This window comes from Cornus florida, unplaced genomic scaffold, assembly GCF_030987335.1.
Source record: "Cornus florida cultivar Cherokee Brave unplaced genomic scaffold, ASM3098733v1 CherokeeBrave_3.0.0_Hap2_Chr09, whole genome shotgun sequence".
Classification (NCBI taxonomy): domain Eukaryota; kingdom Viridiplantae; phylum Streptophyta; class Magnoliopsida; order Cornales; family Cornaceae; genus Cornus; species Cornus florida.
This window is the reverse complement of record NW_026775579.1, coordinates 77354127-77426215: the sequence shown is the minus strand read 5'-3', so window position 1 is coordinate 77426215 and position 72089 is coordinate 77354127. Positions and strand designations below refer to the sequence as shown.

General features: G+C 35.6%; 3 protein-coding genes and 1 long non-coding RNA gene across 6 annotated transcripts; 3 read left to right on the top strand and 1 right to left on the bottom strand.

The window, feature by feature from the left end:
- The first annotated feature begins 23551 nt into the window (after positions 1–23551).
- On the top strand, positions 23552–27647 carry LOC132274479 (putative wall-associated receptor kinase-like 16). Of its 3 annotated transcripts, XM_059775747.1 has the most exons (4): positions 23552–23695; positions 24092–24997; positions 25082–25246; positions 26314–27647. In XM_059775747.1, exons 2-4 carry the CDS (start codon positions 24112–24114, stop codon positions 27507–27509), a joined length of 2247 nt encoding a protein of 748 aa, XP_059631730.1. In that variant the 5' UTR covers positions 23552–23695; positions 24092–24111; the 3' UTR covers positions 27510–27647. The 3 variants fall into 3 exon arrangements, with proteins under 3 accessions (XP_059631730.1, XP_059631731.1, XP_059631728.1); XM_059775745.1 differs by lacking the exon at positions 23552–23695 and having other exon boundaries at positions 23813–24997; XM_059775748.1 differs by lacking the exons at positions 23552–23695; positions 25082–25246 and having other exon boundaries at positions 23811–24997.
- Positions 27648–45610: 17963 nt separating this feature from the next.
- Positions 45611–48765, top strand: LOC132272910 (uncharacterized mitochondrial protein AtMg00810-like). The gene is made up of 4 exons (XM_059773975.1): positions 45611–46007; positions 46167–46263; positions 46389–46478; positions 48642–48765. The coding sequence occupies exons 1-4, from the start codon at positions 45611–45613 to the stop codon at positions 48763–48765; spliced, it is 708 nt and encodes a 235-aa protein (XP_059629958.1).
- A 2187-nt stretch (positions 48766–50952) lies between these two features.
- LOC132272909 (wall-associated receptor kinase-like 1) lies at positions 50953–56904 on the top strand. Its single transcript, XM_059773974.1, has 2 exons — positions 50953–51572; positions 56751–56904. The coding sequence occupies exons 1-2, from the start codon at positions 50953–50955 to the stop codon at positions 56902–56904; spliced, it is 774 nt and encodes a 257-aa protein (XP_059629957.1).
- Positions 56905–64887: 7983 nt separating this feature from the next.
- LOC132274478 (uncharacterized) lies at positions 64888–67079 on the bottom strand. Its single transcript, XR_009470439.1, has 2 exons — positions 66665–67079; positions 64888–65086 (listed from the first exon to the last, which is right to left on the bottom strand). It is a non-coding gene; the product is annotated as an uncharacterized LOC132274478 (long non-coding RNA).
- Between the last annotated feature and the right edge of the window lie 5010 nt (positions 67080–72089).

The window sequence follows — 72089 nt, the reverse complement described above, 5'->3', positions numbered from 1 at the left end:
TAAACTGACATTGAGGGTTGTATAATATGACCTTGACTTCATTAAAGGATACATCGGAGAGAAATACTCTCCTTTGTAATGAGTTACGCGCGGTTTGGAGGCAGCAGTAAGAAGTTGTAGATAGTTGAACTCGCCCACTAGAGTTTTTTTATCAGGAAATGGTTGCTTGGGATGTATTCCATATGGGAATCAATGTGCTTTTTGGAGGAAGGTCAGTTTTTACGTATTCAATTGACTTTTCACGGATTGTGTTTTTTTAAATTGAGGCAGTAGCCTATCGATTAGCATTACCAACTTGTTTGCACTGGATGCATAGGAATTTTGTGCATATATCCTATAAAACTTGGAAGAATATGGATATACCTAATATGAAATTGGGTAAGGATGAGTAGTTGTTAAATACAATCTACGTGTAGTATATTTTTTTGTGTTTCTTCAATATAGGAACACCAAATTTTCTTTGAGGGTTTGGGAATTAGTGGAGCCCATGCATAGAGGCAGAATCCACAACGGAACGGAAATGAATTTTAACAAAAATAATTCAGAGTTTTGTGAATTCTGAGGACAGAATTCCTTTTGTTAGGGGGAAGAATGTAATATCCCTAATTTTTAAAAGGATATAATTGGAATTTAAATTTTTATTTCTTGTGCATTTTTAATTGTTTAAGTGGCTTCATGTTATATGTTTAAATGAATTAATTGATTAAATATAAGTGTGTGCTTAAGTGTTTTTTTAAAATTAATTGTTGTAGGAGATTATTTGTTAAAAGATGATGTGTTGATTTAAATGTAATTTTAGCTCCTTGTTTAGATATGTGTTTTATTTTAATTTTAATTTAAAAAAAGAGTTGGATTTGGATAGTAGTTATGGACCAAATAAATGGATCACATGGACTACTTGGATGGACCTACATGGGTAAGGGTTATGACCCAGGGGTAGTAGAGGTTATTATTATTATTATTATTATTCTAACTAATAATGATAAGGAGGATTCAGTTATATCTATATTTATATAAATATATATATAATTATATTGTATTTATATAAATGGTTACATATATATGTACATACGTAATATTACAGGGTAGTATTAATATTATTATATAGCTGTATTATTTATTTTTCTTTTTCTATTTTAGCCAACCTAGTATTTGGTCGGGATTAGGGTTTGAATAAGCCTATATATATTTATGTTTTGTCTGCCAAGGGTTTAGAACCTTAGTCACGTATCAGTGGAGGCAAGGGAAAATATAGAGAGGTTTAATAGAAACTGAGAGGAACAGTTGGGAGTTTTGGCCGTAGATTGTAGGTCGGACCAAGGAGGAAGGAAGAGTGTTGCTTGTGGGTTGAACCAGGAGCAGTAAATGGTAGTTAAGGAGTTGTCAAAAAAATTACGAAGACGATGTTAAGGTTTCAAAACTGAAATCGGAGGCAAATTCTATTTCTTGCTTTTTTCCTTTGACCTGTGCTGTGTGCATGCCTAGGTAGTCTCCAGGAAATAAATGGATATTAATATTGATTAATTATGCATGTTAATTCAGGTTTTAAACTGTAATATATGTGTTGAATGATTGAAATTGATTTACTGTATTACTTGTTTCAATTCTGTTTTAAATTTCTTGTAACGATGCATACTGGGTTTTATAATTTTCTAGATGAGTTGGGACATAGTTGGACCTGTAGGAACTTAAACTAAGACATTACAGAGGGTTTTTAACATCGTCGGAGATGAAGACGATAATAGGAAGCAGGGACAGAGCCGGCTCCCAAGGGAATGGAGTCGGCTCCCTAAGTTTTTTAGCCACGGCTCTCTGTGAGAGACAGAGCCGGCTCCACGGACTGAGGAAGCCGGCTTCCTAAGTCATAGAGCCAGCTTCCAAGGTAGGGGAGCAGGCTCCCTAAGTTTTTTGGCCAAGGCTCTCCGTGAGAGAGAGAGCCGGCTTCATTGATTGAGGAAGCTGGCTCCCTAAGTCACAGAGCCGGCTCCCAAGGTAGGGGAGCCGGCTCCCATTGGTTGAGAGCTAGTTCTCAACTTTTGAGAGCTTGCTCTTTTATTTTAATGTATTCTGGAGGTGGTTTTGGACACTGTTTTGTTGATTTAGGTTCCCGAACTGTTCTGGATTATTAATGAGGGCTCCAAATATTATTTTATGCTATATTAAAACCCTATAATGTAGGGTTTAATCTATATGCTAATGATTTGAACAGTATGGAAGTCTAAATAATGTTGCATACTGTTAACGGATAAAAAGGATTTAATTGCTTTATTTTATTTTAGCAATTTAATGGACTATGACATGATTTTTAAATCTTGTTTTGGATGTATAATAGAGTCATGTACTTAGCAGACTTTATTTATGCTTATGTTGGATTTTAATTGATGAACTATTAAATGTTATTCTGTCAATTACATGGATGTTATGGATTGTATGCACCGGTATGGGATGGTGGCATACTAGGGATGGATTAGTTCAAAATACTAAGTCTTACCTATTCTAGAATAAGGATTGGATTAACTGTAAAGGTTAAGTCCTACCTATATTCATATCAGGTCAACTAAAACAGTTGAATGACATATTTGATGTTTGTTTTATATTATGTAATAGGAAGGATATTATATATATATGATTATGGTACCGTGATATGAGCTTAAGTCTCAGGATCATAGTTAGGGTGCGTTATGCCTAGGATGGATAAATGGACATAGACACCTGGTCCCCTGGTAGGTCTAGGTATCATGCCCACTTTACGTGCAATTTGTATGTTACATTCTATTCAGGTTGAGACAGACTTATGGACTAGCGAGCATTCTATAGTTTGTATTTATACATATATGGACTATTTAGCTATTGTTGGGGTTGTCTAGGATGTATTTGCGTATCAGGTCTCTGCTTGGACTGTAGTAGAGTAGAACTTGTTTGTGGGCCTAGCCCACCATTATTTTTTAGGTATTCGTCTGGAGTAGGAATTGTTAGTGCTGAGTAGGTATCATCTACTTCACTCTTCCGGATTAATTAGATAGAAGTGTCTTCATGTTCCAGTGTTCTGATTTAAGTCACTTGTTCAGTTGAGATTTTTTAAGGGTCCACATAGTATGGATTCCCAAGTTATATCAGTATGGAAGGATTGGTTGTACCATAATATTTTCTTATTTATAAAAATTTATTCTGAGGATTTCATTAACGGATTATCGTTTTAGTTTTCTTTCAATAATTTTATTTATTTTTATTTATCATTGCTGGTGCTTCCGTCGCACTACACCACAAGCTTGAGAGAATGCATTAAGGCGAGGGCCAAGTTTTACATTTATAAAAGCCACTACTACCTTCACTAAAAATATAGTTAGGGTGATTAGGGAACGTCCCAAGGGATTGGAGTCGAATTTGGTTGTGAAATCACAATTAGGGTTAGTAGGTTGAGTGATCAAACAAATAGTTGGTTGGTTGATTAAACTAGAGAGCAAATTAAACTAAATAACTAAATGCAACAGAGAGTAAGTAAGAGAGAGAGAGATCTTGGGGTTTAGAGGTCACCACCAAACAATAATTTTCTACACCCTTAACAAGTGACTAATGAGGGAAATGTGTGTTGCAATATTGATGTGTGTGTGTGTTTGGTTGATGCAACTAGTAAGGGTGACGAATTAAGTATACATTGTCTAATCAACATGTGAAAAACACAATATATCTAACAATTAAGTATATATTGTCTAAATGGCATGTGAAAAGCACAATATAATCTAGCAAGTCATTAATCATTTTATTAAGCTCACAAGCCAAATACACCATAAGGTTAGAGACATATGATACTTGCATTCAAAAGTATGGAACATCAAACAACAAACATGTATTGTCCTCCCATCTAACAACTATGCTACCATTACATTACGATTAAGCTAATGACATGAAATTAAACTAATTAAGCTAAGGGGGAGGCACAATCCATCAAGAAATGAGCATGAACCATCAAGAAAATTACAAGAGCATTCCATTAAGCACTATGTTTTGACAATCTCTAGATCTATGGCATTAATACACATAGACATGCATCAATAACACAAGAAATAGAGACAAACACATGAACATCTATTCTAGTATACATAGACATATGGATAGAATGAAATGATCAATGGAAGCATTAAACCACATAAATTATTGAATAAACAAGATCTATATATATAAAAGTGCCAAAACATGCATTACAACACTAATCCCTCAATAATACACAAAATCAAGATGTAGAAAGCATGCTTGGGGCTATCTCTATGTGATGACCCTGGTTTTTAGGCCAGCTTGTCCTGTGATGAACCGTAAGGATGATCCGATAACGAATCCGAATGCGGAAGCGAAAACAGAAAACAAGACTCTAAGAAGTCAAAGTGACCTTCAATGAGGTCGTGGAACTCAACAAGAACTGATGCGGAAGCAAAAGATCAAAAATATGACAAATAAGCCCCCAGGGGCAAAATAGTCATTTCTAAAAAATTGTAGATTCGGGTGCCACCGAGCACACTACTGGAAAGACAACGAAAAACTAATCAAGATGGACTCAAGAATCACATGACTTGGAGTCCGGACGAAGGAGAAACGGCATGACGAAGAAAAACGAGCACTTAAGGCAAAAAGGATAAACTAGTAATTATCCAGGAAGAACTGGGTACAACTGAGCACACCGTTGGAAAGACAGCAAAAAATTAGTCAAGTTCAAAAAAAAAATTCACTTAAATCGGAGTCCGGACGAAGGAGAAAAGCCCAAAAGAAGAGTTGACGTCGCGGTGGCCCGACGAGGGGGCCATGACAGCCCCCCATGCGCGCCCATGCACGCCGCGCGCGCGCTGAGTGCGCCATGGCTGGCAGCAGCAGCCCAAAAGCTGCTATGTGTTTATTTTTCAGAAAAATCCAGAACAAAGGTTGAATTTGTAGGCCTAAATGAATTTTTTTGCAAAAACACAAAGAAGAAACCCCCCTCAAAATTTAGTTTTCTACATGACTTGCGAGAGAATTAAAAAAAACGCAATGTAGAATGCCCGAAATGCCCCTCCATGAAAACTGGTCATGGAGGTCCAAAAAGCTGCTATTTTGAAAAACTGAGAACTGAACTTCGTAAGTGATTTCCGATATCAAGATGACATTTTCTGAAAAAACACGGAAAAGAAACCCCCCCTAAAATCATGTTTTCTATTCAACAATGTTAAAAGAAGAAAATAAAACTACAATGAAAAGTTTATAATGCCCCTAGATCAGAATATGCAAAAAAAGTGCGAAATGAATTCACAAGAGGCTCAAAACACAAACGATGAGGTTTTGCCCGGAAACGACTATGCACACAAACGTAACTTACCTATTTAGATGCGCTACAATGGTCCATGGCTTAAAAATATAGCCGATGCAAAATCCGACCCCCCAACGGGCAAAAAGGAAAGAATGGAACTTGGAATGAAAACTTGAAATCCAAAAATACAAAACGGGATCAAATGACCGTTTGACCCTTGGCCACACTTCATACAAGATTAATAAGACCTTATGAAAGAATGAAAATGGAATTCCCACACCCGATGCAACCATGGTGAAGCAATGACTTGCGATTTTTCAAGGTTTTCATAACATTTCATGAAGTTAAAATGTTACATAGAATACAATATACATGTCATTGGCCTCCGGCCTCATCTTATACATATCAAATATATTGAAAGAAGTGTGCTTAAGTACACATTACATACATGGAATCAAATATACATATTTTGACATATAAGTCTACAAAATGACATTTCATGCTAACATTTGCATGAAATGGAAACTTGAAAGCTACATGACATCCAAGGAATGCTAGGCTTCACGAACCAAGTCTTCATACCTGAAATATGCCCCAGTATCATAGGGGTGAGTAACATAAAGCTACTCGTAGGAGATGAGCATGCATCGACCTAGCATTTTACAAATTTATCACCTTAAGGTGAAACATGTTAAAGGGGCTTATGCCACCTAACGTCTATGTCCAAATGAGACTCGGGGAGCATCCTAAGCTACCTTAGAGTATAAGCAACAAGAATCATGATATACATACGTGTATGAAACGAATCATAGTTGGGATAATCTAAAAACACGACAAGTTGAATGCTTGAGCATAGATTAACATGAATTGCATTTTCAATACCATTGAACTAGGTCTAGAGTAATCCATATAACATAACAAAAGCATATTTGAATACAAGTTAACAAGAATCACATTATCCATGAAATTCAACAGCAAAAGAGCATGTTATACAATGCAATAAGGTATAAGTTCTTAAAGCCATCAACTTAGAATCTAAAGCACAAAATAACAGTAGTGGTTCATGCCACCTAACGTCTATGTTATAAATGAATCAATAGGATCAATCCTAAGCTTTATTAAAACGTCAAAACACGATTTTCAATATCAATGCAATTTAACCAACATTGGAACTTCCAATACAACGCATAAAGCACAATTTCGCAAAGTTAACATCCTGTAACTTAAAATGAAACGACAAATAAGAAACAACAAGTTACAACATCATCTAGTTATCAACTTGAAAATAAAAAGCGAAATCAAACAAAGTGGATACTCGGACGTCACGCCGGATCAGACCGACAACATAGTTACTTTAGGGTTACTAGCCTATGGGTAACCTCCCTATGTGTGCACTAGACTATATATAGAGGGACTATCCCCCGTACTAGAACCACGTCCTAGCTATAGTCAAACAACGACATCCCCAAGTTTCCAAAATCAACAAGTTTGTGAACAAAAATTTGTGAACAAAAAATATTTAAAATAATAAAATATGAACAACGGAAGAAACAGCGTCAAAAACTGAGTCCTGAGCAGAAAGTTATGCCCAAAACAAGTTTGGCGAAAACCGGAGCCAGAAACCTTGAAACTGGAAAACATCGACCAAGAGGAAATTCCAAGAGTACACAACTCGATGAAATATGAAAATGAATCCCGTACGAGGATCCAGGCTCAAAACAAGACATTTTGCAATAACTTTCATTAATTGTACAATGGCCCCTCCAAAAAGTGAAAACTGCACTTATGGCCCAAAATGAAAATATCTTCCAAAAATATTTTCTTAAAACCCCTGAAATAAAATATCTTCAAAAGATATTTATGAAAAACACCCCAAAAAAAGAAAATAATTTCAAAGAACTCTGCATCCATGCCTCTATGGACACCGGGAGCAACTAGAGTACTTTCTTGCAAAAGTAACGGTACGTATTTCGTGGAAACCACTCAAGATGAAGGCACATGAAGTCAAAAACCAACTCTGAGCATGAGAAGTGAGGTTGTGCCAAAAACTGACAAACGGAGATAAGACAGAATAAAAGGACGAAATAGCGCATAGTGTCGAAAAAAGAAAAATATGAAAATGACTCAGTCCTTAAAGGAAGTTGTCAATCCACGGAAAAGAGTCTCAGGAACCAATTCTGAGCACTCGAGATGACACTAAGCGACACGAAACAGAGCTCAGAAAAGAAAATTAAACGAAAAAAATTCATTCGTAAAATTTCAGGAAAAAGGAAAGGAAGGCAAATGACCGGGTCATTACACTCTAGCCCCAAGGGGATGTCTAACCACTCATGGTAGTGCTTTACCGACCCTCAAGGGCTAACTCCATGGTAGAGATTTGCTCCTTGGTTGATGAAGAGTCTCCAATGATGTCTCTTTCCTCCTCCTCCTCTAGACTTGCTCTCCAAGAGTTCTTACAAGGTATGATATGATATGATGTGATATGACAAAAAAAGTAATCCTTATCCTTATATAGGTAGGTCAAATGACACCCAAAATGAGCTGGGGTCGTACAACAAATATTCCCCAACGATTGGATAAAGGACAACTTTTTCTTAGCTGGAAATTTAACTTTTTCACACTGGAGGAAGTTCGATCGATTAAACCTTAGACTTGGATCGATTAAACATGGCTAAGATTTATCGAACTGAAGTTGGATCGATCTTCAATGGCAGCGCTTTTTGGATAAAAACAAATCTGAGATATTTTGGAGATATTTTTGGAAAAAGACAAAAGTGGTTGGTAGGGTGGTACAACTAGATAAGATCAATCATTTGGATAGGGACAAGGTAGTTCGATCGATCGAAGAATGATGTTGGATCGATTAAACTTTTGAGATCTCTGAAAATGTCATCATGGCTCTGATCCATCTAGAAGTGCTGAGATCGATCATGTTGGATCGATCGAACTTTGATCTGAGATCGATCGAAGATGTTGATTTCCACCTTTTTTTTTTTTTTTTCCTTTTGCTTCCTTTTGACTCCTTTCTTTGATTCATCCTAGAATTGCTTCATTTCTGCTCTTATTTGGCTGAGTTAGTTTATTTTCAGGATAAGTGCCTGAAAATGGAAATAATACGAAATCAATCTAAAACGGTAAAGTAAGATAGATAAAGGTACTAGAATGCCTAAGCTTAAGGGGTTTAAATACACACTTTTCAGCGCTCATCACACCTCCAAACTTAAATATTGCTAGTCCCTAGCAATGAACTAGAAAGTAAAGGAACGAAATGAATAACTAAACAACTATGAACTAGAAAATAATAAATGGATAACGCCACTTTCGTAGGGAACACGATTGCACTTAACACATGCAACAAGCCTTTTAAACCCTTAGGTTACCCCTAATGGACGAGTGAAGTCTCGTGAAGGTTTCGAGAAATGATACCCACAAACATTAAGCTCATTCTTTTAAAAGAGGCACCAATATTGCAAACAAGCATTGGGAGAAAATTACCTCAAGTATGCAATTTTCAAAGATTTCTAAGCAATCTCCTAAAATTTCAACATCAAGCATGCAAGTATAGTCCTCCACACATCAAGAAAATGATCATTCAAATCAAAACAACTAATAGAATCCTTTTTGAGTGGACTGGCATCAAATATGTTGCTATCGTAGCCAACTAAAGAGTTAATCACATCTGTACCCTCAAACTAGCACACAAATTTAGTTCTATCTTTGATCCTTTTATTAAAACTTTATTCATCTAGGTGCGATTACTCTTTTCACTCGATTTTTTTTTTTAAAGGATCAAAGATGGAAGCATGGTGCAATGTGTTGATCTATTAAGCTTTCTAGCGATTCATAAGGTCGAGCATTAGGTTAATGACTCCCAATCCAGACGGCTTTAGGGCATTAGGCATTCAAACACCCCTACAGACTTACAAGCTTAAATCAACTAGGCTATAAATCAAGACAGCCTCCATCTAATCATTTCCCACTTCTCACCTTTTGGGAGAAGTCCTCACTTTTTATTGCTTTTGATTTTGCCTTTTTTTTTTTTTTTTTAAATTCAATTATTAACCTAAAGTTTGGGCCCTTCACCTTTCGGCGCGAGAAGTTCAATGCTTGATGAGGCTAGAATCCCGGCTACTTAGTGAAAAGGGGTTGTTATCCACCTTTATCAAGAATGAAAGCTTTCAATACACTACTAGCCTAATTGGGATATAACCAATTCAATAATCAACAAAGCATGTACCCCATAAATGAATGCTAATATGTGCCTGTGTTAGTGTAGAATCCTAGAGTGAATTTCAAAACAATCACAAAATCAAGATGTTGTGGACCATAAGTGCAAGCAAGATATCAATCTTTCAAAGAATTTACTCCTAAATGGCTTCCACAAGGCATACAAGGAGTATTGGACTCTCAAGTCAAGCAATTTTTAAATTTTAAGCAATATAGTCAAAAGATCAAAATCATCTCTAGATATGGACCAATCATAGAAAATTTCTCAAATACACAAGTCATGCTCAATTTTTGAATTTAAAAGTAAACACTGTAACATACACCATTACCCACAAACTTAAACGCTACAATGTCCTCAATGTGTAAAGAGAACAAAAGGAAAGAGTATACCGGTGTAATTAAGGCAAAGAATGGCTAGGACTGAAGTATCCAAAGTGGGTGGCATGGCCCCCCCAAACTTGGGATTAACTGTGGTCCTGAAATTTGGCACTCGGATAAATTCATCAGATAACAAAATTAGTGCATAGTGGACATGCAAGTGTAAATGAAATAAAACAGTGAGAGAGGTATAACGGTGGTCCTAAAAATCGGGTAGCACTCTCTCACTGTAGTCACTGTGATGTACCGGATGGAGTCAAACATACAGAGATAAGAATATAATAGATGACATCCATAGCAAAAACATATATAAAGAAAATAAAGTATAAAGTACATCAAAAGAGTAAAGCCGACATATCCGGTTGCAAATAATATACAGTGACAAAAATGAAGTATAGAAAAGATAGAAGAAACTGGGAATCTCAGGTGGACGAGGCAAGACGGGCAGGGCGAGCTCCGCGGATATCCCTAGATAAGTCTCGGAGTGTAGTAATGACATCCGTGCGGAATGTAGCAAAATCAACTCGGTGGGTTACAACATCGGCTCGAATGGCAGCAGTATCAGCTCTGATAGCAACCACTGCATCCTCAAGAGTTTGAAGACATTCTCCAAAGACGGGGGTCTGACTAGGAGCCTCAGGTACGAATGAATCAGAAGAAAGACCTGAGTTTACTCCTCCTCGTGTACTGGCGACCCAGCTAGAGAGTGGTGCTCCGCGTCATCTGCAGGTCGCTCTAAATCGATGTCTATGTGCTTGGCAGCTGGACCTACTGGTACATCATCCACTGCGGGGTCTGTTGCTGCTACCTCTGGCTCCTCAGCCTCTAGCTCTTCTGCAGCCACTACTGCGTGGTTCTACAGTCTGGTGATAATAGCATTGTAGCTCTTGTTCCAGTCCTTCTTCAAGAAGTGACAGGAACCTTTCTCAAGGTGCTCCCAAGGATGAAAAGGATAACGCTGATCAATCAATATCTGGGTGATGAGGTGGCCAAATGGGAGAGACTTAGCCCTTCCGGCCGTCTCCTTGCTGATATACTCATCGAAGAGCTTCCTCATCACACTCCAGATAAGCGCAGGGATAGATATCCAGTGGCCTGTATAAAATGCGTAGAGGGCTATCAGATAGTCTCTTTGCCGCTGAATCTTGTGCTCGGCCATATATATGTTCCGAAAGAGAATGGAATCAAAGAACCATAGGTCATATGGAAGAAAGGTACGGGTGGAGAAAGTCTCACCATTGGCAAGGTAACTTGTCAAGAAAACTGTTATGTCTGCATAAGATAGCCTATATAGCCTCGGATAACGCTCATGTAGCTTCGGAGAGCATCGGTGTAGACAATGGCATGATCGAGCTAGCATGTCCATAATAATAGTAATTTGATGGCCATCTATAGTAGTGACCAGCTCTGTCGTGGTACGCAGGGACGGTCGGAGGTTCTAGAAGAACATCCTACTAGCCGCGGGTAGACTGGCTCAGTAACTGGGGCAAAAATAGCTGCAAGGCCCCTCTGGATAATATCATGATAAGCTGATCGGGTCAATACCGATCTGGAGAAGAAATCTATGTCGAACACTGACTCATGGTCCACTTTCATATGTGCATATCTAGGAGCGGGCATGTCACGCTCTCGAGCTGGCTGAGGTGGCTGGTGTGTTGGAGGAGATGGAGATGGTGTAAACGTAGCCTGAGCCTGAGAAGGAGATGGAATATGATCAGCCTCAGCCTCATGAGAAGGTGACTAAGGTGGAGTAGGCTCTAATGGCTCCTCCTGTGCAGGGTCATGGTCATAAGAAGGACCGGCCTCTGAATCAAAAGTGTGCCTGCCCCGGCGGTGATAGTGACCGCGGGCTACAGTCTTGCTTTTAGTCATGGCCTAAATAATTTAAAACAAACTTGTAAGCGGAGTTAGTGCTAGAATAAAGAATTTAAAGCATAAAATAGAAACATGCATGTCAAATGAGATAAATAAAACAGATAGATGACATGAATCTATGCAAGTGACAGGATATGAAGCATGCTACATAATGTAAGTATGAAATGCATCCAACGTGGAATATCATAGGCATTGGGCATAGCATGAACATAATACATGATGAAGTGTGTGTATGAGATCTGTGAAGTTCGATTGATCACAAAAAATGTGAGATCGATCTCAAAACTTCGATTAATCTTAGAAATTGAAAAACTGAGTTCGATCGATCTCTCAAGATCGATCTGAGAAATAAGTTCGATTAATCGAACTATGCGATGTGAAAATCGAAAGGTCACAGATCTGTGATGTGGATGGCACGGGGCCTTCACGAACAGTGTCGTGGGCCCATCAACACAACATACAATCAATCCTACTCACTTTACAAAGCCCATACTCCCAAAATCAATTCAAAAATCAAAATATATACATATATATTCAAATCTATATACACACATATATATAACATGTTTTAAGCTTCATTAATGGTGGATTTCATCAGCAATATATCATGGATCTAGCATGTAAAGTACGAATACATAAAATAGAAGCTTAAATCACAAAGGGGATCTCGGATCTCACTTAAAATATGAGATAGGTGGAAATGAAATGCGAAGGGGTGAAATTTGAGAAGAGAGAGAGAGAGTAAAAGCTCATTGGATCTCGCCGGAGATGATGATGAAGATGGGTGCACAGTGGCAATGGGAATGAGGGACTGAGGGTTTAGAGGGTTGGATTGATCTAATGAATCGATCTTGAGACCCTCAGGTTCTATTTTTAAAACTTTTCCCGTCCAGTTCGATCGATCGAACTGAGATTTCAGATTGATCGAACTGTGATGATCTCTCTTCAAAGTATTTTTGAATTTTTGAAAAATTAAAAACTAAAATTAAAAATTAAAAATTAAAATTGAAAAATAGAAAATATTTTTCGATTTTTGAAAAATAAGAATAAAAATAAAATAAAATAAAATAAAATCTTTTTGGATTTTTGAAATAGAAATAAAAATATTTTTAGATTTTTAAAATTAAAAAGTCAAAGATGAATTTCCAGACTTGAGATCGATCTGAACAAGAGTTTGATCGATCAGACAGAGAGCAAAAATATGCAGGTTTTTGGTTCAAAAATTTGGTTAAGTGTTGGAACTTGCAGATCGATCCAATGATGAAGTTGGATCGATCGAAGACTTCAGATCGATCTTAAAATGTTTTCGATCAATGAGACAGAGAGCTGAAATATGCAGGTTGATGTAGGCTCAAAATTTTTCTAAGTGTTGGAACTCAAGATCGATCGAACTTTGAAGTTGGATCGATCTAAGGTCTTTTGATCGATCTGAGAATAAGTTCAAACGATGGGACAGAGAGGTGATTTGGATGCAGGTCAAAATTTTTTCTAAGTGTTGGATGTAGGTAGAAGTTTGATCGATCGAACTCTCATTTGAGATCGATCGAACTTATACAAAATGCTCAATCACAACATAGTCATGCAATCCTAACCACAGTTCCTAGCATTGCATATGAACCAAAAACAAGTATCTAGACTTCGCAAGAAATGAAATTTAAGATAGAAATGGGGGAGGAATAGGGTTTTGACACCCTACAAAATGTCGTGCTAGTCTTTAACATCTCTAGCAAGACGTCAGGCTCTTTTAACGCGGATAAAAGATCTTGTTATGCATCCCCTCCTTGTTGGGGTGATAGATGCTTTGATCTCCACCCAACAAATGGTTCTTTAAAGAACTTGTTGAATTTAGCTCAAAAGAAACTTTTGATCCCTTGTCAATGCAATCACAATATTTGGGCTTCCATGCCCTTTCAAAGTAAGAATTTGAAACAACACTTTGAGAATGTAAGGTTGAAGATGATCCCTTTGAAGTTTTGGTCTTACACAAAAGCTCACTTCCTTGACATTAAAGATCATAACATTTATCTACAACATTAACCTCTCCTTCATATTTGTCAAATGAATTGGGTGTGGGATTGAAGATATTCAACTTCACCTTCATGTGGCCAAATGAGATTTTTATTATCCCCATCCTACAATTGATGTTGGCATTAGCGGTTGCTAAGAAAGGACAAGGATAACGGGAATTTGGCTTTTAGGATTGGGGACCGGTTCCATGTCAATGACAACGAAATCAACTGGGAAGAAGAATTTGTCAATCTTTATCAATACATCCTTGATTATACCCCTAGGCTTCTTAATGGATCGGTCGGCAAGTTGTAAAACTACCGACGTCGGTTTCAATTCACCTAGGCCCAATTTGACATAAACCGAGTATGAAAGAAGGTTAACACTTGCTCCTAAGTCAAAAAGTGCCCGATTAATGATATGATCACCAATGATGCATGATGTAGTAGGTGAACTGGGGTCCTTAAACTTTGGTAGAGTGTTATGTTGCAAAATTGAGCTCACTTGCTCGATTAAAACCACTTTTCTTGGTGCTTGGCTCTTGTTTTTTTGTTTTTGGGTGCACAAGTCTTTCAAGAATTTGGCATAAGCTGGAATTTGCTTGATTGCATCCAAAAGTGGAAGGTTGACTTTCACTTGCCTAAACATTTCCATGATTTCATTGGTTTTTGCTTTTTGCTTGTCTTTTGAAATGGATCCTTTTAAGGCATCTGGAAAATAGGGCTTTTGGTTTAAAACTCTTTTCAAAATTTTTCTTTGAAGTCTCATCAACACAAGAAGTTTTTAAATCACTTTGTTTCAAATCATTTTTCAACAAAACCTTTTCAAATTCATTTTACAGCAAATCTTTCTTCAAATCATTTTCAAAATCATTGTTCAAATCACATTTTGAAGCTTTCTCATTCACAAGATCATGTATAAATGGGATGTGAAATTGGACGGGTGACAACTTGAGGTTGCATCGGTTCACTCTCTTCATTGAACTTTTCGACTTGATTGTCCATAATCCTACCACTCCGCAAGGTAGTCACCGCATTAACATGCTTAATGGTGTGGCCTTCCGATGAGGAATGGGTTTCCACAACACATTGTTGCTTAGGTGGGGCATTCATAGGCATCTTTTCCTTCTCTCTTGCATTAAGAGTGCTTACTATTTTCCCTACTTGGGTTTCTAGCTTCGCAATAGATTGAGAGTGGGAATGAAGCAATTGTGTGTTTGCCTCAAAAGTGCCAAAGCATTCAAAACTTTTTCTTCAAAGGCGGGACTTGTAGCATTTCCTTGGGAATAAGATTGGTTGGGAAAATGAGAGTTAGCAAATTGATTCCCTTGTATTGATAAGGTCTATAACCTTGGGATCCTTGGTTTTGAAGTGGAGGTGGAATGTACTTCCCTTGAAAACCGCCTTAGGAAGGGTTTGAGCCCTCTCCTTAGTTTTTCCAAGAGAAGTTCAGATGATTTCTCCAACTTGGATTATAATGAGTACCATAAGGATTGTTCCCTTGGTTCACAAAAGCTGCATTGACTTATTCATTAGGTTTATTTTGTACTTGTCTGTGAGGACAATGAGAAGTAGAATGAAGAATACTAGAACAAGTCATACATATTTCATTTGATGCACGATGAGAATGGTTAGGGAAGGAAGATACTTGGTTCATCGAGTTTTGGTTAATCAAAAATTGATCAAACATTTGAGATAAAAACTTCATTTCGGCGGCTATTTCATTTGAATGGTCAACTTGATGTAAGCCAACACTCTTCCTAGCTTGTGAATTTCTACTATTCTTGGATGATAATGTTCTATGCAAAGAATTTTCACTCATGCTCTCATAAAGACGCCACACGTCATCCTCATGCCTATTAATGTAAGAGCCACCCATGGAGGCATCAACCATGCCTTTGTAATTGTCTGATAAGCTCTTAAAGAAATATTGAACTAATTGCCATTTGGGCATGTTATGATGTGGACACTTCCTAAGAAATTCATTAAAGCGTTCCCATGCCTTATGAAACATTGCTCCATCCCCATGTGTGAATTCTCGAATTGAGGTTCGCATGGCATTGGTCTTAGTAACCGAATAGTACTTCTTCAAGAATTCCTATTGCATTTCTATCCAAGAAGTGATTGAAAAAGGCCTAAGATTGTTAAACCAATATTTTGCCTTGTCTTTTAAGGTAAATGGAAAAAGTTTGACTTTTAAGACCTCTTCCGGCATGTCCGTATATTTTACGGTGGAATGTACTTCTAGAAACTCATCCAAATGCTTGTAAGGTTCTTCACTTGGAAGTCCATGATAGTTAGGAAGCATTTGAATGGTTTGTGGCTTAATTTCATAGTGATGTGCTCTAAATGGTGGCAATTGAATGCATGTGGGTACATTGTATTCATTAGGCACATAGTGATCTCTTAAAGCAAGTGGAGGATTAGCAATTTGAGGTGCAACGTGGGCACCTTGATTTTGATTTCCTTGAATGATGGGAGGTTGTGGAACATACATTGGCCTTGGCATTCCAAATGTAACTTGGCCTTGTTGTTGTTATGGTTGGTGAATGAATGGCCTAGGCATGTCTAATGGTGCTTCAATGTTCTCATGATGCACATTTGGATAGAGGATACCTTGTTGGTCTATGTGACCAAGGTCCTTTACATGCTCTTCATTATGGCCTTCCATTGATGTAATGGATTGGGTAGAACTAGAACTTCCTCTTCCCTTAGGATTTCTCACTACGGATTCAAGATGCAAATTAAGAGGGATAAGAGTTGGTCTTAGTGATTTACGACCATACATGCACAATGTAAAAACACACAAACACAATGAATGAACAAACACTTCGACTTGACAATAATTCAATGAAACTTCCTCCACAAACACTTAACCCATACTCTTATGCTTTAACAATAATGATGCAAAGAACAATTAAGAATGCCTCCACGCGGGCTCACAATTTATCTAACAAATTAAAAACAAGCCTCCATGCGGGCCGACGATTTAACTAAGGGATTGAGTAAGAAAAAGCTCGCAAAGGTCTTTTAGCACTTCAACTCCAAATTTATGGCTTAGCTTAGCAATTTCTTTTAAAAAAATTTTAGCATTTTTCCTTGCTTACTTATCTCCTTTACTTGGATGCTCCTTTGCTTGCCTCCTAGCTCAATGCACTTTGTCAAAGATGAACAAACACAATGAGTAATCAAAAAGAAAAAAAATAAAAACAAAGTAAAAGCACGATCAAAAGAGTACTAATTCCTAATGAATTCCACAAATACGACGTTGCCTAATCCCCGGCAACGGTGCCAAAAACTGCTGGTGCTTCCGTCGCACTACACCACAAGCTTGAGAGAGTGCATTAAGGCGAGGGCCAAGTTTTACATTTATAAAAGCCACTACTACCTTCGCTAAAAATATAGTTAGGGTAAGTAGGGATTGTCCCAAGGGATTAGAGTCGAATTTGGTTGTGGAATCACAATTAGGGTTAGTAGGTCGAGTGATCAAACAAATAGTTGGTTAGTTGATTAAACTAGAGAGCAAATTAAACTAAATAACTAAATGCAATAGAGAGTAAGTAAGAGAGAGAGAGAAATCTTGGGGTTTAGAGGTCACCACCAAACAATACTTTTCTACACCCTTAACAAGTGACTAATGAGGGAAATGTGTTTTGTAATATTGATGTGTGTGTGTGTTTAGTTGATTCAACTAGCAAAGGTGACCAATTAAGTATACATTGTCCAATCAACATGTGAAAAGCACAATATATCTAACAATTAAGTATATATTGTCTAAATAGTATGTGAAAAGCACAATATATCTAGCAAGTCATTAATCATTTCATTAAGCTCACAAGCCAAATACACCACAAGGTTAGAGACATATGCTACTTGCATTCAAAAATATGGAACATCAAACAACAAGCATGGATTGTCCTCCCATCTAACAACTATGCTACCATTACGCTACAATTAAACTAATGACATGAAATTAAACTAATTAAGCTAAGGGGGAGGCACAATCCATTAAGAAATGAGCATGAACCATCAAGAAAATTACAAGAGCATTCCATTAAGCACTATGTTTTGACAATCTCTAGATCTATGGCATTAATACACATAGGCATGAGTCAATAACACAAGAAATAGAGACTAACACATGACCATCTATTCTAGTATACATAGACATATGGATAAAATGAAATGATCAATTGAAAGCATTAAACCACATAAATTATTGAATAAACAAGATATATATATATATATATATATATATATATATATATATATATAAGTACCAAAACAAGCATTACAACACTAATCCCTCAATAATACACAAAATTAAGATGTAGAAACCATGTTTGGGGCTAACTCTAGCCCCAAGAGGATGTCTAGCCACTCATGGTAGTGTTTCTCCAACCCTCAAGAGCTAACTCCATGATAGAGATTTGCTCCTTGGTTGATGAAGAGTCTCCAATGGTGTCTCTAGCCTCCTCCTCCTCTAGGCTTGCTCTCCAAGAGTTCTTCCAAGGTATGATATGATATGATGTGATATGATGTAAAAAGTAATCCTTATCCTTATATAGGGAGGTCAAATGACACCCAAAATGAACTGGGGTCGTACAACAAATATTCCCCAATGATTGGATAAAGGACAACTTTTTGTGAGCTGGAAATTTAACTTTTTCGTACTGGAGGAAGTTCCATCGATCAAACCTTAGACTTGGATCGATCGAACATGGCGATCGATCGAACTGAAGTTGGATCGATCCTCAATTGCGGCGCTTTTTGGATAAAAACAAATCTGAGATATTTTGGAGATATTTTTGGAAAAGGACAAAAGTGGTTGGTAGGGCGGTACAACTAGATAAGATCAATCATTTGGATAAGGACAAGGTAGTTCGATCGATCGAAGAATGATGTTGGATCGATCGAACTTTTGAGATCTCTGAAAATGTCATCATCGCTCTGATCCATCTAGAAGTGCTAAGATCGATCATGTTGGATCGATCGAACTTTGATCTGAGATCGATTGAAGATGTTGATTTCCACTTTTTTCTTCCTTTTGCTTCCTTTTGGCTCATTTCTTTGATTCATCCCAGAATTGCTTCATTTCTGCTCTTATTTGGCTAAGTTAGTTTATTTTCTGGATAAGTGCCTGAAAATAAAAATAATACGAAATCAATCTAAAACGGTAAAGTAAGATAGATAAAGGTACTAGAATGCTTAAGCTTAAGGGGTTTAAATACGCACTTTTCAGCGCTCATCAATCATATTTATATTCTGTGTTCGTTTCTTACCATTTATTTTTGATATCCTCGGGTATTCGGGTGTGGGCCTGGCCAACCCGCATTTGAAAATCTGGGGGTATCATAGCTTTAATCTGCTAAGCTTAGTTGAAGTACTGGGCTCATCATTTTTCTTGTTCCTAGCCTTCTTTGGCCTTCCAGTAGGTTTCCTAAAGGTTAGTGGAAGCAATGGGGTTGGAGGGTTGTGCTTTCAATAACTGTCTCATAGGGAAAGGATGTATTAAACCAGAATATGCCTTCAAGTATGTTTCCCTATAATAATATGGATCAACATATGACTCAGGCAGGTCTTTCCTTAAAAATGTGCATAATATAACATGCCTATAAGGTATACCAATCAAATTCCATATTTTGCAACTATAAGTTTTCTTCTCAAGATCATCTGCTTCGCCAATGCCAAAGCATTCAACATCGTACTTGTTATGACCAGCATAAAGAACCTTGCACATCCTTGCTTTCCTTTTCATATTGTTCAAATTCTTTTGAATTTCTAGACACAATAAACTATCTTTTGATTCCATCCATTCTCTTTTCTTTTGGAACCTCAACATTAAATGTCTTCTGATCCACTTCAACATGTATATGATTGGTTTGTCCCTTGCTTAAAGGATGACAACATTCCAACTCTCACACATATTATTGATCACCATATCACTTTTTGATTGATATGAGAATCTTGATTTTGACCATAATTCAGGTGGCACATTGTGAAGCCAGCTATAAGCTTTAACATTTAACACCTTGATATTCCTCATATGTACATCAAAATCAGCATCTGTGAAAGACCTTGCTGCTTCCCATAACTCATTTTTTTGTTGCTGCCCTTTGAACCTGAGTTTGAAGTTCTCATAAAGATACCTCACACAATATCTATGGTCTGACCCATCAATTATGTTCTTAAAAGTGTCTACCAGACCCTGCATTCACAAGAAAAATATTTTAATTCTAAACTAACAAAATTTTTAAACCATATATGAACTGAATAATGTTAAATATACTTACTTTTTGCCTATCAAATATGAATGTGATTTCTTGGTAAGGCCCTACAACATCCATGAGCTCTGACATAAACCAACTCCAAGAATCCCTTGTCTCACACTCAACCACAACAAAGGCAACTGGGAACATTTGTTCATTTCCATCAATAGATACAGCACTGAGAAGGTGACCCCCATATGGTCCCTTTAAGAAACAACCATCTACACCAATTAGTGGCCTACACCCTTTCTCACTGCAGCATAACATATAAAAACCCTTTGAAATTTTCTCACATTTTCTTCAGCTGTGGGCTTAGTTTGAATTTTAACTACACTGCCAGGGTTTGATGTAAATATCAAATGAGCATACTCCCTCATCTTTTCATATTGTTCTGCTTCATTTCCCTTAACAACATCTAAGCTTTTCTCTTTGCTTTTCTTACTTTATAGTCTGACACATCAATATCCAACTCACTTACAATAGTACACTTAAGTGTATTTGCTGGCATGCCTAGATTAAGTCTCACTTGCTCTAGCTACTTATTTGCTAAGTAGGTAGATGTGGCTTGTCCATTTGTATGAAACCAAAGGCAATTATGATGCTCTAGAACATATGTCTTTACTATTATGCAATCCTCATCATCTGGCTTGCTTGCAAATATCTTCCAACTACAACCCCCCTTATATACTACAGAAATCCCATCCCTATTATTTCTTTTGAACTTCAAATCAAACCTTTTCTTCACTGCTGTTTCTCTAAGTGTTAGTTTGAAATCTGCAGTTGTCCCAAATTTCATGCCCATAATTATTTCTTTTTCCCCCAAATCCTTTGAAGGAATAAATTCTTGGTGCTTAAGACCATTACCCTCATCATCTTCTAATCCACATGCACTTATCAACTATTCAATAGGAGCATAATCAGATTCAACCTGTGCAAAATCTATTTCAACTTGTGCATAATGATCAGTTGAAGTTGAGCCCTCATTTTCTGCACTATGTGTTGAAATTGGAATTTCTTTCCCTTACAGATTCAGCATAGGTGAAACAATGTATAACTTGACTAGGTTGCCTTCCCTCTGAGCTTCATAGTCATAAAACATCCTTAGTACGACTAAATCACATCTTACCTATCTGAAGCAGTGATTACCATTTAAGAATGGTACTTTATAAAACACTTCTTTGATATCCCCATATCCCAAATTATTTGCCATCTCTTGGATATCAGTATAAGTCATAAGGTCTAGGTCTACACTTTCAATGAAGGATGTAGCTTCTCCTATGTATGTTATATGGGGTGTTTTTGAAAAAACACCCCCATGATGAATCTCAATGCTGTAAAGGTGCATCTACAAAATTTGTACAAGATAGGCAAGTACTTTAAACATACTAAAGAAGTGAAAAGTGGGGAAAAACATAGTGACTTTAAAAGTGCATAAAGACAAACAATAACTTTGAAATGTAGGATAAGGTCAATGGTCACAAGTGCATTACAAGTGGACAGTTTTAAAAAAAAAAAAAAATCAAACTACATTCAGCATGACCACTCAATCGCAGGGTAACAAATTCAATAGCAACTCCACACTTCAATAATTGAAAAGGACCTAAAATAAATACACAACAAAGACCACTCAACCACAATCTAAACATACAAATGATTTTACTAGGGACCACTAATGACCAAGTTGCTGCCTACTAAAAGCATTATTGATGTCTGATGCAAAAAAGAACAAACTAGCTTTTGGTACAGAACCTTAAAAGTAGATGCTTTCAACACTATATAACAAAACATGAAAGACACTAAAAGTGACAACATATACAAATACACAATCAAATTTATGTCGCCCAAAACTTAGTAAATCACTACTCATTTTTTTTTTTTTTTTGTGCAATTTTTACTTAATATGTTTCAGTCGCTTAAATTTTTGAGAAAAAAATAAATAAAAATAATTTCTTTCACAGGTCATTCACAGGTGGAAAAAAAATCAAATTAAACCAAACAATTTTTACTTAACATACTAAACCCTAACATAGAACAATTTTCACAAAAACTTAGTAAATCACTACTCATTTTTTTTTGCAATTTTTACTTAATATATTTCAGTCGCTTAAGGTGAAAAAAAAAAATCAAATAAAACCAAACATCTTAGATTAACATACTAAACCCTAACATAGACAATTTTTAGAAAAACTTAATAAATCACTACTCATTTTTTTGCATATTAAATCAATATTAACAAACTAATGTGCTAATGTTTAGAGCTTTACTGAGTAACCCTTGAAGATCAAGACTGAAGATCGAACGAAAGCACAAATTTTTTCCTGATCAATAAAGTTTTTTCTCTCTGTATTCAATATATGAAGGTCTCTATTGATATTGTACTCCATAGATGGGGTGAATGAATGGTGGTAGGTGATAAAAGTGTCAGTTATAGTGATAAGGGTGAATGTGTGTCAACTATTCACTGCCTTCATAAATAAAAAGTGGGTCCCACATCAATTTAACCTAGTTTTATTACTTATATTGATGCGGCACCATTTTATTGCAGGGATAAAATGGTCTTTTACACATTTTCAATTATAGGATGTCACCGGCAAAACCTTCTCTGTCCTAAAACTTAACTAAACTCATAGTTTGGGGATGTTATTTGTAGTTGAGGGGGGTTTGCTGCACCTGGGGTATAGTTGAGAGGGGTTTATTGCACTTTATCCTTATAAATATATATGTTATGTATTTAGGGTTATTGATTAATTATATTTAGATAGTTTTTTATTGTTTATTTTTTATTTTTTATTTTTTTTATGATTATTATGATAGTGTCCGTTGGAATATATTTATTTTATTATTTGTTACATATTCTTTATTATCTTTACAAATATCTATATGAAATCCTTTTTAATTTTTTTCTTTCTTTTATTTTCTCTTATTTTATTTGTTTAGAAAAATTAAATATTAAAATTAAACTATCTCTAACAATTTAAACTTTAGTAAATTATGATTAACATGATAATTCAAACCTCGCCATTACTTTGCCAATTAAAATTAAAACACACGGCAATGAATTCATTTGACATGGCAATGGTGGGAAAGGTACGTATACCTGTTTCAAATATTTGCATTTTTATTGACTTGCATTTAGATGCAAAATTTCTGAAACTTATCATGCAAAGCTACGAGAGTTATTCACACACCTCGACTAATGGCATCACACATGTGGTTTACTAATATATATATATATATATATATATATATATATATATATATATATATATATCCGGCCTAATGAAGTTGAGTTGGTTATGAGTATAAGAAATTATAGGACGAAGTTAATAAAAATTAACGTGTTTGAATTGATTACATTGTTAGAGATTTTTGTCTCACATTGAACGTGAATGAAAATAAGTTGGGTTTATAAGGACATGTAGCCAAACACCAAATACTTTTCTCTTAAATAGACTTTAATTCTTCAAGTTCTACAAGTAAATTGACAACTATAAGAGCAAGTTTAATTTGTCAAGAGGGCGCTTTGGCTGTTTCTCAATCCACTAATTAACATTTAAAGCGTTAGTATTCCTTTTGAAGAGTGGACAGAGATGTGGTGTCATCACCATCCTTTCATGGCAACTTCCTTTGCATAACAATAGAAGTCCTTCCAAAGACTTCATTTTGGGGTAAGTCGATGCTATCTTTCCGTGTTCTCATCTCCAATAATGGTATCAAAACAAGCTAATTAATAATACTTTGAAAATTTTGAGTTAGACTAGTTTTTTTAATACTTTTTATACTTTTCATTTCAAAAGATTGCGAAGGACAAAATATCTATAAAAAAAATATATAGCATGAATTTCACCAAATCACCATCCTTTCATGGCAACTTCCTTTGCATAACAATAGAAGTCCTTCCAAAGACTTCATTTTGGGTGAGTCAATGCTATCTTTCCGTGTTCTCATCTTCATATATGAAAAAAAGAAAGATGAAAAATATAGTACAACAATCAGTCCTTCCCCTCAAAACTGAGGAAAGACAAAGCTAGATCTCATATATAATTCTTAATTACTTGATCCAGAGAGAGAAAGAGAGGCCCTCATGGGTTTGCAAAGGAAGCATCTGCAAATGGTGTTGCTATGGTGTTTAGTAGCAGTACTAGCACTAGCAACAACAAAAGCATCTCAAACAATTCGATCCGATTGTGATGAATATTGTGGGGATGTAAGCATTCCATACCCGTTTGGCACAAGCGAGGGCTGTTACTTCAATAAAGATTTTCTGATAACTTGTGACCACAGTGTCAACCCTCCCAAAGCACAGCTACTAAACAGCTCTACTGTCGAAGTCCTAAACATATCCATTGATGCTCATGAATTGCGCATCCATACTTTTATAGCTATTAGGTGTTATGACTCCCTGGGCCACACGACAGACGATAATATTTCCTATACTACTTTACCATTTTTCCCTTTTTCCTATACCCGAAACAAGTTCACTGCTGTTGGTTGTGACACCTTTGCCAACGCCATAGCTTTCCAAGGAGACGACCTTATAATGGCTGGGTGCTTGTCATTCTGTACTGATGAAAATAGTACAAGGGACGGGGTTTGCTCCGGTATAGGATGCTGCCAAAGCCTCATCCCAGAAGGGCTTTTGGTCTTTAATAGCAGCGTTGGAAGCTTATTTAACCACAGCAGGATATGGGACTTCAGTCCATGCAGTTATTCTTTCCTGGTGGAAGAAGATGCTTATAACTTCTCTACAGCCCATCTCAAGGATCTTCAATACAGAAGAGTTGTTCCCACTGTGCTGGACTGGGCAGTTGGCAATCTAACATGCGAAGAAGCTCAAAAGAACTCATCCAATTATGCATGTCCAAAGGAAAGTGTCTGCAATGAGTCCAGTAATGGTCCAGGGTATCGCTGCAACTGCCCTCAAGGTTACAGAGGAAACCCATATTTGCCTTTTCCCAATGGTTGCCAAGGTATTTTTGACAACTTTTTTCTTATGTTGCTCAAAACTTCTTTTGTTATCGTCATGCTTTAATTATCAGTTTGATCATTTTCAGATATTGATGAATGTACGGATTCAACCCTCAATAACTGCACCAATAGTTGTCATAACAAACTCGGCAGTTATAAGTGTTCGTGTCCAAAGTGGTATAAAGGGGACGGCAAAAGAGATGGAGAGGGCTGCACTATAGACCCATTATTATTGACAAAGGTGTCGCTCGGTAAGTCTGTATATATATTTTTACACACTAACAATAATTGCTTCCAACCTTATCAAGAGAGAGAGAGAACATTTCCTTACAGTCGGGGTCGCAAAAGATATATGGAATACCTGTCTTTTTGTAATTTTCAATACTCCCATGTTATGCATATAGGGCCCTGACCTTCCTTAGCTTTCGGTTGCAAACTAGGGCCTAGCTTCAGTTTGTTGTTAATAGAATTAAGTTTGGGTGAATTACACTGGCCTGTTCAATGTCTAAATAATTCTGACTTTCCTGGTTAGTTTTGTCAATTTATCAATGGCTTGAATTGACAATAATATTCATTGTACTTTTATTGTTTTTAAATAGAAAATATTCATAGGTTTATAAAACCAAAATAACGATGTTAGAACTGTTTGGGCCGGAAACCCCCAACTTTGATAGGTTGTAGCTAGTTTTGAGAAATGGCACTCTTCCAAATTTATCTTTTAAAATGCGTCTCTAGAACTTCTAACTCTTGTTTTTAAATTTATTTTTAGGACTTGTACAAAATAATAATCACTTGAAGTTATTATTGTTTTGGCTTCCAATAAATTTTTATTTATTTATTTTTTTTCTCCTAGTTGGTACTCTCACATACACATGCCTCCACGGAAGCTCGAACCCCTAACCTCTCTTTGAGAAGTAAGAGTTTAATACCGCTAGGCCACAGCCCGTTGGTCTTCTAATTTTTTCTTGCATGCACTAAGTAAATAGTTTCCAGCATAACCTAGTTATTATTGTTTTGGCTTCCAAAATTACGCAAAACAATTTGGTCTCTCTTTTTTACTTACCAAAAAAAAAAGATAAAACACAACGCAAAACAATTTGGTTCGTCAATTTGCATAACTGGCTAACGGCCGGGATGCTTAAATTAATCAAACAGTATTTAGTTTTAGTTTTACTCAGAATTAGGCATTGATGTTTCAACACATGGATCCATGTGTGTATATTTCTTCAGAATGGTCAAAACATCATGTAATTTGGTAACATAGGAGTTGAGCTGCATTCACTAAAACATACATAGTTTATTCTTTGGTCAAATGTAGGTATCAGCATTGGCTTCGCAGTATTATTAATTGGAGGCAATTGGTTGTACTGGGGATTCAAACAAAGAAAGCTCGTCATGCTCAAAGAAAAGTTCTTTCGGCAAAATGGAGGTTTTTTGCTACAACAACAACTCCATGAAAGGCAAATATCGGCCAATGCCATTAGAATCTTCACTACAAAGGAGCTTGAGGATGCCACCAACAACTATGATGAAAGTAGGATAGTCGGTCAAGGAGGTTTTGGTACCGTTTACAAAGGAATTTTTAAAGACAACCGGACAGTTGCCATAAAGAAGTCCAAAATGGTGGATCGAACTCAGATTGACCAATTTATAAATGAGGTGGTTGTACTCTCTCAAATTAATCATAGGAATGTGGTAAAACTCTTGGGTTGTTGTCTAGAGACAGAAGTCCCATTATTGGTATATGAATTCATCACCAATGACACTCTTTATCACCACATACATAGCAATGAAAAGACCTCGGTCATGTCCCTGGAAATCCGTCTAAGGATTGCTGCAGAAATTGCTGGAGTGTTATCGTATTTGCATTGTGCAACTTCCGTTCCCATCATTCACAGAGATGTCAAGTCCATGAACATACTCTTGGATGATAATTTCACCACAAAGGTGTCTGACTTTGGGGCTTCAAGGTTGATTGCACTCGATGAAACTCAAGTATCAACTATGGTGTTGGGAACCGTTGGTTACTTGGATCCTGAATATTTGCAAACAAATCAATTGACTGAAAAAAGTGATGTTTATAGCTTCGGCGTACTTCTTGTGGAGCTGCTCACCGGAAAGAAGCCACTTTCTCACACTGGGCCAGAGAAGGAGAGAAGTCTAGCTATGTATTTTCTAGCATTGTTGAAAGAAGATCGACTGTTCCAAATTCTGGATGATTGTGTAGTGCAAGAGGGAAATCCAGAGCAGCTTAGAGAAGTAGCTAATGTAGCAAAAAGGTGCTTAATGTTAAAAGGTGAGGAAAGGCCTACAATGAGGGAAGTAGCAGCGGAACTTGAGGGACTGAGAAAGATGGAAAGGCACGGATGGGTTGGTGCCGGTGTAAATTCAGAGGAGAGAGAGTACTTGCTCCGTGAATCAGAGGATCACGGTTATGGTGGTGGTGGTAATACAACAGCCGGGTATGATAGCATTAAGGATCAAGTATTAATTTCAGTAGGCGGTCCGAGATGATGGCTTTGTGTTTGATATACAACTGCATTTTATTTTCTGTTTAAATTATGTATTGCACCGGTTTTATTATGTTAAATAAACAAATAAGATGTGTATTTTTTTTCTTCCAATAAATGAATAAGATGTATGATTTGATCATTTTTCATTTGACCACAGTTAATCTGTACAACAGTGTACTTATAATTGCCATCATATTGCTTTCAAATAATGGTAATTTTTAAATAAAAATTGTTAACTATTATTTGATATTAATATATTAAACTACCACTTTTTTTTTTTTTTTTTTCCTACTTCAAATTATATTGAACGGGTCCCGGCTGCTTGGACAGTCTGGCTTTGGCTTGCTGGTGTTGCTGCTAATGGTATCACCACTAACAACAAAGACAGCAGTGAAATTTTAAATAATAATGTAATTTCTATTTCACAATGTTATTTATAATTTATGTTTTTAAATAATAATGCAAAATTATTTATATATATATTTTTTATCCTTTACAATTTTTTACTTTATAGTTATACACATACTTTGTCTCACATGCTTCAAACACGTGTTTTACCATATATATATATATATAGCCTAAAGCAGTTGAGTTTGTTATGTGTATATGAAATTATATGAGAAAGTTAAAAATAAATAAATAAACGTGTTTGGGTTGGTTACGTTGTTAGAGATTTTTGTTTCACGAATATGAACGGAGAAAGACTTGGGTTTATAAGAATAGGTAGCCGTAGACCAAATACTTTTCCCTCAAGTATACTTTTCTTCGACTTGGATTTATAAGAATAAGTAGCCAGAGACCAAATACTTTTCACTTAAGTAGACTTTTCTTCTCTTTTTGTTTTTTGGAAACTTAAGTATACTTTAATTCCTCAAGTTCTACAAGTAAATCGACAATTATAAGAGCAAGTTTCAGTGTTCTTCAATCCAAATGATTAACATTGCCATCTCTCTCTCAAAGAAAAAAAAAACAAAGGTGTGTCCCTTCTATGATTCATTTGCAGAATAAAAATGCTTAATATACAATTCTTAATGTGTTATAGCGTATTTGAAGAGAAAAAAAATTAACGAATTAATTGGAATCACACTTGTATAATGTTAAATCATAAATATATATATATATATATATATATATATATATATATATATATATCTCTTTATTCTTGTGTTTATTGCATCAAAGCTAGGGCCACAATAAAGTCAACAGGCAAAAAGGGTAAGTAATATGGTTTATTTTCTTCTTAGGACCTCAAAAGTCCACCCCAAGTTGCAAGACATACTAAGGGCTTGTTTGGGAATTGTTTCCATGTATTCTGTAATACTTCTGGTCTGTTACAGTAGCCCATTTTGAGAACAAAACATGTTTGGGCCGGCTTATTTTGTTTTCAACAGTACCAGAACACTCCAGGATTTTGGGCTCAAGGTTGAAACACCATTTTGGTGTTCTCGTTTGTTTGGAGTTTTTTTGGGCTACAAAAGTAATTGCAGCGGAAGGAATAAAATGGCCCAACCCAACATAGGTATAAAAGGAAAGTTGCAACACTCTAGGGTTTGTTTGCGCTCTCCAAACGGCGATTCCGGAGGCGATCCAGAGGTGATTCCCGTGCTGCAAATTGACGACCTTTTCCTACACAGTGCACAACGTCAGGCTTTAGATCGGCCTTTTGTCACTCCAGCGAGTTCTTCGCGAAGGGGCCAAGCTCTCTCTTCATCGCCTCTCTCTCCACTCTCGGATTCTTTTCTCTCTGCCCAAATTCTCCCCAAGCTCTCTGTCTATTTCTTTATCTCTCTCATCTCGGTATGTAAAGCCAAATCCGAGATACAAACAGAGTTTTGAACAATTACAGAGTTATGGGGTTTTACGATTTCTGAGTGTGTGTAATATTTTCAGGAATGAATTTGGTGAAGACAGTGATCGGATTCCATTTATAGCTTCAAGATCTGGTCTTAGCATAGTAAGTAAGCCTATTTTTAAATCTTTGATTCGTCAAAAAATATGATTTGATCTCTCATGAAATTTTGATTTTTGCCCATTTTCTATCGCTTTCTCTGCAATATGGGTTTGTTGGCATTTGCTTCATTTTTCTATCTATTATAGCTTCATTTTGCTTCTCTTTCTTGCTAGGAGAACATCCTTCTCCTAGGCTTCTTTTGGGTCACAACAACCCTTACAAGATTGTAGCAACGTTTGTAATTGAAATACAAGATTGAATCTCTTTAAATATTTAGATGTACAAGTGTAAGCTCACAACTAGAGTAGATAAGAATATTAATGAAGCTCAAGTTCTAGGATAAGAGAATGTAGTGATAAATGAATGAAAGCTCAGAGAAACAATTTATGACTATTGAATGCTCTTGAATGTTCTTTCAAGTGGTTGGAGGAATTAAATGCAAAAATTGTCTTTGGAATTCAAACCCCTCATAAGGAGCCTGCTCTATGTAATAGAGGAGGCGGCTCCATTTTGTGTGGAGCAGGCTCTACCTCAAGTAGAGGCGGCTACCAGAAATAGGAGGCGACTCTTTCTCTAAAAAGTTATTTCTCGAGCCTATTTTAGCTACTGGAGTGAAAAGAGCATGCTCAACTTGAAAAGATCAGGCTCAACTTGAAAAGAGGCTGCTCTATTGCTTTGTAAAAACCAAAATTGGTTACTGGAGTGAAAAGAGCAAGCTCTACCTTGAATGGAGGTGGCTTCATTGCTGTGCAAGACTAAAAATGAAATTAAGTGAGTCCTATGCACTTCCTATTATGTGTAGCTTGCATATATAAGGTTCATGAGTAAATTTTAGGCATATTAAAAACTGAATTTAGATTGAGTATACATGATCCTAAAATTTTGAGTTTCAAAATATATTCAAATAAACTTTGACATTAATTCTTAAGCTCTCACCATCCTATTTACCCTTTTCTTCATTCTTTGACCATGATCGTTTAGGCTTGATGAAGTCTTGCTTTCTTTCTTTGAAATGCTTGAATGATCTTTGAAGTTCGAGTTTTTTTTTTTTTTTTTTTTTTTTTTTTTTGATTTCTTGTAACTTTTGAGGTTTCCTTGAATCCATTGCTTAAGTGCTTAGAATGCTTGGAATGGATCTTCTAGCTCATCATTGAGGATTGAATATTGATCATCTATATATCACTCAATGAAGAATTTAGTACTTAAACATCATTAATGGTTTGTAATCATGAAAACATAAGATTGACCTTTAGATAAAATTCTTAGGCCAACACAAGAGTTGGAGGATGTAGTTGTTATTATGCAAGCTTAACAAAATCGGCAAAACTACATTATCTATGGTTGTTATTGTTGTTTTACTATAACTATATTATTTACGTTATTGCTCATGTTGTTGTTATTGGTTATTGTGGCTGTTGATAAATGATGTAATATATTGGTTCAATTTTACTTCATGAATTTTATTGTGCTTGTTGACAAATGATGCAACATTTATGAAACTTATGTCTGTAATATCTTCAAACTCATGTAATGTGTAATATGTTAAAAGTTTATTCCAGTTCGATAGTGAAACAATGTGTTCTACAACTGTCAAAACAATATGCAACATTCATAGATTTTACAATTTAGAATATATTTTATTGGTTTTTATAAAAAACTAAGATAAACTTTTAACAATATATATATATGAAAAGTTAAATTGATTGTATATTAAAATTATACAATAATTAAATTTTACTTTATATTTAATAAAGTTATAAATAATGTATTGATGCAAACATTATTTAGAAACACTCTTTACCAAACATATTTTATGTTTTTGTTTTACTAATTTTGGTTACACTTTTACTCTGCTAAACATGTTTTGTTCTCATATTTCTTGGAACAAAATATCTTGCCAAACATATTCTACCATGTTTCTGTTCCAAAATTCTCACCGCAAATTTTCGTCACCAAACATATTTTATTCTCATTTCAGAACACCACATTACAAAACACTTGTTCTATTCTAGGCTAATACAAAACACTACAAAACACAACACTTTCCAAACGGGCCCTAAGATACACGTTATATTGTGTTCTTATCGGGAGAAAAAAACTGAGTCAACAAACACCATTTGTTAAGCAATTCAACCATCAGAGTGTGAATCGAAAACACTTGGTTAATGATCTGTTTAGTGGTTTTTGTGTTACAAAAATAAAAATAGACATTTATGTAAAACTGCATACCACAATTGCAAAAGCATGTCTAAACTTAACCAAATGAATTCTAGCATTTAAGTGTTTGTATTCCTTTTGAAGTGTGGACAACTAAGAAGCTTAAACATTGACACGCTACACAGATATGATATGACATGAATATGTTGATATCTCAAAATTTTAAAAAGTAAGACACGAGTAACACGTGGACACGATTATTTATAAATATGAATTTTTATTTATATACATCTATTTGAGTAATAGTATTATAAAATTTTAATTCATTTTTTATTTTCATATTAAGAGTTGTTCTGAAATGATTTAAAATTTAAAATTATATCATTATTATAATAATTTTTAGGGTAAAGTGCAAAAAACCCCCTCTGAACTTTGGGAAAATTTGCAACTAACCCCTTAAACTTCCAAAATTGCAGAAAACCCTTTGAACTATGCAAAAAAGTTACAGATCACCCTATCCGGCCAAGGTCCGGTGAGAATTAGCCATTAAAATTTGTTGAAATATTTTAAAAGGCCATACTGCCCTTAGAAACATGAAAGGATAAGAGTGCCCTTAATTAGCAACAAAGCCAAACATGGCTTTAACCAAATTTCCCTTTTTGCTGCCTACGAATCTAGAAACGGCGCTGGCGAAGTATCCGGAGAGGACAGAGGATGGTGGCATAAGGATTTACTGGTGAGCACGTAAGCTGGGTGTGGTCGGCGATGGCAGCGAGGTTGACGAAATGACTCCGGTAAGCATAGTGGAGAGGACGACATGAATGAGCCACCAAAAATGGACCGGCGACCACAGTGAACGGCGAGAATGTCGGCGAGCTCGTGAGGATGCCCAATAAGGTAGTAAAAAGGGCTTATGGTGAGCTCGAAACGGCGTGGAAGTAAGGATTCAACGGTGAGCACATGTGAATTGGAATGAACCTCACCGGTGATGAACAAAAAGGTTGGCGGCGCTGTAACTGAACTTACCGGCCAAACAAATTCCAGCGAGACCCACTGAGCTTTGACAACCATCAACTTCGATAAGCCAACTTCAGACCTAACAACTTTAATATTCTTTTTCATCGCTTGTGCTGTTCATTTTGAGACCAGTCGACAACACCAAGCTCACACCGGCGAGCTCCAAGCGTCGGCTACACAACTGATTTTTCCAACCCCAAACCCGTCTGAAACCATTCCGGCGAGGACAGAGGACAGTGGCAAAAGGATTTACAGGTGAGGCCCTCGACCAAGAATGGGTGCCGACGTTCTTATTGAGGCCCTCGAGTGCGAGGGCATCACCACCGTTTTCACATACCTTGGCGGCCCGTCAATGGAGATGCACCAGGCCTTCACGCACTTCGATGCCGTTTTGAACACTTCGATCATAGTGATGCATAGCTCTGAACACTTCGAGGGTTAGGGTTTGGAGATGTCGATGGCTAAAGCAATTTAGAATTATTAATTATTAATTATAAAATACATAAATATCAGCCATTATTGGTTGGTTTGATATTATAAGAATATTGAAAGGGTAGTTTCATCTTTTTTCCTTTTGGTGGCCTAAGTGGGCAAATTGTAACAAATTGAAAGTTCAGGGGGGTTTCTTATAGTTTCGGGGGGTTAGTTGCAAAACCCCCATAGTTCAGGGGTTTTTTTTACACTTTACCCTAATTTTTATATCATATGTATCGTTATTATACTAATTTGTGATAAATAAATAAATATTTTTATGCTTCACCTGTCATTATATGTATAATGATAATTTTTATTAAAGAAAAACATATGTTGAACACTTCATAGTCTATTAAATCTCCAAAATAATAAAATTTAATTTTTATTTATGTTCACATATATATGAAATGTCAAACACGTGTCACAAAAATATAAAAAAAAAGTATATATCGGGTGTTCGGAACGAACACGGCAAAAATGTAATTCCATCCGCAGAAAATCCATGTTTTCTAAAGGGACAAAGATGCCGATGTGATGTGGCCATCCTTGTAGTCCAAAAATATGGTCTAATACTATATACTATATAGTATTATTTATTTAAATATTATCTAAAAATATAATATATATAAATATAATTATTATTATAAAATAATAATCTATAAATATATAAGGGTTAATTACAATGACACCCCCTGAGGTTTGCCATATTGACAGTCATATACAACTTAACTCTTTTTTGGACAAAGACATCCCCTAAAGTTACAAACTTGAACAATGAAACCCCAAACATGATGAAAGTAAATGTTTACCCTTTGATCACATAAAATGACCAAATTACCTTAATCTAAAAAATCATTTCTTCTTCTAATTTTTCAATCTTCTCATTCATTCCGGCCAATATACACAACCACTACTCACTCGACACCACCACTCACCACCACCACAACCTCCACAACGGCCATCTTCTTCTCCATTCCACCACCATCACACAAACCCAGCACCTCAAAATTACACACATATATCTATAGCCAAGCCATCCAAACCTATATAAATCACACAAACCCAACACATATAAATCACACAAACCCAACACATATAGATCACACCATCCAAAAAAAAAAAAAACACAGAGATCGCCTCAAAAGGGGATCTCGCGGCGAACAAAGAGAAGCCCTCACCAGCCGCCGTGAGTCCTCCACGGTTGAGCCATCCATAGTCAATCCAACTTCTAACTCTCCTCACCCACCTCCGCCTCTCAGCCATTGCTCTCTGCATCGACAACACCATCGGCGTCTGCTACATCACCCTCGACCGATACCCAACACACCAACCCTGCTCATAGATCCAAGATCCTCCTCAACCTTCTCCAATCTCTGCCATCCATTGCTGCCGCCGCCGATCTCACTCCTTGCCACTGTTGATATCCTCAACTTTCTCCGATCTCTTCCGTCCATCGCTGCCGCCATCGATTTCACTTCTTGCTGCCATTGATATTCTCTACTGAGTTGAGCAAACAATAGAGATAACTTCTCTCCTGATTACAGGTCCGTCTCTGCCGCCGCCGATCTCTCTCTCACTGCAATTTTAATCTGCCGCCGGTAATTAAACAAAGTTTTCTGGTGACCTATCTCAGTTCTTCTGTAGTTCCTGATCTGACAACTCCAATGGAAACACTATCATCAATAAGAAGGATCACCAGATCGCAAGCTTGTGTGTGTGAGATAGAGAGAAAATTTGGTTTTGGTACGGATTGGAGGTTTGATGGTGTGGAAGAAGATGAGGGTGATTGAGTAGTTTGTGTGTGTGTGTGTGAGAGAGAGAGAGAGAGAGATAAGATGAGATGAAAGGATAGTTTGGTCATTTTAGGTGAGGATTAAAATATTCTTAGGGCATATTAGACATTTCATGTAACTTAAGTCTGTGTTTAGCGTCATTGTTCAAGTTTGCAACCTTAAGGGGTGTCTTTGTCCAAAAAAGGACTAAGTTGTATATGACTGTCAATATGGCAAACCTCAGGGGGTGTCGTTGTAATTAACCCAATATATAATTACTTATAATATATAGTTTAATATAATAAAATAAAACTATAAGATAAAAGAATTTGATTAGAAGTCGAGGCTAGAATTTGATTCTATGTATATATCCTTAAGACAGATTCGCCCCGCTATGGTACTAACAGACTCAGTAGCATCTATCTTCGGTAGTAGCAGTGCAAACCAAAGGAATAGGCGAACCGGCTTAGTACTCTCTAACTCGAACTTGGAGTGATTGACTAAGGCTTAAACCCAAAGATAAGGGCTCGAACTCATATACATTTATAGAATAAGAGAGAGGAAGGAGAGAATTCAGAATTAGAGAAAAGGATTCTGAATTGGAGTGCTTTCGAATGAACCCAAGGGGGGGTTTATATAGGCCTTATGGTGCCTTGTTGATTTTAATATTTTTCAGATGTGGGACAAATATTTCCCACACTTTGCAAAGCCATTTAGACTTATCAAATACCTTACTTTGGAGCTAATTTCTCATTCACCCGGAAACGGATTTGAGAAAGTAAATATACCATGTTCATCTCCTTGCGGAGAGGAACGCGTTCGTCTATAGATCGGCAACAAATTTTTAGCGGAATCTATTCAAAATCTCATCCAAAGTTTATGTTTTTAATGCCCTCGTTTCTAACAATCCTTTCACGGAAACTTCCTTTGCATGAAAATATAAGTCCTTCCAAAGACTTTTTAATACAAACTTGCAAATGAGAATTTTTGTGGCCAAACATTTCGTGTATATATATATATATACAGGCTAAAAAGAGAGATGAAAAATTTAGTACAAAAATCAGTCCTTCCTCTCAAAACTGAGGAACGACAAAGCTAGATCTAATAATATTTAATTACTTGATCCTGAGATAAGGAGAAGCCCTTATGGCTTTGCAAAGGAAGCATCTGCATTTGGTGTTGCTATGGTGGTTAGTAGCAGTACTAGCACTAGCAACAACAAAAGCATCTCAAACAATTCAATCCGATTGTGAAGAATATTGTGGGAATGTAAGCACTCCATACGTACCCTTTTGGCACAAAGGAGGGCTGTTAATTGAATAAAGATTTTCTTATAACTTGTAACCGCACCTTCATCCCTCCCATACCACAATTACAAGCCACTAACATCGAAGTCCTTAACATCCCTTGATGCTCATGAATTGCGCATTCATACTTTTGTAGCCCGTACTTGTTATGACGGGAAACAATCCAATCAAAGCTGGGCATCTGTTTATTTAAAAAAATTCCCCTTTCCAGTAAACATGACAAGATCACTACTGTTGGTTGTGATACACTTACAAATATGGCAGCTCTTCATGGAGACAATGACACAATAAGGACTAGATGTATGTCATTCTGTACTAGAGCAGATAGTTCTATTAATATAAAGATTCTGTGTATCTTATTATAACAGCTGTATACCGATTCTTGCCGTGATTCTTACCGTGATTATATCTTAATCACATTTGTATAGCGGTTGCACAATAGCCTATAAATAGGCTCCTTTGTACATGTTCCAAACATACTTCAATATACAGAACATACATTGTATATCTCTTGTCGATCTCTCTCTGTCTCTTTCTTATATTCAACATGGTATCAAAGCCATCGATTGATGTCCTGTACTACCTCTGATCTTCATCAAAAATCTGCACCATCAATTATTAATTTTTTTTCTTTTTTCACATCGTGTCACCGCCTATCTGCCGCTGCTCTCTGCCTGTGTTCTCTGCATCATCCACTGTGCAAAGTCCACCAAATATCATTCCAATACTGGGTCGTCTTCTTCAGAAGAGGCAACACGCACCACTGCTACAGGAAGCCTGTACGCGTTCCTCAGCCGCTGCCCATCTGGCGTTGCTGATTCAGCCAGTGTTTCAGCCGTGATTCAGCCACTGCTCTCTGCCGTCACTGCTCTCTGCCGTCGCGGCTCCCTGCCGCCACAGAGCTCTGCTGCAGTCACCGATCTCTGCTCTCTGCCGTCGCTCCATCTGCCGCCTCTGTCCTTCACCATCAGCACCAATATAGAAATAGTTAACACAGAGAGAACAAAGTTTACACTGTCGCCGGTGACCTGTCCGTCCTCTCTGCCAGATCTCTCCCACACCGGACCGGTCAGCTCTGCATACAGTTACTTTTTTTTGGAACCCCTCCATACCATTACTCCACCGACAGCATATATTATTATTTTTTCTTAAATATATATATATATATATATATATATATAATATTATATTATAGCATTTAAAATATATTTTATATATAAAAATATATATATTATATATAAATATATATATTTTCTCACTTCATCAATCAAGTACACGTCTCATATATTTTCAAGTTATGGACCGGTCCAAAATTTCTCATCCTATTGGCACTACATTGGAGGGCTGTTCAAATTATATTCTTTGGACCCAAGCTATGACTAGCTTTCTCAAAGGTAAAAAATTATGGCGCATTGTCACTGGTGATATCCTCCAGCCCGTGCGAGAGGAAACTAAAACAAAAGAAAAATATGGTGACCGTCTTAAAGAATGGGACAGCAAAAATCATCAGATTATCACTTGGTTTCGCAATACCTCTATCTCTTCCATTAGTATAGAATTTGGTCATTTCGATTCTGCAAAATCTATCTAGAATGTTTTGAAGCACCGATACACCCCACTAATCTCGCTCATCAATATCAACTTCTGACCAATCTTCACAGTGAAACTCAACAAGTTGGTCAATCTATTAGTACTTTTGTCTCTGAAATGGATTTTATTTGGGATCAACTATCTCTTTCTGAACCCACTTGGTCGTGTGCTTCTGATGCTACAAAGTTTACTACCTATCGAGATCAGCAACGTGTCATCATGTTTCTCATGGCTCTTCAACCATCATTTGAACTTGTTCGAGCCTCTCTCTTTCATCGGCATCCTCTGTCTACCTTAGAAGATGCTATAACCGAGCTTCTTTCAGAAGAAACTCGTTTGAGTACATCTCAACCTCCGGCTTCAGATGCAGTTCTTGCTACTCATTATCCAAGAAAGAAATTGACGTTATCCTTTTTCTCTCCAAGGGAGTGTAACTACTATCACAACACAGATCATGTTTATAACCTGTCCCACCAGAGTTTACAAGTTTTATCACAAGAAAGGCCCAAGTCACTACTAGAGTGACTATCCCAAAAAATGGCAATCTCGCACCAATTCTTCTAAAGGTTCTTCATCTAAACACAATCATCCATCTTCCTCCATCACTGCTGCCACCGCTGAGGGATATTATCCTCCTGCTTCTACAGTCGCACAAATGTCCACCAACGATATCGAGGCCCTTCTGAGACAAATTATCTCCAATAATAGTACACCTTCTTCCATTGCCATGTCAGTTTCCCCAGGTAATTCTTAGTTTTTTATTCTTACTGCTGTAATCACATGACCTCTGATTCTACATTGTTTTCTAAACATCATCCTGCCATCAATTCACCTACAATTCATACAGCTGATGGATCTCACTTGCATGTCAATCACGTCAGTCAAATTTCCACTCCCAATATCTCACTCTCAAATACCTTTCATATACCAAAACTTACAATCAATCTTATCTCTGTTGGTCAGATATGTGAACTTAGACTTAATGTCATTTTTTTTTTTTCGCTTTTGGTTGTCATGTACAGGATCCACAGATGGGGCAGACCTTTGGGATAGGCCGTAAAGTGGGACGTCTCTTTGAGCTTATCCATATTTGCATTCCTTCTCATCGGCTCTCTGTAGTTTCCACTGTTGCTTCAGCAACCTCTACTCCCTTATTTAGCCTTTGGCATTCCCGATTAGGTCATGTATCTATTAAGCGTTACGCTCCTTAGTGTCAACCGGTCAATTAGGTTTAGTTAAAAATGATGATGTAACTTGTTTACCTTGTCAACTTGCAAAACAACCTGCTTTATCTTTCAATAAAAGCACATCTATTACTACTGCTCCGTTTGACCTAGTTCACTCTGACATATGGGGACCTTCTCCTCACACTACAATGGGGGAATCCAAATACTTTGTTATTTTCATTGATGACTACTCACGATTTACCTTGCTATATCTCATGAAAAATCACTCTGAACTACCCTAACTTCACTATAATTTTGCAAACATGGTCAAAACCCAATTTTCCCGATCCATCAAGATCTTTCGCATTGATAATGCTATGGAGTACAATGAAACAAATTTTCTAAAATTTCTTCACCAACATGGCACGATCTCTCACTCTTCTTGTCCTGGCACATCCTAATAAAACAGGCGGGCTAAATGTAAACATAGGCATATCTTAGACACTGTTCTCTCCCTCCTAATATCTAGTTCATGTCCTGAGCATTTTTGGGAGGAAGCAGCTCTCACTGCCGTATACACCATCAACCGTGTTCCATGCTTATTATTGAATATCAATCTCCCTATGAACGCTTATATGGGATCTTTCCTGCTTATAATCTTCTCAAAGTTTTTAGATGTGCTTGTTTTGTCTTACTTCAGCCTCATAAATGTACCAAATTAAAGCATCATGCTTGTCTATGTTGTTTTCTAGGTTATGGAATTAAGCATAAAGGATACCAATATTGGGATCCCATTTCTAGACGTCTTCGTGTCTCTCGTCATGTCATCTTTTGGGAACACAAAATGTTCTCTTCTCTCTCCAAATTCCATCTATCTCCATCTTCTACTCCTTTATTCTTTACTGATTCTTTAGTTGAACTCTTCCCAGATGATATAGATACAATATCTTCATCTGAGCTTCCAAATATTATCTCATTTACTCCAGAAATAACGTCTTCATCTGAGCTCCCACAAATGGCCTTACCTGACGAATCTGCTTCATCTGATGGTCCTGCTAATGAAACTTCTTCATCAGATACCATCACTACTGTTCAACCTCCTCGCAAATATGATCGGGTAAGAAAACCTCCTAGTTATTTACGTGATTTTCAATGTTTCTCTACTATCATGTCTCAACATAAGCCTCAATCTTATCGTGAGGCTAGCTCTAACTCCCTTTGGCAGCAAGCTATGACAGAAGAACTACAGGTTCTCACACAAGCTTATACTTGGGATATGGTTGCTCTTCCCTCTGACAAAACTATTTTTGGTTGTAAATGGGTTTACAAAATCAAAACTTATTCTGATGGTTTAGTAGAACAATATAAAGCTCGTTTGGTTGCAAAGGGCTTCACCCAAGAATATGGCATTGATTATGAGGAAACATTTGCCCCTGTTGCTCGACTTACTTCTGTCCATAGCCTATTGGCTGTTGCAGCAGCTTGTAAGTGGGAATTATTTCAAATGGATGTGAAAAATGCCTTTCTCAATGGTGATCTCACTGAAGAAGTATATATGACCATTCTCCACATTAAGTCTGTAAACTCCGTCGAGCACTGTATAGTCTCAAACAAGCTCCAAGAGCTTGGTTTGCAAAATTTAGTTCTGCAATTGGAGGTTTTGGATTTACTTCAAGCTCATATGATTCTAGCCTTTTTATCTGCAAGACTAACTCTGGTATTACTTTTTTCTTACTTTATGTTGATGATATGACAATCACTGGCAATGATCTTGCAGGTATCTCTACATTCACAAAAATTTCTCAGTCATCACTTTGATATGAAGGATCTTGGGAGCCTCCACTATTTCCTAGGCTTGGAGATTCTCTCTGATTCGGATGGCTATTATCTCTCCCAGGCCAACTATTCGTCTGACATTCTTACTCGTGCTGGTATCACTGATTGCAAGACAGCTCTTACTCCACTTGAGACTAATGTTAAACTCACTCCTGTAGATGGTACACTCCTCAGTGATGCCACATTGTATCAACAATTGGTTGGCAGTTTGGTATATTTCACTGTTACTCGACCTGACATCACCTATGTTGTGCATCTTATCAGTCAGTCAGTTCATTTATGCCCCTCGATCTACTCATTATACTGTTGTAGTACGCATTCTTTGATACATTAAAGGGACTATGTTTCATAGCCTTCACTTTTCTACTCATTCTTCACTTGAGCTACGCGCCTACTTTGATGCTGATTGGGCAGGTGATCCAACTGACCGGCATTCTACTACTGGCTTCTGCTTCTTTCTTGGTAACTCTCTCATTTCTTGGTGCAGCAAAAAGTAATCTGTCGTTTCCAGGTCTAGTATAGAAGCTGAATATCGTGCCCTTGCTGATTCCATACAAGAACTTATTTGGCTTTGATGGCTCCTAACAGATATGGGTGTTTCTCATTCTAATGGCACTATTCTCTATTGTGATAATCAGAGTGCTATTTACATTGCTCATAATGATGTCTTTCACGAACGCAGCAAACATATTGAAATTGATTGTCATAATGTGCGTCAACAAGTCACTCGGGGAATCGTATGCCTTCTTCTATAACTTCCGCTGATCAAACCGCTGACATCCTTACCAAAGCTTATCCGCCAGGCAGATTTCGGGAATTAATTTCCAAACTCAAATTGGTTTTTGCTTTACCACCTTGAGTTTGAGGGGGGATGTTAATATAAAGATTCTGTGTATCTTGTGTATCTTATTATAACCGTTATATACTGATTCTTACCGTGATTATATCTTAATCACATTTGTATAGCCGTTGCACAATATCCTATAAATAGGCTCCTTTGTACATGTTCCAAACATACTTCAATATGCAGAACATACATTGTATATCTCTTGTCTATCTCTCTCTGTCTCTTTCTTATATTCAACAAGTTCAACTAATGGGGTTTGCTCCAATATAAGATGCTGTATTTTAACTGCACAGTTAGAGGCTTCTTTGACCGCAGCACAATATTGGACTTCAGTCCATGCAGTTATTCTTTCCTGGTAGAAGAATCGGCTTATAACTTCTCTAAAGCCGATCTCAAGGATCTACAAAACAGAAGTGTTGTTCCCACGGTGCTGGACTGGGCAGTTGGTAATCAAACATGTGAAGTTGTTAAAAGGAACTCATCGAATTATGCATGTGGAGAGAAAATCGTCTGCAATGAGTCCTATAATGGTCCAGGGTATCGCTGTAACTGTCCTCGAGGTTACCAAGGAAACCCATATTTGCCTTTGCCCAATGGTTGCCAAGGTATTTTTTACATTAATTTCAAGTAAAACTTTTTTTCTTTTTGGTAAGGTCATGCTTAATTATTAGTTTGATCATTTTCAGATATTGATGAATGTAACTCAACCCTCAATGATTGCATCAATAGTTGTCATAACATTCCGGGCAGTTATGAGTGTTCGTACCCAAAGTGGTACCAAGGGGATGGCAAAAGCGATGGAGAGGGTTGCACTCTAGACCCATTATTATTGACCAAGGTCTCGCTTGGTAAGTCTATATATTTTTACACAACAATAATTGCTTCCAACCTTATCAAAAGATAAATGCAACACCTGTCTTTTTTGTAATTTTGAAAAAGGGTGAATTGAAAAGGAAAAAGAAAAAGTTATATTTCTTATGTGTGTGTATATTTCTTCTTCAGAAAAGTAAAAACATTATGTAATTTGGTACAGAGGAATTGAGCTGCATTCACTAAAACATAGTTTATTCTTTGGTCAAATTTAGGTATCAGCATTGGCTTCGTAGTATTATTAATTGGAGGCACCTGGTTGTACTGGGGATTCAATAAAAGAAAGCTCGTCATGCTCAAAGCATTCACTAAAACATAGTTTATTCTTTGGTCAAATGTAGGTATCAGCATTGGCTTCGCAGTATTATTAATTAGAGGCACCTGGTTGTATTGGGGATTCAAGAAAAGAAAGCTCGTCATGCTTAAAGAAAAGTTCTTTCGGCAAAATGGTGGTTTTTTGCTACAACAACTCCATGAAAGGCAAATCTCGGCCAATACCACAAGAATCTTCACAACAAAGGAGCTTGAGGATGCCACCAACAACTATGATGGAAGTAGGATAGTCGGTCAAGAAGGTTTTGGTATGGTTTACAGAGGAATTTTTCAAGACAACTGGACAGTTGCCATAAAGAAGTCCAAAATGGTGGATTGAACTCAGATTGACCAATTCATAAATGAGGAGGTTGTACTCTCTCAAATTAATCATAGGAATGTGGTGAAGCTCTTGGGTTATTCTCTAGAGACAGAATTCCCATTATTGGTATATGAATTCATTACCAAACACTCTCTATCACCACATACATAGCAATGAAAAGACCTCGGTCATGTTCCTGAAAACCCGTCTAAGGATTGAGCAAAGGTTGAGTAGGCACTCCGAAAAGACAATTGAAAGTGCTTTTCAATCCAAGCTCAATGTTAGTTCCAAAAATCAAGAAAAATACCCATCAAGTTTTGATCGATTCAAAGGTGAATCTTTTAGAGGTGGAAGACACGGAAGAGGAAGAGGAAGAAATAATTTAGAGAGAAATGGAAATATAGAGTCCACTTAACAAAATTGTGGAATTTGCAAGAGAAGTACCCATGTTGACAAAGATTGTTGGTTTCGGGGAAAACCTCAATGTTTCAATTGTAAGAAATTTGGACATGTTCAAAAAGATTGCTGATTGAAAACAAATCAGCAAGCTAATTTTTCTGAAGAGCAAGAAGGTGAAGCAAACATGTTTTATGCTTGTCACACGACATCGGAACAAAATGATGATGTGTGGTTTCTTGATAGTGGATGTAGCAACCACATGACCGGAGATAAAAACATATTCTTGGAGATTGATTTTTCATCAAATTCTCAAGTGAGGGCTAAAACACCATTGGAGCTTGTTCATACCGATGTGTGTGGACCGATGACAACACCAACTCATGCGGGTAACAAGTATTTTATTATTTTCGTTGATGATTTTTCAAGAATGACGTGGATTTATTTCATGAGACAAAAATCAAATGTGTTCTCTATTTTCAAAAAAATTCAAAAGCTTGTTGAAAGGCAAAGTGACCATCTTATCAAAGTGTTAAGAAGTGATAGAGGTGGAGAGTACAACTCTAATGAGTTGGAAAAGTTTTGTGAAGATATTGGCTTGGAGCAGAGACAATTAACGGTTGGGTACACTCCACAACAAAATGGAGTGGTAGAAAAAAAAAATAACAATTATTGAGATGGGAAAATCAATGCTTCATGAGAAGGGGCTACCTAAATCATTTTGGGGTGAAGCCGTGTATACGGCTGTTTACTTGATGAATAGGAGTTCAACAAAAGCGGTGGAGAATAAAACTTCATTTGAAGCATGGAGTGGAAGGAAGCCATCATTAAACCACTTGAAAGTTTTTGGGTGTATTTGTTTTGCTTATGTTCCAAGAGAAGTGAGGCACAAACTGGATGAAGCTAATGAAAAATGCATCTTTGTGGGTTATAGCTCAAAATCAAAGGGCTATAGACTCTTTAATTTGAAAAAGAATAAATTGATTATTTGTAGAGATGTTCTCTTTAATGAGAAGGCTGCTTGGGATTGGAAAGAGAAGAAAGTTCAAGATCAAATCTCTATTTTCAATGAAGAATTAGGAAATCAAAAAAATGAAAATGAAGATTTTCTTGAAGTTCCACAAGAAATGTCTCCAGTATCTAGCTTACAATCAATCCCAACTTCTCCATCAAACTCAAATTCTTCATTTCCAAGTTCAACTCCAAGAAGAATTAAAAGTCTTAGTGATGTGTATGCAAGTTGCAATTTTTGTGTTGTTGAACCGAAGAACTTTGAAGAAGCAATTAAACAAGAGGCATGGAAGAAAGTTATGTGAAATTTATGTGATTGAGAAGAACAAGACTTGGGAGTTAATAGAGAAGCCAGAAGACAAATATATGATTGGTGTGAAATGGATTTTTAAAACAAAATTCAATCCGAATGGCTCCATTCAAAAGAACAAAGTAAGACTTGTAGCAAAAGGGTATTCACAACAGCCAGGAATTGATTTTCAAGAAACTTTTTCACCCGTGGCTCGTCTTGACACAATTAGAGCACTCATTGCCTTAGCGGCTCAAAATGGTTGGTCCTTGTATCAATTTGATGTAAAATCAGCCTTCTTGAATGGTGTTTTGAAAGAGGATGTCTATGTAGAACAACCTCAAGGCTTTGTTGCAAAAGGAGAAGAAGAGAAAGTTTACAAATTAAAGAAGACTTTGTGTAGCCTAAAACAAGCACCCCGGGCATGCTATAGTGAGATTGATTCTTACTTTATCGAAAAAGGCTTTCAAAGGAGCAAAAGTGAGCTAACCTTGTACTACAAGACACAAGGTAAAACTGTGATTCTTATTGTTTCTCTTTATGTTGATGATTTGGTATTTACCGGTAGTGATGGAAAAATGATTGATGATTTTAAAAGAGAGATGATGAAAAAATATGAAATGAGTGATTTGGGTTTGTTGCATTACTTCTTCGGCATTGAAATTTATCAAAAAGAATAAGGAGTTTTTATTTGTCAAAAGAAGTATGCAAAAACTCTTCTTGAAAAATTCAAAATGTTGAATTGCAAATCCGTTTGCACTCCCTTGGTTGTGAATGAAAAATTGATGAAAGAAGATGGAAGTAAAGAAGCAGATGCATCTCTCTATAGAAGCTTGGTTGGAAGTCTATTATATTTGACATCTGCAAGAGCCAACATCATGTATGCTACAAGCTTATTATCTCGGTTTATGCACAATCCAAGCCAAATTCATGTTGGGGCTGCAAAGAGGGTGTTGAGATATATACAAGGTACACTTGATTTTGGCATCTTGTATGAGAAAAATGTTGATGCAAAGTTGTTTGGTTTTTGTGATAGTGATTGGGCCGGATGTGTTGATGATATGAGAAGTACTTCTGGTTGTGCATTCTCTCTTGGTTCGGGTGTATTTTCATGGGCATCTAAAAAGCAAGAAACGGTGGCGCAATCTTCTGCTGAGGCTAAGGGTAAATCTGTACAACAGTGTACTTATAATTGCCATCATATTGCTTTCAAATAAGGGTAATTTTTAAATAAAAATTGTTAACTATTATTTGATATTAATATATTAATATTAAACTATCACTTTTAATTTTTATTTCCTGCTTCAAATTATATTGAACGGGTCCTGGCTGCTTGGACAGTCTGGCTTTGGCTTGCTGGTGTTGCTGTTAATGGTATCACCACTAGCAACAAAGACAGCAGCGAAATTTTAGGAAGGCTCATTGCTTATCTCATAATGTACTTCCTCTGGTTTAATGTAGTACAATATATATATACCCCCTTATTTATTGTTTCAAGTATCTGACTTCTGTTTAATTTGTGGAAATTATTGTCGTAATTTGCCAAGTAAAAAACACATGCAGGTGGCACAATGAAACAAAGACCATGGAAGAGTGCTTTGGAAATTACATAGTTGTCTTCCCTCTCATAGAGTCGAATGTCGATGGCATCAGGTAAATTGTTGGATAGCTACAGAAATAAAAGAGCAAAGAAGAACATTTATTAGGGAGTAAAAGTCAAAGAGAAAACTCACAAGATTAACTAGGTCGGTTTTGCGAGCATTGTTCAACCTATGTCCGTTTTGCAAGCATTGATTAATATTCCAAGATTAGGCAAATATGTTTACCGCACATATCACATTCCACGTAAGTTTTAATTTAGTGCAAATAAGTTCATACAAATTTAAACTCTAAGTTGATGTGATGAGTCTTTGGAATAATGGTATCAAAGACTCCAAATGCTATCTTTCCGTGTTCTCATCTCCAACAATGGTATCAAAACAAGCCAATTGATAATACTTTTAAAATTTTGAGTTATACTAGTTTTTTAATACTTTCATTTCAAAAGATTGCGAAGGACAAAATATAAATAAAGAAAAATATAGTATGTGCAATAATGCTTTTAAAATTTTGAGTTAGACTAGTTTTTTTAATACTTTCCAAACTTTATATTTCAAAAGATTGCAAAGGATAAAGTATAAATAAAGAAAAATATAGCATGATCTCGAATTTCACCACATCACCATCCTTTCAAGGCAACTTCCTTTGCATAACAATAGAAGTCCTTCCAAAGACTTTTTGGGTGAGTCAATGCTCTCTTTCCGTGTTCTCATCTCCAATAATGGTATCAAAACAAGCTAATTGATAATGTTTATAAAATTTTGAGTTAGATTAGTTTTTTAAAGGACAAAATATAAATAAAGAAAAATATAGCATGTGCTCGAATTTCTAAGCCTAGATGGATCTCATCTTAATACATTAAATGCATTAAAAAATTTCGACTCAAAATTTTTTATCGTTTCATACGGTCTAATAATAATAATAATAATAAAATATATTTTTATCAAATAGTAAGTTAGTAACTCTTTTAATCAGGTTACCTTTGTTCTTTTATATACATATATGATAAAAAGAAAGATCAATCTGTTCTTATATATACATATTTGATAAAATAGCATGTGCTCGAATTTCTAAGTCTGGACAGGTTTCACTTTAAGTCGTTCAATGCATTAGAAATTCTAGAGTCAACATTTTTAGTGATTTCTTATGAAGCACGGACACTGACACAAGACACGGGTAGGACACGACACGAATACAGCGATATGGCAAATTTTAAAAAAATAGGACATAGACACGGTGGGATACACCTATAAAATAATATATATATATATATATATATATATATATATATATATATATATAATTATATATTCAAAATATAACTACTAGAACATTGCACATTCATTTTTTTAATAACAAACAGGTATATATAACTACAAAATTGTAAATAAAATAACAACAAATAACATGACAAATTTCAATAATTTCAACTTTGTTATAAGAAAAACATAGACAGACAAAATAGAAAATAAATGAAAAATAAAGTTGATCCAAATTCCAAACGAAAATGTGCAGAAGAGATATAGTTATAATGGGCTAAATATGTGCATGAATAAACATATATACTTTCAGTCTTTCACAAAGTCTTGTTCATGTAACTTAAAAAAAAAAAAAAAAAAAAAAAAAAAAAAAATTATTATTTTTTTAATGGACAGAGATAATTAAAGAAGAGGATAGACTGAGAGAGGAAGTGAGAGAAAATAAATTTACTGTGTAGTACTTTTGTCTGTAATTGTTATTTTATTTTTTCAAAATTTTACTTCTAAACTTCTAAAAAATTACATTATGTAACCTATTTATTTTAAAAAAAAATTACAAAATATATCCTGCCGTGTCCGAGACGTATCCCCCGCGTGTCCGAGCCGTGTCCAATAAAAAATAATTTATGGACACTTCACAGAAGTGTTGGACACGTGTCCTAGCCTCGGACACGCGTATCCGTGTCTGAAAAGTATCCGACACCGGTACGAGACCCCTACGAGGAATGTCTGTACTTCATAGGTGATTTCATACCATCTAAAAATAATTATTTAAAAATAAATAATTAATAAATAAAATATATGTCTATCAAATAGATAATCAAGTTACCTTTGTTCTTATATATATATATATATGCTAAAAAGATAGATGAAATATAGAGTAAAACAATATTAGTCCTTCCCTCTAAACTGAGGAAAGACAGAGCTAGATCTCATTATTCTTAATTACTTGACCCAGAGAGAGAAAAAAGCCTCATGGCTTTGCAAAGGAATCATCTGCATATGGTGTTGCTATGGTTCTTAGCAGCTGTAGTACTAGCAGCACCAACAGAAGCATCCCAAACAATTACATCCGATTGTGAAGAATATTGTGGGAATGTACGCATTCCACACCCTTTTGGCACAAGCAAGGGCTGTTACTTGAATGAACAAAATTTCTTTTAACTTGTAACCACAACTTCACCCCTCCCAAACCACAGTTACTAGACTCTACCCTCGAAGTCCTAAACATATCCATTGATGCTCATGAATTGCGCATCCTTACTTTTATTGCCCATACTTGTTATGACTCCCAGGGCAACAGATCAATCAGTACTACTTCCATCATTCGTTTACCATTTTTCCCCTTTTCCTATACCCGAAACAAGTTTACTGCTGTTGGTTGTGACGCCTTTGCAGAGGCCGTAGCTATCCAAGGAGACGACCTTATAATGACTGGATGCTTGTCATTCTGTGCTGGTGCAAATAGTTCAAGTAATGGGGTTTGCTCCGGTATAGGATGCTGCCAAAGCCTCATCCTGAAAGGCTTATATAACCACCGCAGGATATGGCTTATAACTTCTCTACAGCCGATCTCAAGGATCTGCAAAACAGAAGTGTTGTTCCCACTGTGCTGGACTGGGCAGTTGGTAATCTAACATGCGAAGAAGCTCAAAAGGACTCATCCAATTATGCATGTCCAAAGGAAAGTGTCTGCAACGAGTCCAGTAATGGTCCAGGGTATCGCTGCAACTGCCCTCAAGGTTACAAAGGAAACCCATATTTGCCTTTTCCCAATGGTTGCCAAGGTATTTTTGACAAGTAAAAACTTTTTTCTTATGTTGCTCAAAAGTTCTTTTGTTATGGTCATGCTTAATTATCATTTTCAGATATTGATGAATGTAAGGATTCAACCTTGAATGACTGCACCAATAGTTGTCATAACACTCTCGGCAGTTATAAGTGCTCGTGTCCAAAGTGGTATAAAGGGGACGGCAAAAGAGATGGACAGGGTTGCACTCTAGAACCGTTGCTATTGATAAAGGTCTCAGTTGGTAAGTCCATATACTTCTAGGCTCAACAACGTTTTGATTTGTACGTTTTGTTTTTCAGTTGGCAAGTCTATATACTTTTAGACTCAAAAAACCTTTTGTTACACACATTTTTGGCCACAGTTTGGGCTCCAATCTTTCCTTACGCTTTGAGAGTAGAAATGTTATAACATTAGACTTTGAATGATTTATTGCTTCCAACCTCGTCAACAGATAACCATTTCCTTACGGCTTACAACACAATGTAATATTATTTACCCAAAACAAAATTATAAATGTAATATTCATTTTTTTGGAATTTTGAAAATACAAAAAGAACACTTATAACAATTACATTTATCTCTCCTCTAGGTAGGGTTTATTTCCCTTACCTCCCTTGTATTTTAAATAATTGTAGTTACTCCCTTCTAGTTAGATGTGTATGACAAATCTACTTCTGTCTTCAGTTTTATTAACAGTGAGAGATGATCAACATCGATATGACAGTTTTTTAGCATCATATGATAAATATGTCTTTTAATTAGATTGTTGAAAAGGCACTTTTCTCTAATACTTGTGTGAAAATATAAGTATTGAACAAAAGTGTCACAGAAATTTGTCTTATGAAACAAAAAAACTTGACGTATCAGAGTTGACTAACTCTTTACCTTTTGTGAAATTGACAATATCGGTCAATTTGTTACACATATGTAACTAGAAGGGAAGTGATTGTAATTATAAAAAATACTGGAGAGGTGAGAGAAATAAACCCTAACTAGAAGGGAAACAAATGTAAATTACCCTTATACAAAATGATAAGCCTCCTTATATGCAGTTTTCACCACATAAGCATTTTTACCTTTGCCCCAAAACTATTTTTGTTAAAAAAATAATTTCTTTTGTGCTACTTTCTTTGTTAATTATTCATAAATTCCATGTTTTGCAATATATAATTACATGAGTGTTTATGAAGAGAGTCATATGATAAAATGTTATATCCGAAATTCATATATATATTTATGCATGTAATTAGAGTGATAACATAAAACAATAGTTAGTTGTACATACTTCTTTAGGTTAAATCCATCTTAGTTAGTTGTACATACTTCTTTAGGTAAAATCCATCCTTATTCCCTTTCCCCCCTTCAAAAAATTGGGCTAAACTTTTCTGCACATGTAGGCGTTGGAACAACTACTAGTGTCTTGATCGCTATTGGCTTATGGTCGTACCAGAAACATGAGAAGAGGCAAAAGAAGAAAATGAAACAAACGTTATTTAAGAGGAATGGAGGTTTGTTGTTGAAACAACAAATCTCTTTGAATAACGAAAGTGTTGTGCAAACAAAAGTCTTCAAGGCAGAAGAGTTGGAGAAGGCAACAGACAATTTTAATGAAAATCGAGTCTTAGGCAAAGGAGGATTTGGAACAGTTTATAAAGGGATGTTATTAGATGGAAGCATAGTGGTTGTTAAGAAGTCTAACATAGTTGATGAAAATCAAATTGGTCAGTTCATCAATGAAGTTATTATCCTTTCTCAAATAATTCAAAGGAATATAATAAAATTGTTAGGTTGCTGCTTAGAGACTGAAGTTCCACTACCAGTATATGAATACGTCTCGAATGGCACCTTGTCTGACCAACTTCAATTTCAGGGTTATACTCCGACAATGTCCTGGAATACTCGATTGAGAATTGTAGGAGAAATTACGGAATCACTTGGCTATATGCACTTATATGCTTCTAAATCTATCTTTCACAGGGACATCAAGTCCAACAACATATTGCTCGACGAAAATTACAGAGCAGTAGTGTCTGATTTTGGACTTTCAAGTTCAATACCCCTAAACAAGACTCATTTGACAACATTGGTGGGAGGCACATTGTTAGAGTTGCACTACACAATCAACTGGATTTGATACCAGTTGTTGTGGCGGAAACGCAAAATAAATAACACTGTTCAAGGAATAAACAAGCAATCACGAAGAATAAAAAAAATCACACACAAGAACACAAAATATACATGGTTCACCCAAATCTTAGGGCTACGTCCATGGAGCACACTGAACAAAGTCACTATGAAAAAGATGAAGAATTACAAGGAGAATTCTCTCTCGATCTCTCTCAATTGCTCTATCTTGTATTGGCACACCTTTATCTCTAACTTTCACCCCTATTTATAGAATCCCAAACTTATCCTACAAGAACTTGCCTTTTGTAAAATTCAAAACCATTAAGGAAATTAAATCAGATCAGGAAACTGAATTTTTCTTAAACCAATAAGGAAGTCAAATCAGATTAAGAAACTGAATTTTCCTTAATAGATTAGGAAACTGAATTTTCTCTAAAATTCAATACTCTTAAAGTTTTTATATAATTAAATCTTCCTAAAAATCTTCCACCTAATCAGACTCCACAAAACCACAACAATCTCCCACTTGGAGTCTAGAGCACTTGTAAACCCATTCCATCTTCTTCTCATGCATGTCCCATACATGTCGGTGCTCTTATTTCTGTCTTCAAGCTAGAAGACCAACTGAAGTTGTGCACAACTTCAGTTTCTCCATGGTCACTGTCTTGGTCAACATATCAGCCGGATTCTTGGTGCCAAGTATTTTCTCAAGTGTCAACACCCCATCTTCTAACAAAGATCTGATAAAATGATACCGAAGTCCTAAATGCTTAGTCCTTGAATGAAATGCAGAATTCTTTGTCAGATGTATCGCACTCTGACTATCACTGTGCAAAACATTCTTCTCCTATTCGAATCCCAACTCTGTCAACAAACCTTGTAACCAAATCATCTCCTTGCTGGCCTCTGTCATCGCCGCATACTCTGCCTCTGTAGTAGATAACGCTACAATCCTCTGTATTTGTGAAACCCAACTAATTGCAGTTGTACCCACCATGAACACATACCCAGTAGTACTTCTTCTGTGGTCCACCTCACCAGCAAAGTCTGAATCTACATAACCATGTAGCTTCACTTCACCCCTTCTAAAATATAAACATCTGTCTGTGGTACCCCGTAGATATCTCAATATCCACTTTACTGCTTCCCAGTGTAGCTTGCCCGGATCCTTAATGAACCTGCTTACTGCTCCCACTGCATATGCAATGTCTGGTCTTGTGCACACCATGGCATACATCAAACTTCTAATGGCTGAGGCATATGGAATTTTAGCCATAAAGTTTTTCTCATCTTCTGTCTTCGGACACTGATCTTGAGATAATTAAAAGTGATTAGCTAAGGGAGTACTCACCGCCTTAGCATTATTCATGTTAAACCTCTTCAGAACCCGTTCAACGTACTTAGCCTGAGACAACTGCAAAATACCTTTATGTTTGTCTCTGCTAATCCTCATCCTAAGAATCTGCTTCACTGCACCAAGATCCTTCATCTCGAATTCATTAGACAACTGCTTCTTCAATTTGCTAATTTCTTCAAAATCAGAACCTGCCACTAACATGTCATCAATATAAAGTAAAGGGATAATGAAACTAGACGTAAACCTCTTGAAGTAGCAGCAATGGTCAGTGTTGCACTTGTTGTAGCCGTGTCGCTTCATAAAACCATCAAACTTCTTGTACCACTGCCTCGGGGCTTACTTTAAACTATATAAGCTTTTTTTTTAACTTGCACACTAGTTTCTCTTTCCCTTTGACTGAGAAACCCCTCGGTTGTTGCATGTAAATCTCCTCCTCAAGGTCACCATGGAAGAAAGCAGTTTTGACATCTAACTGCTCAAGGTGCAACCCCTCTTCTGCAACAATGCTAAGAACTGAGCGAATGGTACTCAGTTTCACAATCGGAGAAAAAATATCTGTGTAGTCAATGACTTGCTTTTACTGAAAGCCTTTGACCACCAATCTCGCCTTGTATCTCTTAGAACCATCGTGTTCCTCATTTACCCTGTACACCCATTTGTTATGAAGAGCTTTCTTCCCCATGGACAACTTAGCTAGTTCCCATATTTTGTTGGAGATAAGGGACTTTATCTCATCTTCCATTGCAAGCTTCCACTTGCTAACATCTTCAACCTGGCATGCTTCATTATAGCATTCAGGCTCACCATCATCTGTGAGCAACATATAATCCAAATATTTCCTATTTGGTACATGAGGTCAAGTAGACCTTTTAGGTGCAGGCATAGGAGTTGGAATCTGCGGTGAACTATGTTCTGTGAGTTCTGGCCAAGAACCCTCATCTGTCTGCTCCGCATCAATGCTCTCTGGATCTTCATCCAACTCAATAAACTCAGGCTTACTTTGTGCAGGACTAGTTAACTATGTTACATCTCTATCCTTGTACAACACCTTCTTGTTGAAAATCACATCTCTACTTCTGATGATTTTCTTGTTCTGATTATCTCAGAGTCGATAACCAAACTCATCTCCACTATACCCAACGAAGATACATTTTAGTGACTTGGGGTCGAGCTTTCCCCTAGCATGGTCACTAATATGTGCATATGTAATACAACTAAAAACTTTCAACCATGAAAGATTTACCTCTTTGCCACTCCATACCTCTTCTGGTATTCGATGCTCCAAAGGCACCGATGGTCCACGATTAATTAGGTAGGATGCTATATTGATTGCTTCTGCCTAAAACTGTTTGGGTAGACCCGAATGTATGCGCATGCTTCTGGCTCTTTCTGTCAATGTTCGGTTCATCCGTTCTGCCACCCCATTTTGCTGTGGGGTTCCTTACACAGTCCTTTCTAGTCTGATCCCATTATCAAAACAAAAATTCTTGAACCAAGTGTCTTTATACTCACCACCATTATCTGATCTTAACCTCTTGATCTTCAAACCTGTCTCATTCTCCACCATGGCCTTCCACTTCTTGAAAACATCAAATACCTCAGATTTGTTCTTCAAAAAATAAACCCATACCTTCCTCGTGTGATCATCAATGAAAGTCACAAAGTATGATTTTCCGCCAATGGATGAAATAGTGGTTGCCCCCAAACATCTGTGTGAACTAACTCAAGTTTCTCCTTTCTGAGATCTCTGCCACTCTTCTTGAAACTGACCCTCTTTTGCTTGCTCATCACGCAACTCTCAAAGAAGTCAATATCAATTACCCGTATGCCTGGTAGTTTCCCCTTTGAGTGCATACTCTTGAGCCCCCTTTCACTCATGTGACCTAGTCTTTGGTGCCAAAGGTTGTGATCTTCTTTATTTTCTGCAACTGCTATAGACCCACAAGCACTGGTAGTTGTGTAGAGAATGCCAGATTTCTTACCACATGCAATGGTCATAGCGCATCTGGAAACTTTCCATGAGACTCCATTGAAGGTTGTAACAAAACATTCATCTGACAATTGTCCCACCAAAATTAGATTCTTCCTCAAGTCAAGGATGTGTCTCGCATCCTTTAACTTCCAAGCTGACCCATTCAACTTGATTTGCACTTCACCCTTACTAATGACGCTGCAAGGCTGATCATCACCAAGATACACCTTACCAAGGTTACTCGGTTCATAACTATTAAATAGCTCTTTGTTTGAGGTGCCATAAAACGATGTGCTAGAATCTAAAACCCATGACTCCACCTTGCTCTCCAAAGAGCATATCAATGCATCATCTGATTCTTCTGAGACAAAGTTTGCTTTAGTTTTTCTTTCGGTTCCCTTCTTTAGAAGTTTGTAATCAACACGGTAATGTCCTTTCTTTCCACAATTCCAACACTCAACGTCATTGAGATCTGTGGAATTCTTAAAATTTTGAGACTGTGTCCTTCCATTCCTTGACTTGGATCTACCTCTATTTCTATTATTGTTGCCCTTCTTCTTGTTTGAACCCTTGCCTCTGCTTTCAACATTCAACACCGAACCACTGGTGGAAACCCCTGCTGTTTGCCTTATGATTTCTTCAGTCAGAATCATGCTCACAACTTCATCAAACTTCAACTTGGTCTTCCCTGCAGAGCTACTGATCGCTGTAACTATGTCACTCCAACTCTCGAGTAACTGCCCAAGAATTAGCAGTGCTCAGACCTTGTCTTTGAAGTCAATATCAACAGACTCTAATTGCCGAACTATCTCGTTGAACACATTTAGATGTTCGTTGAACTTATTACCTTCGACCATCTTCATGTTGAACATCTTCTCGATCAAGTGCACCTTGTTCACTGCAGAAGGCTATTCATACATACTAGAAAGGGCTGTCAAGAGAGACTTCGTCGTCTTCTCGTTCTTAATATTGAAGGCAACTGACTTTGACAACGTCAATCTGACGGTGCCAAGAGCCTTCCTATCAAGTAATTCCCATTCTGCATCCTTTGTATCCTCTGGCTTCTCTCCCAAAGGTTGATATAGATTTTTTTGAAACAAGAGGTCTTCAATTTGCATCTTCCAAAAACTGAAGTTTGTGCCATGGAACTTCTCAATCATGGATGTGGATGTCTTATCTCTGATGCCATTACTCTCACTCGAACTGACAGATCTGATCGAAAAACTTTCAAAATTTCGTCAAACAACTTCTATGCCCTAGGTTCTCAACCAAAGGCTCTGATACCAGTTGTTAGAGTTGCACTACACAATCAACCGGATTTGATACCAGTTATTATGGCGGAAACGCAAAATAAATAACACTGTTCAAGGAATAAACAAGCAATCACGAAGAATAAAAAAAAATCACACACAAGATATACATGGTTCACCCAAATCTTAGGGCTACGTCCATGGAACATACCGAACAAAATTACTATGAAAAAGATGAAGAATTACAAGGAGAATTCTGTCTCAATTGCTCTCTCTTGTATTGGCACACCTTTATCTGTAACTTTCACCCCTATTTATAGAGTCCCAAACTTGTCCTACAAGAACTTGCCTTTTGTAAAATCCAAAACCAATAAGGAAATTAAATCAGATCAGGAAACTGGATTTTCCTTAAACCAATAAGGAAGTCAAATTAGATTAGGAAACTGAATTTTCCTTAACAGATTAGGAAACTGAATTTTTCCTAAAATTCAGTACTCTTGAAGTTTCCATATAATTAAATCTTCCAAAAAATCTTCCACCTAATCAGACTCCACAAAACCACAACACACATTTGGTTACTTGGATCCTGAGTACTTTCAATTAGGACAACTCACTAATAAAAGTGATGTTTATGCCTTTGGGGTTGTTCTTGCTGAATTGTTAACTGGGAAAGAAGTTCTCTCCTTTGATAGATTTGATGAATGCCTTGTACTTAATTTTTGATCATCAACGAAACAAAATTGTTGGTTTGAAATTTTGGAGCCAATAATTATCAATGATGCTAAGGAAGAGGAGATTCAAGTTGTTGCTACTCTTGCAAAAAGATGCCTAAAACTGAATGCAAGGAAAAGGCCAAATATGAAAGAAATAGTTGCAGAACTGGACCAATTAAGAAAGATACAAGAGCCTCCTTTACTTAAGCAAAATAGCCCAAACAGCTATGCTTGGTAAGTGAAAGGTCCTGCTTTTACACAAGTGAAGAACTTGAAGAAAAATGTTTAATGATATGTCATGTTTAAGGTTTCTCTTCTCCTCTCATTTTTTTTTTTTTTTTTCTCTTTCATTTCCAAAATAACAATATCGATTTAAAGATATGTAAGATAAATTTTCAATTTCAATTTAAGTAGCTACCATATTTGGGTAAATGTGAAGGTTGTATGGCTTCAATATTATACTTTTTATTGATTTGCAACTGCAATTTTTGTGGTTTAACACATCTAATTTTCACATGAAATTGTTCCTTTGTTTTTTTTGTTGCCTTTTCATTTTTGTACCATTAAATTTTCCAATCCCTCTTTATTTTTAGAAATACAAATTTATGCCGTGTAGTTGAAGGATCATGTAAAGAAATGAGTTTAGTTTGGGACAAAGTTATCGATCACTTTGCATCACCATCATTATTACCATGGACTAGGATCCTCTATTGTAAATGGGTCCTACTGTACCATGTTGTAGTGCAAATAATGTTGTTTAAGGTATATTTTTTAAAAAGTTAATTAAAAATTAAAATGGAGAAACCAACGGTGTTAATGGTAAATTATTAAAAAAATAAAACTCAAAATATAAAATGTAAAAACATTTCGGCCATATAATTTGTTAGGAAATATCCTATTTATATATCCACTACCCATGCTCTATTAATCTTGGGTGGTGCAATCCGGGAAGAAGATGAAAAAATATTTACGAGACAAATTTCACGACTAGAAGACATCACACACTATAACACCAGATGATAAATAACTAAAATTGAACACAATTAAACCGATTGGATCAATCTCTTCTATTTTAGTTTTATTTTAATAACGTTTTTAAATGTTCTACTTTACTTCTATTTTAAAAAAGTGTTGAGAACAAGATTAGTGCTGTTGAGAGTTGAGAACAAGATTAAAAAAGTGTTAAGGTAACATACAACATTTAAAAATGTTATTCAAATATAACTAAAATATAAGATACAGATTTTTTTTTCCCTCAAACAAGAGAACTTTATTGACATAAAACTAAAATAGAACATTTAAAATTGTTATACTGCAAACCCAATTAAAGTGATTTATAAATTTTTAATCTTATCCTCAACACATTTAATCTTATTTTTAATATGTACCTTTAATCTTTACCTCACCACCTTTTAACGTTATTCTCAAAACCTTTTAATCCTTACCTAAACACTTTTTTTATCTTGTACTCAACACTTTTAATTAATCTTTACCCCAATGCCAGAGGCGAAGGGGTGTTGAGAATAAGATTAAATGGCATTGAGATAAAGATTAAAAGACGTTGAGGTAAAAATTAAATGTGCTGAGAATAAAATTAAAATGTATTTAGGTAAAGATTAGAAGTGTTGCGAACAACATTAAAAGTTGTTGAATAGAGGATTAAAGTTGTTCAGAACAAAATTAAAACGCGTTGATGCAGGGGAAGAGCCAGGAATGTTTTTTTGAAATATGCATTTATAGTATATATTTATGGTATTAATTATGATTTTAGGTAGGAAAATTAAAGAAATAATTGTAACTCTTTCCATTTTTTCTTCTCATATTATACATTAATAAACATGTTTTTAATAGTATGCATTAAAAAGAGGTTGGAAATTCCCCCCCACCACTCCCCTACCCCCAAATTAAACATTCATGGCTCTGCCCCTGCGTCAACGCGTTTTAATTTTGTTCTCAACCACTTTAATCATCTATTCAACAACTTTTAATGTTGTTAATTCGCAACACTTCTAATCTTTACCTAAACACCTTTTAATCTTATTCTCAATATATTTTTATCTTATTCTCAACACATTTAATTTTTACCTCAATGCCATTTAATCTTGTTCTCAATACTTTTTAATCTTGTTATTCACACCTTTAATCTTTAGCTCAACGCATTTTAATTTTGTTCTCAAAAACTTTAATTTGTTTCCAACATCTTTTGATGTTGTTCTCAACACTTCTAATATTTACCTAAATACATTTTAATCTTGTTCCAACATATTTTAATGTTGTTCTCAACGCCTTTTAATTTTTTATCTCAACGCCATTTAATCTTGTTCTCAACACCTTTTGATCTTGTTATCAACACCTTTAATATTTATCTTAACGCATTTTAATTTTGTTCTCTTCAACACCTTTTGATGTTGTTCTCAACACATCTAATATTTACCTAAATACCTTTTAATCTTGTTCTCAACACATTTAATCTTTACCTCAACGCCTTTTAATCTTTATCTCAATGCCATTTAATCTTATTCTTAACACATTTTAATCTTGTTATCATCAACACCTTTAATCTTTACCTCAAAGCCTTTTAATCTTTACCTCAACATCTTTTAATCTTGTTTTCAATATTATTAATCTTGTTTTCAACACCTTTCTGAAATAAAACTAAAATAAAATATTTAAAAACATTCTTGGAATACAATTAAAATAGAAGATACTAAACCAATCGATTTAATTCTATTCAATATTAGTTATTTATTTATCATATGGAGTTAAAGTGTTTGATGTCTTATATTCTAAAAATTTGTTAATGATTTTGAACTCTTTTAATGGATTTCTTATTGTTACTTGTTGCTCATAAATATCTTTTTCATCTTCTTTTCGGGGATTGCACCACCAAAACCAATATCTAACATGAGCATGGGAAAGGATATATAAAATTATAAACAAATGTATCCCAACAAATTATAAGGCCAGTATGTGAATGTTTTTAACGTTTTATATTTTTATTTTGATTTTTTTAATAATTCACCATTAAGGTAGTTAGTTGCTCCGTTTCACTCTTAAATTGCTTTTTTTTTTTTTAAAAAAAAAAAAAAAATTACCTTAAACGATATTATTTGCATTACAGTATGGGTACAGCAGGACCTGTTTACAGTAGAGAATCCTAATCCAATGAGATGATCTTATAAGACTTGATCAATAAATGAAGAGTAATGGGTAATGTTATGGTGATGCTTATGCAACTTTCTAAAATTGCAGCTTCATATCAATTCAGTAACCTACTTTATTTTCCATTTAAAGACTGACTAGTATTATTAATGTCAAAAAGGCCTTGAGCCATTATTTATTTCTACTGTGGGTTAACTACAACTTTGTTAATGAAGTCATTATTTAGTCCTGCAATCAATCATTTATAAATGATAGTCCAACATTAATAACCCATGGATCTAGAAAATTAAATATGATAAAAGTTGTACTAAAATTACAAGCAAGACATTCATTTATAGAGAGGAATTTTTTTTTTATATAATATAAGGTACAACAAACCGGCCCACACATGTTATCTAAAAAAATCAATGTTCTTAAAAATTTGTTTCAATACAAGAAATTTAACTTGACAACTTCTTTTCTTCTTCATCATTTTTGGTTTTATATCATTAATCTTTTTTTTTTTTTTTTAATCATAAATCATTCCCTCTAATGAATTTAATTTTTTTTTTTAAATCATTTCTCATCACTTCATTCTATGTAAGTTTTATGAATTTTTTTCTTTCACCCTTTATGTAAAACAATCTTCCTCTACAAGTTAAGTTAACTTATTGAGAAATTAACTAAAACTCATAGGATGACTTTCTAAGTCTTTTTAGGTATTTTGTCTACGGTGTCTACCTTAATTGGTAGGTGTTTTCATGTAAACCTATGTGGGGCACGATTATATTGTGTTATTATTATTATTTTCACCCTTCATGTGTCTCTTACATTTTAAGCTGAGTTCATCCACGTAAGTACATAGACCCACTCACTAACACATTCTTACACATGACAACACAAAGGTAGTTTTTTTATTTTCTTTAAATTATTTTTCATTACTTCATTCCATGTCAGTTTTGATCGAATTCTTTGTCTTTTACACTCTATGTAAAACAATTTTTCTCTACAAGTTAAGAAGTTTAACTTAACTTGTGGAGAAATTAATTAAAAATTAATTATGGAAGAACTTTACAAGTGATTTGTTAATTATGGAAGAACTTTCTAAGTGATTTGTTAGGTGTTTTCTCTACCATGTCTACCTTGATTACTAGGTGTTTTCATGTATTAGTATTATTTTTATTATTATGTTCATCCTTCGTGTATGTCTCTTATAAGTATTTAGTTTCAGTTCAACCACATACATACCCTCACACTCACACACAAAATTGAGAGGGTTTTTAAGTAATTTGATTAATGCTTACACATGACAACAAAAAGGTTTTCATTCACACAAATAGTTATCCCACAATCCACGTCCACGCATGCACAAACTTTATTATAAATAAATGTTGTCAAACACCTTAAAAAGAAGTTTGGTATCACCCCGGACCACTACCTTGCTATTCTCAATTTACCTTTCTTCCCATTGAACTAAAAGTCACATCTTTAAAAGGTTATTCCAAAAAAATACACTTAAAATGGACTAGGGAGTACAAAATATCTTACAACAAAAAATTGCCACCAAGTCCTACTTTTTTTATTTTTTTTATTTATTATTATTATTATTAGAAATCAAATAAGCTCTAAATTTTATTTTTTGGAAGGTAATTATTATTGTTTTTAAATTTAAATAGATCATATTTATATACAGCATAAACACACAAAACAAACTATTTCTATGCATTTGGAACTACAAATTTAACAAGCCACGCATTTGTACTCACTGCAGGGCCGGTCCTGAGATTCCAAATATTTTGAGAGGCCCTAGGTAAACTTTCAAATGTGAGGCCCTTAAGTTTCACACGCGAAAAAAAAAATTATAAGAGAGCGAAATTTTCACACGATGTTTTCAAATTCTATAGCTAATTTAATTGTGCGTATGTGTATTGTGCATAAGACAACTAACTAATAACTATAATCTTCACTTATTAAATCTTCATGTTCATTGACTAACTTCCTATGATCTTCATTCATTAAATCTTCATGTTTATTTGCTTTCGCATTCATATGTTCTTCATTCACCAAATCTTCAACTAAACTCTCTATTTGTGTATTGCTCCTAAAATACTTAAAATTATCTCCTTTTTGGGATTGAATCAATTCTTCTTCTCTCTGTTTTTTCAAAGGATATACAAGTCAAAAAGGCCAGAGCTTTTCTTTCCTTCTAATTTTTATAGGGTATGAAACTCATAATGACTAACATTTACGCCTCTTTGCGTGCGATATCTTAAGCAACTGATAGAATGAGTTGGGGTTGCTGGGAAACATAAGTGCTCTAGGAATTCTTTGTTTGTTATAAACTACTTTTTTTAATGACAGACTTGAATGATTTGCAAATTTTGAGAGTTGAGATATTGTGAGTTTTGTCAAATTAATTGAGTCTCAGTTTTGGATGTGCAATTTGCTCGAGTTGGTTGCTGGGTGCTTCTTACCTCTGTCCATTGCCGCTCCATGATTGCATACTTATCTGGCAGAAATCGAGTCTGGAAGTCATGCTTGTGACACGTGACCAACTCTTTTAAGTAATGTTGTGGTTTATTCTTATGTTGCTAAAGTATTGCCGTTAGATTACACACTTGCGATCAACATAAATACCACTACCATTTTGTCAGTGACCTTGGGCACAAATTTTGTTCATGGACTTCCTTTTTTACCGCCTATATCTCAGATTGTACTGATTTAGTGCACACATTGATATAAAAAATTATTGTAAAGTAAAGAAATAGAAGAACTTTTCAAAATAAATGAAGTAAAAAGGTATTAAGCAGTGAAATAATGTTTTATGAGCTGGATCTCAATTATTCTACAGGTCCTTAGAATGAGTCAGCTTTCCACAGATATCTGATACCTTAGGTCCTTAACTATTTTCCAAAAGCTAATAGTGTTTGAGCTGCAAGGCTTCCAAATAACAATCTTCCCTTATCAGTATTGTGAATTTTAGATTCATAGATCTGTTTCTATATCCTAAGGATCTCAACTGATTCTGGTTTTGTAAAATGGGAGTACTAGTAAATGTGTGACCTATGTAATTGTGGATTCATGGTTGAATAATTAGATTTCAGAGGTTCCTTTATCGAGCTTTGGCACAATGGTAAGGTTGCTTCATTGTGATTTTAAGGTCGTGGGTCAAAGCTTGAAACAGCCTCTTCGTACATGAATGTAAGGTTGTGCAATTACTGAAAAAGAAAAAATAAATAAATAAATAAATGTAAGGTTGTGTATATCTCACCCTCTCTAAATCTCGCAATGACGGGATAAGCTCAGTCCATAAACAGACCTTATAAATAGTCAAGCCTGTTTTCGGACCTTAATGCCTATTGTTATATGTAACATATGCCCTCCACCTACCTCCACGAGCAAGCCTTGGTTCTGGGGCATTCAATGCACCTGCTCTCTCTACAAGAATCAAGCCAGAACTACCCGATTACTTTGTTATTTTGGTTGGTGAGATCGCTCCAACTTCGGCAAACACGCGTACCAATACTAAGTAAGTAGGAAGATTAATATTAATTATCATAGAAGGAATGTAAGCTTTCAGAGGTTCTTCATCTCAACTTCTTGTTACATCCAACATATATGATCAGGGACAAAGCCAAGATTTCATTTCCGGGGAGGCACAGTGTACTTGATAAAAAAAATCACCTAGTATTTACAATTACATAACCTACAAATCAATACATAAATCAGACTTCGATTCATTTTAGGACATATAATAAAAGCCTTGCATCAAAGTGATCTATATGCATAAAAACCTTGAGTGGGTAATTGTTACTAGCAACTTGAGTGTAGTCAGTTTGAAAAATCAAATGGGGACTTAATAAATTTAAATCCGCAGTTCAACTACATCTAAGATAGTGTGACCAATGTAACTCAAAGAAAAAGTATGTTCACACACAAGCCCACATGTGACTTACCTTGTTGCGGTTCCTGCAGCACCAGCTTCAGTAGGTAATCAATGGGATAAAGCCACATACTTCAAAGGTAACAATGATTCAGCAAGATTGGAATCCATATGGATTCCACCCACTGGAATCTCTGCAGTGCCAATAAGGCATTGGTTTGCCCTCAATAAAATGAACCTGCCAGAGTATGCCAAAAAAATATCAACCAATCTTCCCTTTTTGCTAATAAAAGTATCAATCAATTGCAGTCAACTCATACTATACTCAGCTCTATACAGGTCCCTCCAAAGGGAAAAAAATAAATAAATAAAGAGATTTTTACAAAGGGAAAATTTTTGGGTTTTTGATTTTAAGAAGCAGAGAAGAAAGAGAAATAGGAGGAAGAGAAGATGTACCTTTGTTGCCGGCCGCCGATGAGAAGCCTCTGAAATGGTCGCCGTGGTCTTTTGGCCAAAGGTTGGTTCAACATGTTCTAACTTCATGATTCTTGGCTTTTGAACCTTCTTTAAATTTCCTCCTACTTCTAATTTCAAAACACGACTTAAAAAAAAAAAAAAAAGAAAACGAAAAACAACATCATGACTAAAGTCAAGCCCATCAAGAGATTTTATTATATTTTTTAAATAAGTAAACTATATTAAGAAAAACCATCTATCTCAAAAAAAATTCTTGAATGAATGATATGTATAAAAACAGAATTATTAGTGCCTTATCCTTGAAGATCAATCGCCCTTGTGTTGATTCTTGGGGCCAAACACTTTTAATTACCTTGAATTTACTGTGAGCCAGGGGAATAAATTAAAATAAATAATTCATCTTCTCATCCCTAATTCATTTAATCCCGCATATAAACACCCATTATATACATTAATAATCAACTAGTATGATTTACTAGACACCTCAATCCGTCTTATGAATTAATCAATACATATTATTCAATATAAAATATTCACAATCCAATTGGCATACAAAAATCCCAACAAATTAACACCATCCCTTGTAATTAGCTAAGTAATTCATAACATTTATTTCTATACAACTTGGCTTGAGTCTTGGTCATCGCTGTGCTTCACATCTTTGTTGTGCAAGAAATAGAGAGTAGTAATCCTGCAAATCACAGCAATCAACGACAGCCACAAAAAAAACAAAAAAGCTGTGAAAAAACATTCGCCAAGGAGAAAAGATTAGAAGTTGGATTGCTCTACTCAGTTTGTCATATGTCACATCGTTAGGAAAATCTTCAGGCCCTGGTTCATGGATGAACTAGTCTAGAGGTCATCTTTTGGCATGCAACCTGTGTAATATTTAAGTTATTACATTATACTTGTTCCATGAAGTGAGGCAATGTTTCTTCTTATAGTGTATATATCTTAGAGTTGAATAAAGTTTTTGCAGGCATGGACAAAGCTTCAAAAGGTTGGCACTGAAATGGTTGCTCTTGCTAAGAGCCTCTCGGACAAGTCAAGGACTTCTTTCCATGATCAGGTGAAGTTGAATTTACTTGCAAATGCTCGAGTCCCTTGTTAACTGATCTCTCGTGTAAATTGAAGATTGCTAATGTATGGGGGGACAATGTTCCATTGTTGTCCTTTTTTGACGGAATCTTACTACAACAATTTTAAAAGGAAAATCAAAATGTTTCGATGTGGTTAAATTGATAACTATTGAGCCTACTGTTTGAGTAGTGACATTTATCGGATAATCTATAATGAGAAATTGTAGTATTGATTTGAAAATTGACATTATGATTACATTTAACTTTCTTATGGAAACCTAAAATTACAGTTTACACCGTTCAAATCACCAACTGAATTGAACATCTGGAGAGATCAAATTGAAATGACTTCGGCTATGCTTGATTTGCCAAATTAGAGTGATTGGGTGGCAGGTCCTTGAATATATGTGACCATGGCATGCCAATATATTAGTACTCACACCTTGGATTATTTGGGCAATCCATTGTAGTTATGATGGTGGTGTTCTTTTTCTAAATAAAAAATAAAAAAATAAAATAAATGGTGAAGTAATATTTGTCTTGCAGCAACATATTACTTTCCATTAGCTTCTTATTTTCCTGAAAAATGTAAATGAAAGGGCCTATCCCCTCCTCCTATGCATCTTTTTGGAAGTACCTTGGACCATTTATTCCTTGCTCCCTTTTATAATTTATACTACACCCCGGCTTTGCCATTGTGTGAAGTTTGGATTTGGTCATGGTTTACTATGCGCTTTGGAATTCTTTTCTGGACCATATCCTTTTGTTTGTCCATGCAGGTCGGAAATTTGGTGCACAGCAGTTTTGAAGACAATGAAGTTGAGGTAAAAGCATGGTTATCAAAATCGCGATTCTACGATTCAAAATCCAAAATCGATTCAAATCGTAACAAAATCATTCAATTGGTATAATCGAGTGTAGAATTGGTAGAATCGGGGATAGAATCGTAGAATCGTACGATTCTATACGATTCGATCGATTCTACAAATTTCATAATACACTGTCAAAGACTAACCCAAATTTGTCAAAGACTAAGCCCAATTTCATAATACACACCAAAGAATGTTATTCAATCATGAATCCTAAAGATTTCATCACTCCGACTATACAATAGGTGAAGAGAAGATGGGAATTCACTGGACAGTCACAGAAATCAGATTAAAATCACATAAATAGGCAAAACATGGTACCTTCGTCCTTGCTCGCTCGTTGGTAGAACTGTTCGCTGGCCTTCGTCGCTGATCGCCAGCCGCTACTCGCCGGTCGCTGCTTCATCGGTCGCTGGTCTTCGTCGTTCACTGATCACTCCCCTCTGGTTGCCACTCGTGTCGCTGATCCCCTCTTCTTCGTCGCTGCTCCCCTCTTCTTTATCGCTGAGGCCATAATTGGAAGTGACAACTGACGCCCTAAAGGGAAAGCTCTAGTGTAGTGTTCGTGATCTCAGTAAGAAAAGGGTATTCCGCCTCTCAGGGTTGCCGTCCATAGTTTTCCAAATAAAAAAGAAATCAATGGGCCTTTAGTGGATTGGGTGTAAGAAATTAATGGGCCTTTAGCTGATTGTGTTTAAGGTTTTTTATTTATTATTTATTTATATATTTTTTGCTCCCCTAATGATCAAATGTTCCATAATAGAAATGTGAATGAGGTTTTTTATTTTTTATTTATCTATATAATATTTTTTTAAGTGTAATTTTAATTGTGCACAATTTGGGGGAGGGTAAAAATTTTTGGGGGAAGTCATTTTACTTATTTACAGGGCAAAAAATATCTCTTAAATGTCAAATTTTATTCTTTAATAGGCTATGGTAAGGTTAGATATATTTGATTGTGTGTGTTGGCCTTATATTTATTATATTTTATAGATTTTATTATTTAAAAAGTTAGTTTTAATTATTTTTTTATAATTTGGTAGAATCTTACGATTCACAATCTGATTCTACGATTTCGATTCTACGGAGATCAAAACGATTCTGCGTAGAATCCCGATTTTAACAACCTTGGGTAAAAGAGCTTCTGCACATTACTTTAATTGGTTTACTCTTTTCTTTCTAAATATTACCTTGATGGGTTTCCTTTTCTAAAAGGTATAACATGGCCTAGGTTTTACTTTTAGAGATGTTTATTTAGTCCTGAAAAACAATATTCTGAATTTTCACTGTAAAACAGTTCCTTGCGCAAGAACCTAACTTGCACAGTTCGGAGCAAACAGAGGTTTGTGGTGTGTACAAAGTCTGCGCTTGCAGGCGTTGCGGGGAAAAGGCAGATGGAGGAGATTGTTTAGTTTGTGATTCATGTGTGGAAATGTACCATGTAGACATGCTTCTAACTGCAGCCAAAACTCTAAATTTCGAGGAGAAAATGGCTTCTTCAATCATATGAAGGTTGTTCAATCCATGGTTTTGAATCATTTTGGAGGACTAATACTTTTGTGCAAGTTGTATTTTAGGCTTAGCTGACTTTTTCGGATGCCTAAATGAGGGAGCACAGAGGTCTGCATAGTGTATTTTGATGCTGGTTAGCTTTGTAAAAGTATGAAGTTTGTTGGCCGAAGTAAATAGACTGGAGTCATGATGTAAGTGAAAGTCTCCTAGCATAAAATTCTTTTATGGGGGATATTAGAAGCTAACATTCATTTTGTTGTGTAAAAGGAAATGACTGTCTAGGCAACCAACCCTCTTGATCATCGAAGTGGGGGAAATTTTTTGTTATATACATTGATGTCCTATCAAACTCTGGATATCAACATCATTAGATGCTGCTTATTTCTTTTCACTACTATCATTTTCATATTATTCTTATTATTATTATTATTATTTTTGTTTCCCGAGCTACATGACCTAAGTCTATTTGAAGGTCATTGGAAAGCCAGATGGTCACGGTGGTTTTGATTGAGCAACAATTTTTTTTTCTTATTTTTCCTGAATGTATCAACATTGTTGACATCGTTCATTGATAATGACCATAAACAGGTGTTGCACAAAACATAGTATGTGGCAATGTGGTTTCGTGAACGTGTTTGTTTCAAAGGAAAAACAAATCACGCGAAAAGGAATAGTATGTCAAATTCATTTTCTCGCACATTTCCATACATTGCTCGTGAATTTGCATTCCAAGTCATCTGGTAATGAAGTTCATTATTACATGACAATCAGACAAACTTGCTAGTAGAAAGTTTGTCTTACAACTTCCAATATAATTCAAATAAGTAGACATCACTTGGAAATATGTATCAAGGTCTGAAACTATGAATAATTTTTTTGGCAGAACTAAATTCATTGAGATTTGTTATAGTCTAAAGAAGTTAAGAAACAAAACATTGCTATTATACAAGATTTGAATATCAATCACTTCCTATAGTGATGTCATGAAAGTTTAAAAATTGTATATTTTTTTTTAGCTTCTTTGTTAACCCCTTTAATATCATGAATTGATGAACTAAGTAATGGCATGAAAGAGAATTGTTGTTCCAGTCTTTTATGATACAATACTATTTCGACAGAATGGGTTCAGAATGAATCCATTATAAGAATGGGTTCAGAATGAATTCTTTCGATTATATATTCTGGAAATTTAAAAAAAAAAAAATTGACAAAAGAATTGTAGAATTTTATAATGGATTGTGGATGTCATCAGTGGTTTCTCCTGGTGGGAGTGGCCTGGGCCTGGAAATGACAAAGGTCCAACGTGGGCTTGGATACGATCCCATGTTTTCGACTTCACTATCTGACCCAATATTTTACATGTCTGGACCTTTTTGAAGCGGACAATCACATAAATGTTTATTTATTTATATATACACACACAAAATAGGTATATGTATATGCATGTGTATATTCACTGTGTGTGTATATGCGTGTGAGTGTCGGTTAATTTTCAAACGCTGGAATGAGACGCCCTTCTCTGTGTAATTCGTAGTGAAATAGTTCTGGGCTTTCATCCCATTCCTTCAAACGAGTACATCTCTCCTTGTGTGTGTGTGTGTGTGTGTGTGTGTGTGTGTGTGTGTGTGCCGTTACATTTTTTTGTGTGCTTGCTTTATATTGATATATATACACATATTGTATATGAGTTTTTATCTTAAAACTGATGCTGATTTTTTACCCATAAAACTAGAATATGCATTGAATTCAAGATATATACTTGTGAATGGTGGTCAAATTATGGTAGATTCACATGTACCCTTATGAAAACAGAAGCCAAATGTGTTTGGAAAATAATTCATACATTGCAAATGTAAAATTAACATGTGTGTGTGTATATATATATATCAAGAAACCCTTTGTTGATTGCAACATTGGTTTTGAGTTTAAGAAGCAAATTGCAATGCTGAAGAAAATTACTAATTTTCAATTTATACAAGTTTTATTAGTTTCAGATTTCAGTGTTGTGTGTGTGTATGTGTAAACATTTATTTATTTTCATTGAAAAATAAGTTATAGGAGTACTAGTTCCGTGCTATGTTATTTTCCTATTATATAGCATGCACATTGGCAGAGGATGATAGTTTATTTTTATTTTCATTGTAGGTGTGAGAATTAAAGAGAACAAAAATCATCCTCTCTGCGAAATCTTCAAGCAGTTGTTTGGCACTGCTTAAATTAGTCACCCAATTCGACTTGATGGGAAACATAATCGGCTCATTCTTTTCGGGACTTGCTCATGTCATTGGGAAATTATTTGGTTCTCCACTGGATTTTCTTGCTGGAAAGTCTTGCAGGTAAGCGTAATTTTTCGATCATTATCATAGGGTTTAACCCAAATGCGTGTGAATACCGAGTTCATTTTAGTAAAATTTAGTTCATGGTTTTGTTCTTCTGAAATTTGTACAACTTAATGTTGTTTGTCAAGCACAACTTAGATATGAATATGTGCCCCAATTTCAGGGTGTATGGGATGACCATGCCTTACATTGTCATCTTGAGTGCATTTTATTGAAACTTTTTTATAAGCATTGCATTCAGTGTGTGAAATCTGTGAATATACACATGCACAAACACTCACACTGTGTGTTCTGAAACCTTTTCAATTTACATGGTTGTTCAGTTCAGTATGTGGATTGACATGGGATTTCATATGCTATATCGACAATTTCTGCATTGCCAACCTGCTCAAGTTGGCCAGTTGGCCGCGGTATCAGCTCTATTCTACTTTGGTGAGTTCCATTTTATTTCATAGGTTACACTTTTGCAATGGTTCACTCTCTCTGCAAAAGCCCTAATTTTACTCCCAACATAACATGGATTAATTAAGACCATATTTTGTTCTCTCCACAAAATCATCATTACTAATAAATCATAACCCTATATTTTCCATTGAAAGAGTCAAGAATTGTGATTTTGCTATCACTAACACCATCACACTTTGGCATAAATGTAAAATAAATGTGTTGAAATAGATTTAAGTGCGTTGAAAAACGCTACAGCACCAATGCTCTACATGAAGGATAGAAGATCATAATGAAAAATGCTTTACAAGTAAAAGTTGTTAGTAATGTATGTTTGAATTAGAATGGCACTTATATCCATTTTCAACACATTCATTTTGCATTTGAACCATTGAAACTATGTTGAAAATGGATTTAACTGTGTTAAAAAACGCTACAGTAGAGTATCCAGACTCCCTGTATTTCAACACTATTTCAACATAGTTTCAACAGTTCAAATGTAAAATAAATGTGTTGAAAATGGATTTAAATACATTGAAAAACGTTGTACCACCAATGTTCTGCATGAACTCAGCTTGGTAATGAAGTTCATTATTTACATGATTTTTTCCTTGCATATTGAAATCACTCACCATGTACCAATTAAGTTCATAGTATTTTCACGTTTCACACTATATTGAAAAATTATTGTATGGTTAAAGATTATACTGAAAAATTATTATGTGGTTGAAGATTATATAACCCGTCCAATTACAACATGAGTTTGAATAACACATCTACGAATTGTGATCAGTCCAAACCATATAACCCCTTACTTAAGTATGACATGAGTTTGAACCACTATATCTGCATACCTCAATCTGCCATAGTAATTGCAATCTCAATCAACAATTTTGATTAGATTATATTAAGCCATTTATATGAATACCCTTCTTCAGCAAAATTCTAAATATAATCTTCAACTAAAAATTAAAATAAAAAATAATTGAGAAATCTCCACAAAACCAGTTTAATGGTAAGAAAAGAAAGGGAAGTCACAGTGTAAGCGCTAAACAATAATGTCCATGTACTTAGTAAAAAGCATATAAGAAAAGTAATCAACTAGTTCATGAACATTTCAGTTAATTTCGTTTGAAATTCTTTGTAACTTTGAGGAACAAAATACGAACATTCACGGATTTGGGAGCTACCTTCATCTATAAATCCATGAGAGACAATTAAAGAGACTGGTTGGTGAGAAGCAAAATGGAAATAACTTGGATAGAGAAAAGAAACTACAAAAAACTTGCAGGTGTTATATATATATATATATATGTCTTCCCTTTCAGCTATGCTAATTACCAAGTCATTGGAGTAAACAAATTAATTTCATAGCAAGTTTGCGGAAGAGAGTAGTGTACGAACTTTTTCCTTTCATATTGAAATTACTAACCATGTACCAATTAGATTCC

Excerpts from the sequence above, each read along its gene's own strand:
- LOC132274479 (XM_059775747.1), top strand. The coding sequence starts at position 24,112 with ATGGGTTTGCAAAGGAAGCATCTGCAAATGGTGTTGCTATGGTGTTTA. Across the intron at positions 24,998-25,081 it reads TTTTCCCAATGGTTGCCAAG|ATATTGATGAATGTACGGAT; the intron begins GTATTTTTGACA and ends GATCATTTTCAG. Across the intron at positions 25,247-26,313 it reads ATTGACAAAGGTGTCGCTCG|GTATCAGCATTGGCTTCGCA; the intron begins GTAAGTCTGTAT and ends GGTCAAATGTAG.
- LOC132272910 (XM_059773975.1), top strand. The coding sequence starts at position 45,611 with ATGAAAGAAGATGGAAGTAAAGAAGCAGATGCATCTCTCTATAGAAGC. Across the intron at positions 46,008-46,166 it reads GGGTAAATCTGTACAACAGT|TCTGGCTTTGGCTTGCTGGT; the intron begins GTACTTATAATT and ends CTGCTTGGACAG. Across the intron at positions 46,479-48,641 it reads TCGAATGTCGATGGCATCAG|AGAGAGAAAAAAGCCTCATG; the intron begins GTAAATTGTTGG and ends TACTTGACCCAG.
- LOC132272909 (XM_059773974.1), top strand. The coding sequence starts at position 50,953 with ATGAAACAAACGTTATTTAAGAGGAATGGAGGTTTGTTGTTGAAACAA. Across the intron at positions 51,573-56,750 it reads ACAACATTGGTGGGAGGCAC|ATTTGGTTACTTGGATCCTG; the intron begins ATTGTTAGAGTT and ends ACCACAACACAC.